At 44.7% G+C, this 72,089-nt stretch overlaps 1 protein-coding gene across 1 annotated transcript; it reads right to left on the reverse strand.

Annotated features, from left to right (window-relative positions):
- Positions 1 to 1,433: 1,433 nt before the first annotated feature.
- On the reverse strand, positions 1,434 to 30,633 carry LOC138662503 (flagellar attachment zone protein 1-like). The gene is made up of 6 exons (XM_069748228.1): positions 30,491 to 30,633; positions 27,412 to 28,314; positions 3,331 to 4,227; positions 2,735 to 2,794; positions 2,600 to 2,662; positions 1,434 to 1,715 (listed from the first exon to the last, which is right to left on the reverse strand). The coding sequence occupies exons 2-5, from the start codon at positions 28,310 to 28,312 to the stop codon at positions 2,604 to 2,606; spliced, it is 1,917 nt and encodes a 638-aa protein (XP_069604329.1). The 5' UTR covers positions 28,313 to 28,314; positions 30,491 to 30,633; the 3' UTR covers positions 1,434 to 1,715; positions 2,600 to 2,603.
- Positions 30,634 to 72,089: the final 41,456 nt, after the last annotated feature.

Below are 72,089 nucleotides of genomic sequence, written 5' to 3' on the forward strand. Positions count from 1 at the left end.
TCTGAGATATGTCAGGAGCTGTTATAGGGTCTTTGCTGCTCCAGTCCTGGTGCTGCTGCCTTCCTGGTGCTGCCTGACTGCTGTGTTGTTGGACTACTGCCTGTAATGGAAGTATAGGTGTCCATTAGTCCTGATCTCCAGCTCTATGTGATAAAGGCCTGTCAGGCTGCTTACACCGAGGCCTTGCAGCGGTCCCATTATCAGCAGCAGGCAAGTTCTTTCCCTACAGGGCAACAAGCTCCAGGTCAGCATCTGTGGCACTATCCACCACCACCACAACCACTGCTGGACATTAGGACTATTCCAACACTACGCAGCTACACCATGGAGCCAATTGCAACATCCCAGCCTTCCACTTCAACCATGCAGCCGAGTGCAGCAGCCCAGCCTTCCACTTCTACCATGGCGCCAGGTGCAGCAGCTCAGACTTCTACTCCCACCATGCATCAACAGGAAGGAAAAGGCCAAGGAAGCAGCAAACCAAATGCAGAAAACGTAAAACTGCCCAAAAACATCACCCACCTCCTCCACCCTCACCTCCGAATGTGTCCCGTGGTTCTTTCCCATCCAATGTGTCAATCCCTTCCAACTTGTTTTCTACTCCTAATGTGTCCTCTTCCCCAATGTGTCCTCTGTCAATGTTTCCGACCCAGTCCTCCAATTGTCTGCCACTTCCACTTCCACTACTTCCCCAACCACTCCAAGCCTACCATCACAGCCTGACACCCCCCAGGTCCACCATGTCACTCCCTCCCACAGAACCCGAAAATAATCACATTTTATTTTATTTTTTAAATTTTAAAATTGTTTTTATTTTTGTTAATAAAATTTCTTTGGGTGTCAACTAGTTTTTCCAGAATTACATCATGAGTCAGGCAAACATGTTAGTTGAGGCAATCTTCTGTTTTAGGACGGGTGTAGACTGATGTATGAAAAATAATCATTTTACATCCCCAAAAATTGATGTTTTTTCATCTGTATTGTTACCCATATGTCATCAGTACATCATACAGAACTTTTTGCTTTTTGCATCCATATGGTATCAGTTTTAAATGTCAATTAAAAATATAATAAAAGTCCAAATACAGTTTTATATGTTAATAATTACAACAGAAGAGTAAAAAATGGATGCGGTATGGATGGTGGCTATATTGCATCTATTCTTTCTTGAGTTTAGTGCGCATCTATGATTTTTTCTACGCGGATCGAAACATTCATAAAAAAAAAAACATTTCTACTTTAATTCAGAAGTAGTGCCACACATGTCTAAAGGTTGTATGTGGCATTGCAGCTCAGTTTTGTTGAAGCAAGTGGGGTTGACCTGTAAGACCACACACACCAATACATTTTTGGAAAAAAACACCCGTGTTTCTCTAATGCTGAACATCCTCTTTAATCTAAAAGGTTTCCCATAGTGAGACTCGGCTAATTCATTCATTAGAACTTGACATAGTTTTATTTCAAAAAGTTCAACTCAAAAGAAAAAGGCAAATCTTACACTCGACATGAAAAATATGAGAGAGTTTAATCCTGGAGAAGGACCATATAGAAATCATAAACTGGTGGTGAGACTCCACAGAATAAGACCATTGTGCAGGAGGAATACGACTTGGCCATGGGACATCTGATATTCATCCTAAAAGTTAAGACTTTGGGATCCTCAGAAGATTTCGACAATTCAATTCCAGCTTTAATAGAGCCACTCATAGAAGAACCTGGAACATATGAATAATATAAGTCATCTCATGGTCTTCCCGGAATCACTGTCTTTAACGGTTCATAGCCAGAACAATCTTAAAACAGATTTTTACCACCTTGATGTTTATGATCCTTTCCCAGATGAATGGGGGTCCGATACCGGGCACCCCCACTAATTAGCTGCTATCAGCTCTGGCAATAGCCGAAAATAAACGATGTATGAAGCTGAACATAACACCTTAGCGATTAGCGAATGCAGGGTACTGCAGATGATCCTATTATGGGGGCCCCATGGCAAAGTCTCCTAACAATCATTAGATCAGGTCTTCCACCTTTCATCCTGACCACATAACCTCAGTGAGAAAGAGACTGGAGAGGCATTGGGAGTGGACCTACGCATGCCAAGTGCATCAGTCTTCTCATTACTTTCCACCCGAAGCCAAGGAGAGGAATGTAGAAGTGGGCAGCAAATAATGAAGAAACTTGGTGTGCATTGGTCTGTCACCAATGAACTTCCTGCCTCATTAGCAGACATGTTCAGATATGTAGTAGATATGTTCTCTGCAATACAGCAGCACTTTGGAACCAAAGAAGTATCCATTACCTTGTATTTTCAAGACCTACACAGTCATGTATTCTGTTGTGAGGTCTAACGTTGATGACAGGTCCCCTTTTTAATTGCAGTGGTGGTGACGCAGCCCCATTCAGTGTCTACAGGGCTGATGGAGACAGACAGGTGTAGGGCAGTTGTTTTTATTGGCCCGTTAGACTTTTAGTAAATGGTCAGTATTTGACATTTTGGGCATAAATGGAAAGCAATAAACCACTGCCCACGTTCTTGAAGATGACCGCAATAATGAATAGACCAATGTCATCCTATGCTTACAGATTAAGTGATTACCTTATTACTGACTGTCTGTCGACTCCTGTGGCTTCTCACTGGATGGAGCATCTCCAACAGGTTCTAAGATAATATGAAATGGTCGTTATTGTGAACATTCCAATTAACACAATATCCCAAAAAGCAAAGCACTACCTTTATTCTCAGCACTTGCCACCACCTCAGCTGGCTTTTCGGAAGACTCAACATTCACATCTAGATAGAATTCAAGAAACAAAAGCATCACTATATTGAATGGAGACTCGAGCTCAGAAAATAATCCAATAGATCACTCAACTGTAACCAGGTGTTAAACACACAATCTCCTTCACGTAGAGAGTTTTTTCATCATAGAAACCTATTAAAACCTAGTTTTGTACAACCAAATATGAAAATCTGAGAGCGGTCTAACATTCCGGGGCCCACTTGTGGCTGGAATTGAGAGTGGTTACAAAGAGTGACCCTTTCTCTGGAGGACCTGTCCTATCATACATTATACAGACAACATAGTAAATTTAATGGACACTGCATAATTCTTCAGTTCCCCTGTGGTGGCGTTGCAGAAAAGTGGAACAACAGATTACAGCTGATTGCTAGTGGTCCCAGCAACGTTATGATTAAAAGGAGCTTTCCAACAAGCATGGATTGTCTAAAGTTAAGAATCCTTTTAATAGAACCACTCAGAAATTCTTCTGGTCACATAAGAAGACAAGTGCATGGCCTCTCGTCACAGCCTTGTATATCAGACTTACCAGATGATTGTACTTCATTTTCTACTGATGGTGCATCATTTTGTACTGATGGGGAATCAGTCTCTGTGGCTGTAGCATCAATGGCCTCTGATGGGGCTTCCTTCTCTTTGGCTGGAGGATCAATCTCTGTGGATGATGCTTCAGCTGACACAGAAGAAGCTTTGGATTCTGCAGCTGGAACCTCATTGTCTGCAGCTGGAGCCTTAGTGTCTGCAGCTGGAGCCTTAGTGGCCACCATTGCAGCCTCATTTTCTGTACCAGGAACCTCAGAGTCCTTGGATGGAGCATCAGTCTCCACAGATGAAGCTTCACTATCTACTGCCGCAGCCTCATTCTCTATACTAGCAGTCTCATTAGCCACTGGTGTAGCCTCTTCCTCTTTGGGATGGGTCTCATTTTCTACAGATGGAGGCTCATCAGCCACAGATGGAGCCTCAGTGTCTTTGGATGGAGCTTCATTCTCCACAGATGAAGCTTCACTGTCTACTGCTGGATCATCATTCTCTATACTAGCAGCCTCATCAGCCACTGGTGGAGCCTCATCCTCTTTGGGTGGGGTCTCATTTTCTACAGATGCAGGCTCATCAGCCACAGATGGAACCTCAGTGTCTTTGGATGCAGATTCATTCTCCACTGAAGGAGTCTCTTCAGCCACAGATGGAGCTTCAGCGTCCACCAGTGCAGCCTCACCATCTGTATTTTCAGCCACAGTGATGTCTGATTCAGCTACATTTTCATTTTCTGTAGGTGAAGATTTACTGTCCTCTGCAGGGGCATCAGTTTCCACTGATACATCCTTCTCAGGGGATGATGCTTCAGACTCAGAAGCTGGTATCACCTCACAAGACACGGCTGGTGGAGCCTCTATTGCAACTATTGCATCTACACTCAACATTTCTGAAAAAGGAAAAAAGAAAAGTTAAACACCGATGTCCTCAGTATATCTTCTATTTATTTACATGCTAATGGATCAAAAAATGCCTAAGGTAATTCCAGGCCGTTCTCCATGATCACATAGTTACATACATTACAAAAGTGATCAGGTCCATCAAGTTGAACCTTTATTGATCAATTGTATATTATCTCTTGATTATTTGTAACCCTCAATAACATGTATTTTGAGAAAAATCATCCAGCCTCTTTATAAATGCCAATATAGTACATGCCGTAATTACCAGGAATGTAACTATAATGGGTACAAGGCTTGCAGTTACACTCAGGTCGTGGGCAATAGTGGAGCCCAAAAGATCTTTAGGACCCATATGAAAAGATCAGTGATGGTTGGTGGCCATTGTCATAGGCTTTGCACTGGAGCTCATAAGCTTCAAGTTACACCATACTACCTCTTGCAATTGGTCATTACACAGTCTGACATGTCTAACTGTAAAGAACTCTTTCCTATTTAGCTGCCAGAATCCTCTTTCCCCCATGTGTAATGAAAGTCCCCTGGACCTTCACAAGGTCATTGCAATCAGTAAATTACATGTCAGTCCTTTGTATTGACCGCACATGTATTGATACATGTAAAAGAGATCTTCTCTAAAACATAGGTTTTTTATGAAAATGCACAAAAACAACTTTTCTAACATCTCATTATAGGAGAGACCTTCCATGCCATGTAATAATTTAATTGCCACCTATGAACTGACTCTGGCCTTGCAATATTATTTTTAGAATGTGGAGCCCAAAACTGGATCCCATGTTCCAGATGTGGTCTCACAAGTGATTTATAGAGGGGTAACAATACATTAGAGTCACAGGAGTTTAGATTTTTTTTTATACATCCTAAAATCTTGTTTGCTTTTGCGGCTGCTGCCTGACATTGATTACTGCTGCTCAACTTACTGGTAACCATTAGGGTTGAGCGAAACGGGTCGAACATTTTCAAAAGTCGCCGACTTTTGGCTAAGTCGGGGTTTCATGAAACCCGATCCGACCCCTGTGCGGGGTCGGCCATGCGGTACGCGACTTTCGCGCCAAAGTCGCGTTTCAATGACGCGAAAAGCGCCATTTCTCAGCCAATGAAGGTAAACGCAGAGTGTGGGCAGCGTGATGACATAGGTCCTGGTCCCCACCATCTTAGAGAAGGGCATTGCAGTGATTGGCTTGCTGTCTGCGACGTCACAGGGGCTATAAAGAGGCGTTCCCGCCGACCGCCATCTTACTGCTGCTGATCTGAGCTTAGGGAGAGGTTGCTGCCGCTTTGTCAGAAGCAGGGATAGCGTTAGGCAGGGTCCATTAACCACAAAACCGCTTGTGCTGCAGCGATTTGCACTGTCCAACACCACCCTCGGTGTGCAGGGACAGTGGAAGTTTTTTTTTTTTTTTTTTTCCCCTCAGCGCTGTAGCTCATTGGGCTGCCCTAGAAGGCTCCCTGATAGCTGCATTGCTGTGTGTACGCCGCTGTGCAAACCAACTGCTTTTTTCAAAGCACAAATCCTCTTGTTCCTTCCTTTCTGCACAGCTATCTTTTTTGTTTGTCCACACTTTTTATTTCATTTGTGCATCAGTCCACTCCTTATTGCTGCCTGCCATACCTGGCTGAGATTACTGCAGGCAGGGAGATAGTAGCTGCCTGCCATACCTGGCTGAGATTACTGCAGGCAGGGAGATAGTAATTGTAGGACATTCCCTGTTTTTTTTTTTTTTTTTTTTTGGTGGGAGATTAAGATTGGCAATTTGGCATTTCTGCTAGAGTGCCATCCCTGTGTGTGCCATCTCTCTCACATAGTGGGCCATAGAAAGCCTTTTCATTTTTCTGTATTTTTTTTTGTGGGGTGTATAAATTCTCCCTGATAAAAATACAGTGGGAGATTAATATTGGCCTTTGGGCTTGTGTGCCAGTCCTGAGTGTGCCATCTCTCTCACAAATAGTGGGCCATAGAAAGCCTATTTTATTTTTTTTGGGGTTTTATAAATTCTCCCTGAAAAAAAGGGAGATTAATATTGGCCTCTGGGCTTGTGTGCCAGTCCTGAGCGTGCCATCTGTGCCAGCCCTGAGCGTGCCATCTCTCTCACAAATAGTGGGCCATAGAAAGCCTATTTATTTTTTTTTTTGGTTTTATAAATTCTCCCTGAAAAAAAGGGAGATTAATATTGGCCTCTGGGCTTGTGTGCCAGTCCTGAGCGTGCCATCTGTGCCAGCCCTGAGCGTGCCATCTCTCTCACAAATAGTGGGCCATAGAAAGCCTATTTAATTTTTTTTTTTGTTTTATAAATTTTCCCTGAAAAAAGGGAGATTAATATTGGCCTCTGGGCTTGTGTGCCAGTTGTGAGCGTGCCATCTGTGCCAGTCCTGAGCGTGCCATCTCTCTCACAAATAGTGGGCCATAGAAAGCCTATTTAAATTTTTTTTTGGTTTTATAAATTCTCCCAGAAAAAAAGGGAGATTAATATTGGCCTCTGGGCTTCTGTGCCAGTCCTGAGCGTGCCATCTGTGCCAGTCCTGAGCGTCCCATCTCTCTCACAAATAGTGGGCCATAGAAAGCCTATTTTATTTTTTTTGGGGGTTTTATAATTTCTCCCTGAAAAAAAGGGAGATTAATATTGGCCTCTGGGCTTGTGTGCCAGTCCTGAGCGTGCCATCTGTGCCAGCCCTGAGCGTGCCATCTCTCTCACAAATAGTGGGCCATAGAAAGCCTATTTATTTTTTTTTTTTGTTTTATAAATTTTCCCTGAAAAAAGGGAGATTAATATTGGCCTCTGGGCTTGTGTGCCAGTTGTGAGCGTGCCATCTGTGCCAGTCCTGAGCGTGCCATCTCTCTCACAAATAGTGGGCCATAGAAAGCCTATTTAAATATTTTTTTGGTTTTATAAATTCTCCCAGAAAAAAAGGGAGATTAATATTGGCCTCTGGGCTTCTGTGCCAGTCCTGAGCGTGCCATCTGTGCCAGTCCTGAGCGTCCCATCTCTCTCACAAATAGTGGGCCATAGAAAGCCTATTTTTTTTTTTTTTTGGGTTTTAGAAATTCTCCCTGGAAAAAAAAAGGGAGATTAATATTGCCCTTTGGGCTTGTGTGCCAGTACTAAGCGTTCCATCTCTCTCTCTCTCTCTCTCAGTCAGTGGGCCATAGAACGCCTATTTTTGGTTTTATTTGTTTTATAAATTCTCCCTGAAAAAATCATTTTATTTTATTTGGTTTCTAAATTCTTCCTGATAAAATCTTTTTTTTTTTATTATTTTTTTTTCTAAAGTCTCCCTGAAAAAAAAAAAAAAAAACAGTGGGAGATTAATATTGGCCTTTCTGCTTGTGTGCCAGTCTTGACTCCTGGGTGTGCCATCTCTCTCTCTCTCTCTCTCTCTCTCTCTCTCTCTCTCCAATTGTGGTCCATAGAAAGCCTATATTTTTTTTCCTTGATTTGGGTTCTAAAATCTACCAGAGAAAATAACTACATCAATCATTGGTAGAAAAATATTGGCCTCTGGGTTTGTGTGCCACTCCTGACTCCTGTGTGCGTCATCTCTCAGTCAGTGGGCCATAGAACGCCTATTTTTGTTTTTATTTGTTTTATAAATTCTCCCTGAAAAAATCATTTTATTTTATTTGGTTTCTAAATTCTTCCTGATAAAATCATATTTTTTTTATTATTTTTTTTTCTAAAGTCTCCCTGAAAAAAAAAAAAAAAAACAGTGGGAGATTAATATTGGCCTTTCTGCTTGTGTGCCAGTCTTGACTCCTGGGTGCGTCATCTCTCAGTCAGTGGGCCATAGAACGCCTATTTTTGGTTTTATTTGTTTTCTAAATTCTCCCTGAAAAAATCATTTTATTTTATTTGGTTTCTAAATTCTTCCTGATAAAATCACATTTTTTTTATTATTTTTTTTTCTAAAGTCTCCCTGAAAAAAAAAAAAAAAAACAGTGGGAGATTAATATTGGCCTTTCTGCTTGTGTGCCAGTCTTGACTCCTGGGTGCGTCATCTCTCAGTCAGTGGGCCATAGAACGCCTATTTTTGGTTTTATTTGTTTTCTAAATTCTCCCTGAAAAAATCATTTTATTTTATTTGGTTTCTAAATTCTTCCTGATAAAATCACATTTTTTTTATTATTTTTTTTTCTAAAGTCTCCCTGAAAAAAAAAAAAAAAAACAGTGGGAGATTAATATTGGCCTTTCTGCTTGTGTGCCAGTCTTGACTCCTGGGTGCGTCATCTCTCAGTCAGTGGGCCATAGAACGCCTATTTTTGGTTTTATTTGTTTTATAAATTCTCCCTGAAAAAATCATTTTATTTTATTTGGTTTCTAAATTCTTCCTGATAAAATCATATTTTTTTTATTATTTTTTTTTCTAAAGTCTCCCTGAAAAAAAAAAAAAAAAACAGTGGGAGATTAATATTGGCCTTTCTGCTTGTGTGCCAGTCTTGACTCCTGGGTGCGTCATCTCTCAGTCAGTGGGCCATAGAACGCCTATTTTTGGTTTTATTTGTTTTCTAAATTCTCCCTGAAAAAATCATTTTATTTTATTTGGTTTCTAAATTCTTCCTGATAAAATCACATTTTTTTTATTATTTTTTTTTCTAAAGTCTCCCTGAAAAAAAAAAAAAAAAACAGTGGGAGATTAATATTGGCCTTTCTGCTTGTGTGCCAGTCTTGACTCCTGGGTGCGTCATCTCTCAGTCAGTGGGCCATAGAACGCCTATTTTTGGTTTTATTTGTTTTATAAATTCTCCCTGAAAAAATCATTTTATTTTATTTGGTTTCTAAATTCTTCCTGATAAAATCATATTTTTTTTATTATTTTTTTTTCTAAAGTCTCCCTGAAAAAAAAAAAAAAAAAACAACCAAAAAAAACAGTGGGAGATTAATATTGGCCTTTCTGCTTGTGTGCCAGTCTTGACTCCTGGGTGTGCCATCTCTCTCTCTCTCTCTCTCTCTCTCTCTCTCTCCAATTGTGGTCCATAGAAAGCCTATATTTTTTTTCCTTGATTTGGGTTCTAAAATCTACCAGAGAAAATAACTACATCAATCATTGGTAGAAAAATATTGGCCTCTGGGTTTGTGTGCCACTCCTGACTCCTGTGTGCGTCATCTCTCAGTCAGTGGGCCATAGAACGCCTATTTTTGTTTTTATTTGTTTTATAAATTCTCCCTGAAAAAATCATTTTATTTTATTTGGTTTCTAAATTCTTCCTGATAAAATCATATTTTTTTTATTATTTTTTTTTCTAAAGTCTCCCTGAAAAAAAACAAAAAAAAAAAAAAACAAAAAAAACAGTGGGAGATTAATATTGGCCTTTCTGCTTGTGTGCCAGTCTTGACTCCTGGGTGTGCCATCTCTCTCTCTCTCTCTCTCTCTCTCCAATTGTGGTCCATAGAAAGCCTACATTTTTTTTCCTTGATTTGGGTTCCAAAATCTACCAGAGAAAATAACTCCATCAATCATTGGTAGAAAAATATTGGCCTCTGGGCTTGTGTGCCACTCCTGATTCCTGTGTGCGTCATCTCTCACTCAGTGGCCCATAGAAAGCATATAGTTTGTTACATTTGTTTTCTAAATTCTCCCTGCAAAAATCTTTTTTTTTTTTTTTTTGGGGGTTTCTAAAGTGTTCCTGAAAAAAAAAAAAATAAAAAAAAAATAATAGTGTGACATTAATATTAACATTTGTGCTTCAGTGACAGTCCTGCGTGTGGGGCATCTCTCTAATTTGCAGCCACCAAAAAAAGAGTGTGTAACATTGGGCCTGATTTTCGCTGTGGTCTCACCAACCTGTAAAGGGGTAGCTAAATCATACTGAAGTTATAGCTCACCGTGTAAGTTGTGTGACTACAACAAATAACGTTAGTTTGGTTACGTTTTTAAAACAATGAGGAAGTCTAGTGGAAGAGGTCGTGGCCGGGGGCGTTCATTGTCAGCTGGTAATGAGGGTAGTGGTAGTGGTGGAGCATCAGGTGGTCGTGGGGGAAAAAATATTGCACCTAAGTCTGGAGCTGTGGAGCCAGGTTCGTCGTCCGGCTACACAAGGCCTCGAACGCTCCCTTTTCTGGGATTAGGAAAACCGCTTTTAAAGCCGGAGCAGCAAGAGCAAGTTTTGGCTTATCTTGCTGACTCAGCCTCTAGCTCTTTTGCCTCCTCTCGTGAAACTGGTAAAAGTAAAAGCAGCGCGTCGTTAGTGGATGTTCACGGTCAGGGACAAGTCACTTCCTTGTCCTCTTCAGCAAAAACAACAACAGAGAAGAATGCAGCAGGCGACACAACGGGTTACTCCATGGAGCTCTTTACACATACCGTCCCTGGCTTAGAAAGTGAAGCAGTTAACAGTCCATGCCCATTACAAATTGAATCTGACATGGAGTGCACTGACGCACAGCCACAGCCAGACTACTATGCTGGTCCTTTGACTCAGACCACAACATTGCCCTCGCAGGGTGCTGATCAAGAATCAGACCCTGATGAGACTATGTTGCCCCATCACGAACGCTATACCACCGAACGACACGGTGACACAGACGAAGTTGCGCAGGAGGTACAAGAAGAGTTATTAGATGACCCAGTTCTTGACCCCGATTGGCAGCCATTGGGGGAACAGGGTGCAGGCGGCAGCAGTTCTGAAGCAGAGGAGGAGGAGGGGCCGCAGCAGGCATCAACATCGCCACAGGTTCCATCTGCCGGGCCCGTATCTTGCCCAAAACGCGTGGCAAAGCCAAAACCTGGTGGAGGACAGCGTGGCCATCCGGTTAAAGCTCAGTCTGCAATGCCTGAAAAGGTATCCGATGCTAGAAAGAGTGCAGTCTGGCATTTTTTTAAACAACATCCAATTGATCAGCGCAAAGTCATCTGTCAAAAATGTTCTACTTCCTTAAGCAGAGGTCAGAATCTGAAAAGTCTCAATACTAGTTGCATGCATAGACATTTAACCACCATGCATTTGAAAGCTTGGACTAACTACCAAACGTCCCTTAAGGTTGTTGCACCCTCGGCCAATGAAGCTAGTCATCAACGCAACATCCCTTCCGGCAGTGTAGGACCACCATTTAGCGCACCACCTGCTGTATCTGTGCAGGTATCTTTGCCAGGCCAAAGCAGTCAGGGTCAGGGAATCACCAGTTTCGTAGTAGGAAACACTGCATCTAGGGCACCGGCGGCAACAATACCATCTCCCACCGTCTCTCAGTCTGCCATGTCCACCGGCACCCCCGCTAGTTCCACGATCTCCAGCTCTCCAGTCCAGCTCACCCTACATGAGACTATGGTTAGAAAAAGGAAATACTTAGCCTCGCATCCGCGTACACAGGGTTTGAACGCCCACATAGCTAGACTAATCTCGTTAGAGATGATGCCCTACCGGTTAGTTGAAAGCGAAGCTTTCAAAGACCTGATGGACTACGCTGTACCACGCTACGAGCTACCCAGTCGACACTTTTTTTCCAGAAAAGCCATCCCAGCCCTCCACCAGCATGTTAAAGAGCGCATCGTCCATGCACTCAGGCAATCTGTGAGCACAAAGGTGCACCTGACAACAGATGCATGGACCAGTAGGCATGGCCAGGGACGTTACGTGTCCATCACGGCACACTGGGTAAATGTGGTGGATTCAGGGTCCACAGGGGACAGCAAGTTTGGGACAGTTCTGCCTAGCCCACGGTCTAGTAAACAGTTGTCTGTAGCCGTTCGCACCCCCTCCTCCTCCTCCTCCTCCTCGTCCTCCTGCAGAAGCAAGAGCTCGTCCACAGACCGCAGTCGCACAAACACTCCATCCGCACCTGCCACTGTTGCACACCAGGTCTCCCATTATGGGGCAGCTACTGGCATACGTCAGCAGGCTGTATTGGCTATGAAGTGTTTGGGCGACAATAGACACACCGCGGAAGTTCTGTCCGAGTTCTTGCAGCAAGAAACGCAGTCGTGGCTGGGCACTGTAGATCTTGAGGCAGGCAAGGTAGTGAGTGATAACGGAAGGAATTTCATGGCTGCCATCTCCCTTTCCCAACTGAAACACATTCCTTGCCTGGCTCACACCTTAAACCTGGTGGTGCAGTGCTTCCTGAAAAGTTATCCGGGGTTATCCGACCTGCTCCTCAAAGTGCGTGGACTTTGCGCACATATCCGCCGTTCGCCTGTACACTCCAGCCGTATGCAGACCTATCAGCGTTCTTTGAACCTTCCCCAGCATCGCCTAATCATAGACGTTGCAACAAGGTGGAACTCAACACTGCACATGCTTCAGAGACTGTGCGAACAGAGGCGGGCTGTTATGTTTTTGTGGGAGGATACACATACACGGGCAGGCAGTAGGATGGCAGACATGGAGTTGTCAGGTGTGCAGTGGTCGAAGATTCAAGACATGTGTCAAGTCCTTCAGTGTTTTGAGGAATGCACACGGCTGGTTAGTGCAGACAACGCCATAATAAGCATGAGCATCCCCCTAATGCGTCTGCTGATGCAAAGTTTGACGCACATAAAGGATCAGGCGTCTGCACCAGAGGAAGAGGAAAGCCTTGATGACAGTCAGCGATTGTCTGGTCAGGGCAGTGTACATGACGAGGTACCGGGCGAAGAGGAGGTGGAGGATGAGGAGGATGATGGGGATGAGTATATTTTTAATGAGGAAGCTTTCCCGGGGGCACGGGAAATTGGTGGCGTGGCAAGGCCGGGTTCTGGTTTTTTGAGGGACACAAGTGACGTAGATTTGCCTGCAACTGCCCCTCAACCAAGCACAACCGCAGATTTGACAACGGGAACTTTGGCCCACATGGCGGATTATGCCTTGCGTATCCTCAAAAGGGACACACGCATTACAAAAATGATGAACGATGACGATTACTGGTTGGCCTGCCTCCTTGATCCTCGCTATAAAGGCAAATTGCAAAATATTATGCCACATGAGAACTTGGAACTAATATTAGCAACAAAACAATCAACTCTTGTTGACCGTTTGCTTCTGGCATTCCCTGCACACAGCGCCCGTGATCGTTCTCACACGAGCTCCAGGGGCCAGCAGACCAGAGGTGTTAGAGGGGCAGAAATCAGAAGTGGCGTTGGCCAGAGGGGTTTTCTGACCAGGTTGTGGAGTGATTTTTCTATGACCGCAGACAGGACAGGTACTGCAGCATCAATTCAAAGTGACAGGAGACAACATTTGTCCAGTATGGTTACAAACTATTTTTCATCCCTTATCGACGTTCTCCCTCAACCGTCATTCCCATTTGATTACTGGGCATCCAAATTAGACACCTGGCCAGAATTGGCAGAATATGCATTGCAGGAGCTTGCTTGCCCGGCAGCTAGTGTCCTATCAGAAAGAGTATTCAGTGCTGCAGGTTCAATACTAACAGAAAAAAGGACTCGTCTGGCTACCCAAAATGTAGATGATCTAACCTTCATTAAAATGAACCACAACTGGATTTCAAAATCTTTTGCCCCACCCTGCCCGGCTGACACCTAGCTTTCCTATGAAAAGGTCTTGCCTGTGGACTATTCTGAATGACTTTTCCAATCTCGTAATTTTCTTCACCTGATTGTCCAGCATACGACATGTTTCCACCTCACGAAATGGCCAAACTCCCCACACGGGGCCGTGCTATCGCCACTTTGCGCTTGGACCCTTGAGAGTGCTGTTTGTCTGAAGAGGTGGGTGTGGCCGCTTTTGGTCGACGGCACTGCCACTGGGTCCCTCATAGTACAATAAAGTGTCTCTGGCGGTGGTGGTGCGCACCCAACGTCAGACACACCGTTGTAATATGAGGGGCCCTGTGCCTGTAACGCCGGCCACAAGACAGTTCCCCCCCCCAGCTCAAACAGTGCTCTACCACTAGCAAAATTATCTCTCACAGCTTCACCAATGTGTAGTCTAGGCGCTGACATCCTTCAATGCCTGGCACTGACAATACCATTGTTTTGACATTTTTGTTATGTTAGGCCTTCGAAGCCTGTCTGCGGTCCCTTCTTTCTACAACTACTACACTGACCAGGCCACTGCTGGCCGTGTTACCCTGGAACCAATTTAAAAGTGCCTACAGTCAGCCCAATTTTGTTATGTTAGGCCTTCGAAGACTGTCTGCCGTCACTCCTTCCACTAGACTTCCACTGACCATACACTGCTGCCCATGTACCCCTGGAACCAATTTAAAGTGCCTACAGCCAGCCCAATTTTGTTATGTTAGGCCTTCGAAGCCTGTCTGCGGTCACTCCTTCCACTAGACTTCCACTGACCAGACCACTGCTGCCCGTGTACCCCTGGAACCAATTTAAAAGTGCCTACAGCCAGCCCAAGTTTGTTATGTTAGGCCTTGGAAGCCTGTCTGCGGTCACTCCTTCCACTAGACTTCCACTGACCAGACCACTGCTGCCCGTGTACCCCTGGAACCAATTTAAAAGTGCCTACAGCCAGCCCAAGTTTGTTATGTTAGGCCTTGGAAGCCTGTCTGCGGTCACTCCTTCCACTAGACTTCCACTGACCAGACCACTGCTGCCCGTGTACCCCTGGAACCAATTTAAAAGTGCCTACAGCCAGCCCAAGTTTGTTATGTTAGGCCTTCGAAGCCTGTCTGCGGTCCATTCTTTCAACTACTACTACACTGACCAGGTCACTGCTGCCCGTGTACCCCTGGAACCAATTTAAAAGTGCCTACAGCCAGCCCAAGTTTGTTATGTTAGGCCTTGGAAGCCTGTCTGCGGTCACTCCTTCCACTAGACTTCCACTGACCAGACCACTGCTGCCCGTGTACCCCTGGAACCAATTTAAAAGTGCCTACAGCCAGCCCAAGTTTGTTATGTTAGGCCTTGGAAGCCTGTCTGCGGTCACTCCTTCCACTAGGCCTCCACTGACCACACCACTGCTGTCCGTGTACCCCTGGAACCAATTTAAAATTGCCTACAGCCATGTGTTATTATTTTAGGCCTTCGATGCCTGTCTGCGGTCACTCCTTCCACTAGGCCTCCACTGACCACACCACTGCTGTCCGTGTACCCCTGGAACCAATTTAAAATTGCCTACAGCCAGCCCAATTTTTTTATTTTAGGCCTTCGATGCCTGTCTGCGGTCCATTCTTTCAACTACTACTACACTGACCAGGTCACTGCTGCCCGTGTACCCCTGGAACCAATTTAAAATTGCCTACAGCCATGTGTTATTATTTTAGGCCTTCGATGCCTGTCTGCGGTCACTCCTTCCACTAGGCCTCCACTGACCACACCACTGCTGTCCGTGTACCCCTGGAACCAATTTAAAATTGCCTACAGCCATGTGTTTTTATTTTAGGCCTTCGATGCCTGTCTGCGGTCCATTCTTTCAACTACTACTACACTGACCAGGTCACTGCTGCCCGTGTACCCCTGGAACCAATTTAAAAGTGCCTACAGCCAGCCCAAGTTTGTTATGTTAGGCCTTGGAAGCCTGTCTGCGGTCACTCCTTCCACTAGACTTCCACTGACCAGACCACTGCTGCCCGTGTACCCCTGGAACCAATTTAAAAGTGCCTACAGCCAGCCCAAGTTTGTTATGTTAGGCCTTGGAAGCCTGTCTGCGGTCACTCCTTCCACTAGACTTCCACTGACCAGACCACTGCTGCCCGTGTACCCCTGGAACCAATTTAAAAGTGCCTACAGCCAGCCCAAGTTTGTTATGTTAGGCCTTCGAAGCCTGTCTGCGGTCCATTCTTTCAACTACTACTACACTGACCAGGTCACTGCTGCCCGTGTACCCCTGGAACCAATTTAAAAGTGCCTACAGCCAGCCCAAGTTTGTTATGTTAGGCCTTGGAAGCCTGTCTGCGGTCACTCCTTCCACTAGACTTCCACTGACCAGACCACTGCTGCCCGTGTACCCCTGGAACCAATTTAAAAGTGCCTACAGCCAGCCCAAGTTTGTTATGTTAGGCCTTGGAAGCCTGTCTGCGGTCACTCCTTCCACTAGGCCTCCACTGACCACACCACTGCTGTCCGTGTACCCCTGGAACCAATTTAAAATTGCCTACAGCCATGTGTTATTATTTTAGGCCTTCGATGCCTGTCTGCGGTCACTCCTTCCACTAGGCCTCCACTGACCACACCACTGCTGTCCGTGTACCCCTGGAACCAATTTAAAATTGCCTACAGCCAGCCCAATTTTTTTATTTTAGGCCTTCGATGCCTGTCTGCGGTCCATTCTTTCAACTACTACTACACTGACCAGGTCACTGCTGCCCGTGTACCCCTGGAACCAATTTAAAATTGCCTACAGCCATGTGTTATTATTTTAGGCCTTCGATGCCTGTCTGCGGTCACTCCTTCCACTAGGCCTCCACTGACCACACCACTGCTGTCCGTGTACCCCTGGAACCAATTTAAAATTGCCTACAGCCATGTGTTTTTATTTTAGGCCTTCGATGCCTGTCTGCGGTCCATTCTTTCAACTACTACTACACTGACCAGGTCACTGCTGCCCGTGTACCCCTGGAACCAATTTAAAAGTGCCTACAGCCAGCCCAAGTTTGTTATGTTAGGCCTTGGAAGCCTGTCTGCGGTCACTCCTTCCACTAGACTTCCACTGACCAGGTCACTGCTGCCCGTGTACCCCTGGAACCAATTTAAAATTGCCTACAGCCATGTGTTATTATTTTAGGCCTTCGATGCCTGTCTGCGGTCACTCCTTCCACTAGGCCTCCACTGACCACACCACTGCTGCCCGTGTACCCCTGGAACCAATTTAAAATTGCCTACAGCCAGCCCAATTTTTTTATTTTAGGCCTTCGATGCCTGTCTGCGGTCCATTCTTTCAACTACTACTACACTGACCAGGTCACTGCTGCCCGTGTACCCCTGGAACCAATTTAAAATTGCCTACAGCCAGCCCAATTTTTTTATTTTAGGCCTTCGATGCCTGTCTGCGGTCCATTCTTTCAACTACTACTACACTGACCAGGTCACTGCTGCCCGTCTACCCCTGGAACCAATTTAAAATTGCCTACAGCCATGTGTTATTATTTTAGGCCTTCGATGCCTGTCTGCGGTCCATTCTTTCAACTACTACTACACTGACCAGGTCACTGCTGCCCGTGTACCCCTGGAACCAATTTAAAAGTGCCTACAGCCAGCCCAAGTTTGTTATGTTAGGCCTTGGAAGCCTGTCTGCGGTCACTCCTTCCACTAGACTTCCACTGACCAGACCACTGCTGCCCGTGTACCCCTGGAACCAATTTAAAAGTGCCTACAGCCAGCCCAAGTTTGTTATGTTAGGCCTTGGAAGCCTGTCTGCGGTCACTCCTTCCACTAGACTTCCACTGACCAGACCACTGCTGCCCGTGTACCCCTGGAACCAATTTAAAAGTGCCTACAGCCAGCCCAAGTTTGTTATGTTAGGCCTTCGAAGCCTGTCTGCGGTCCATTCTTTCAACTACTACTACACTGACCAGGTCACTGCTGCCCGTGTACCCCTGGAACCAATTTAAAAGTGCCTACAGCCAGCCCAAGTTTGTTATGTTAGGCCTTGGAAGCCTGTCTGCGGTCACTCCTTCCACTAGACTTCCACTGACCAGACCACTGCTGCCCGTGTACCCCTGGAACCAATTTAAAAGTGCCTACAGCCAGCCCAAGTTTGTTATGTTAGGCCTTGGAAGCCTGTCTGCGGTCACTCCTTCCACTAGGCCTCCACTGACCACACCACTGCTGTCCGTGTACCCCTGGAACCAATTTAAAATTGCCTACAGCCATGTGTTATTATTTTAGGCCTTCGATGCCTGTCTGCGGTCACTCCTTCCACTAGGCCTCCACTGACCACACCACTGCTGTCCGTGTACCCCTGGAACCAATTTAAAATTGCCTACAGCCAGCCCAATTTTTTTATTTTAGGCCTTCGATGCCTGTCTGCGGTCCATTCTTTCAACTACTACTACACTGACCAGGTCACTGCTGCCCGTGTACCCCTGGAACCAATTTAAAATTGCCTACAGCCATGTGTTATTATTTTAGGCCTTCGATGCCTGTCTGCGGTCACTCCTTCCACTAGGCCTCCACTGACCACACCACTGCTGTCCGTGTACCCCTGGAACCAATTTAAAATTGCCTACAGCCATGTGTTTTTATTTTAGGCCTTCGATGCCTGTCTGCGGTCCATTCTTTCAACTACTACTACACTGACCAGGGCACTGCTGGCCGTGTACCCCTGGAACCAACATCAGAAAATATAAAAATAAGTATTTTGCTTATAAAAAAGAAAATACTGGTGAGATATCAAATGCAGACATTTTAACATTAAAAACAAACACACAACTAAAATCTGGTACAGTACTAAAAATGGCCACCAGCTACAATTACTTTCTCCTGCAAGTAGTTAACTGAAAGTTTTTTTAAATTGAAAACACACATATGGCATCCACCGAGTGTTGTCCTGTCGCGTCTTCTTTATATTATTGCCGAGAAGATGCAAAATAATGAAAATAATAAAATCATTAATTACCAAAATAATAGAGAAAGTCAACACCACATTGCAAATAAACATTCATTCCAAATAAAGAAGCAGGGCGCGTCCGAGGGTGAGTATATACCTAATAAGAATCTAATCACCCTCGGACGCGCAATGCTTATTTCCAACAGCCTTCCTTCCTAAGAATCATCCCTTCCGTGGTGTAGAGAGACGTTGTGTTACACTCCAAGGTGTTCCCCAGGTTGCCTTTCCTGAGCTTCGATCTACCGGCTCTCGTTTAGTAGTTGTTGGAAACTACGCTGCATTAGGCCTTCAAATTGGGTATGGGGTGTAGAGAGATGGTGTGTTCCACTCCAAGGTGTTCCCCAGGTTGCCTTTCCTGAGCTTCGATCTTCCGACTCTCGTTTTGTAGTTCTTGGAAACTACACTGCATTAGGCCTTCAAATTGGGTATGGGGTGTAGAGAGAGGGTGTGTTACACTCCAAGGTGTTCCCCAGGTTGCCTTTCCTGAGCTTCGATATTCCGGCTCTCGTTTAGTAGTTGTCGGAAACTACGCTGCATTAGGCCTACAAATTGGGTATGGGGTGTAGAGAGAGGGTGTGTTACACTCCAAGGTGTTCCCCAGGTTGCCTTTCCTGAGCTTCGATCTTCATGCTCTCGTTTAGTAGTTGTCGGAAACTACGCTGCATTAGGCCTACAAATTGGGTATGGGGTGTAGAGAGAGGGTTTGTTACACTCCAAGGTGTTCCCCAGGTTGCCTTTCCTGAGCTTCGATCTTCCGGCTCTCGTTTAGTAGTTGTTGGAAACTACGCTGCATTAGGCCTTCAAATTGGGTATGGGGTGTAGCGAGAGGGTGTGTTACACTCCAAGGTGTTCCCCAGGTTGCCTTTCCTGAGCTTCGATCTTCCGGCTCTCGTTTAGTAGTTCTTGGAAACTACACTGCATTAGACCTTCAAATTGGGTATGGGGTGTAGAGAGAGGGTGTGTTACACTCTAAGGTGTTCCCCAGGTTTCCTTGCCATTGCTTCGGTCTTCCGACTCTCGTTTAGTAGTTGTAGAAAAGTACACTGCATTAGGCCATACAAAATGGGTATGGGGTGGAGAGAGATGGTGTGTTACACTCCAAGGTGTTCCCCAGGTTGCCTTTCCTGAGCTTCTATCTTCAGGCTCTCATTAAATTGTGGTTAAATGGAACAACTGCATTTGGCGTACTAGTTGGTTTGGGGCCTACTATCGGTGTCTGCCACTCCTTGCTGTTCTCCTCCACTGAACAAAGCTGTGCCGCCTGTTTACTACGGTTGCCAATTTTGAACTGCATTTCGACTACTTACTGATTTGGCCCTACTCTCTGTGTCAGCCTCTCATTCCAGTTGTCCTCCACTGCAATGCCCCCTGGTTATTCCTGTGTTACCAATTTTGAACTGCATTTAGCCCACTTTCTTCTTTGGGCCTATATCTGTGTTTCCACTTCATCGTGCCCATTGCCCAGCCAGTGATAGATGAGTCTGCTGGTACATTGACCCATAACGCAACATTCCCCGTGCACGCTACACAACAACATTGTGACCCTGCTGAAAGTCAGGTTGCTCTTCCCGCATACCATACCACCTTACACGGGGACAAAGAGGAAGGTGCAGATGAAAGTGCAGGTTCCTTCATCAGGTGGGGGGAGGAATACTAGTTGGCGACGTCACTGGCACAGGGCCTCTCATAGTACGCAAAAGTGTTGCTGCCGGTGGGAGGCGCCCCCGCCGTGCAAACACACCGCTGTACTTTGAGGGGCCCTGTGCCAGTGCCAATGCCAACGAGTGGGCCCCCCCTGCTTGCTCAGGTTCACAGCACTTGCAAAGTTGAAATACTTACCTCTCCCTGCTCCACTGCCGTGACGTGGTCCAGATTTCCTGGGCCCACTAATTACTTGAACCAGCCCTACCCCCCACAACTTTAGCCAAATGACCCCCAATTTCAAATGCCTTCCAATTATTATAAGGTAAATTACGCTTGACAAGCTTCATTAAGAAGAATGGATGGTTTTGACATTAAAATGGGCACTCTAGGTGTTTTCCTGGCCCCCACTCACTGCCGACTATGCTGCCCCATTGACTTGCATTGGGTTTCGTGTTTCGGTCGATCCCGACTTTACGTCATAATCGGCCGATTTCACTCGACCCGACTTTGGACATAGTCGGGTTTCGCAAAACCCGGCTCGACTCTAAAAAGGTCAAGGTCGCTCAACTCTAGTAACCATAATATCCAAGTCCTTCTCCTGTTCTGTAATCCCAAGTATATTTCCATTTAAGGTGTATGCAGCAATACAATAACTACGGCCTTGGTGCATTACTTTACATTTACCACAATAACTTTTCAGAATAAGTTGTCCTTTATGTGTACATGAGGAATAACTCTATTTCTGAACATTGTATGACTTGTGTCCTGAATTTCCAGTTGTTTTACCCTCTACAGGATCTATCTCTTAATTTGCAATTGAATCTGAGCTGGTGGAAGAAGACTAGTTACCATGATGTTTCCCATGAACACATCTACTGAACGGTGTACATGTGAATCCAGCTTTAAGGTGAGATAAAAGATGTAGCAGGCGATGGGCTGTACACTATGGAATTAAAAATTGCTCTCTTTATCAGAACTTTTTAATTCAAATTTTCAGCTGTGTTTTGCAGCATCAGCAAAGTCTATGACATTTCATAAATTTCATGCACACCTTGTTTTTTTTGTCATCGGGATTTTGTGCTTTGCATGTTTTTTTGCACAATGGAGAATTTCACTTTATTCAGAGTTTTTCTGGCACGTCAAAACCACAGCAAACAAATACACAAAAAATGCAGCAAAAACACAGCAAGAAAAAAACAAGGAAATCTTGCTTCTTTCCTGCCCAGAAATCAGGTTTTGCTGCCGAAAAAAAGTGATAAAAAAATGAATTAACTATTAAAGGCAACTGTCAACAGGTTTTTGCTACCCCATCTGAAAGCAGCATGATGTACTCTAGGGGGCAAAGACCCTGATTCTAGCGATGTACTGTATCACGTACTGGGCTGCTTGCTGTAGTTTTAGTAAAGGGAACCTGTCACCAGGTTTGTCCCATATGAGATAAGACCACCACCATTCAGCCCTGATATGCAACATTCTAATATGCTGTATATTTGCCCCCAATCTGGCTTACAAAACTAGAAAAAACTCTTTGATTATACTCACTAATGGGGCGGTAGGGTCTGATGGATGTTGTTGTCTTGGTTCAGTGCCTCCTCTCTCCTCGTGATGTTGTTCTCCTTCTGTGCTTCATGTAGATGACGCATCCACGTCATCCACATAATGTCCCTTGGATCGCGGCTCCTGTGCGGGCGTACTTCTGTGCCTTGATGAGGGCAGAGTAAAGTACTATAGTGCCCATGCACAGGGGCTCTTTGACCCTTCCCAGCGCATGTGCACAATAGTACTTTGCCCTGCCCTCAACAGGACAGAGAAAGCATGCCTGGACAGAAACGCTGTGTCGAGGGACATTGTGTGGATGGCATAGGATGTGTCATCCACATGAAGCAAGAGGGAGGATGACATCACAAGAAGAGATGTGGCACCAGACCAAGACCAGCGACACCCCTTGGACCGAAACCGCCCCACAGGTGAGTATATTGAAAGGTGTTTTTCTTGTCTAGCAGGCCAGATTGGGGTGTATTTGAGTTGCCCCACGGGCTAGGAGTACTCGGTACCGGATCCTGCGGTTCACAGGGGGATGTCACGGTGGCTGACCTGGTCCGTGGCACTGGGCGCCCATGTAAAAGGGAAAGGTCTTTAAATGGATAAAGTTTATGTTCATGACGCCACCTGTGGTATTCGGTCAGTGGGGACCGACGCTGCTTAAAGGGTCCGCTGGGGTGATGTTATGGCAGCTAGATGGTATATCTTCCCACAGGTGAAGTATATCCCCAGGGCTCCCGGTGTGTAGATGGTGGTATGGTGAGAGGTGCAGAGAAGAACGACGACACAGGTTTGCAGTCTCTTTACCTTGTTTACTGTTGGTTTCAGCAGCCACAGTTCAGAGCACCAGATCACAGGGCAGGTAGAGTCCGGCCGGTTCGGAGGCAAGTTCACAGTCCCCTTATGCAGGTGGAGAATAGCAGCCTTCCTTTGCACTGTAGTGGTGGAGTCCCTTACTGCTAAGTTTCACATAAGGTCCTCACAGATGTTATCTCTCTCTCTCTCTCTGTCCCCCGGTTAGGATAGGACAAAACCCGTATGACTGGTGACTTGAGTCTGTTTATAGGGTCTCCTAGATGACCTACCTCCGTGGGGTGTCACCGTGCCTCCTGGGTTTGGGTGCGGACAGGTAATGTGCAATTAGCTGTTCTGCCGGTCTCTGATGTAAGGCATGGAGGTCCTTACAACCTCGGTGTTCCGGCTACCGGTGTTTTTGCGCCTCAGAAGGAGGCAGCCTGCTCGGGGCTGGTCCCCTTCTGGTATCCTCTCCTGTGCTTCCTCTCCTGCACGCTCGCTGCAATCAATTCTACCTTCAAAATGTCTCTTTCCAGGAACTGCAGCTCTGAGGGCATGCACAGCTCCGTAAACCCTCTGTCCTCCTCAGACAGATGTCTGGAACTAACTAACTTTCCCTACAGACTACAGTTATATATATATGGGGAGTCACCTAGTAAATAGGATCAAAAGCTCCCCCTCGTGGCCTGGAGTGTGAATGTGTTGCATGTTTGTGGTACCTGGTTGCAGTTATCCTTTCTTGCCTCCAAACGTAGCATCACTCTCCCGGGAGGAAAGCAATGCCGCTGTGATGACCAGGACCCTGGGGCACCACATATTTATACAGAATATTAGAATGGAGTATATGAGGGCTAAAAGGTGCTGGTCTTATCTCACATGGGACAACAGGTTCTCTTAAAATCCTTGTTTAATAACAGTTCTCTGAAAGCTGAGCTCGGTATAACCCCGCCCACATTACCGATTGGCCACTTTCTGTGTATACTGTGTATAGTCAGAAAGCTGCCAATAAGTGGTGGAGGCTGGGTTATGCAGAGCTCATGATTACGGAGAACTACATGGCAGCAGGTTTACTAGTCCTACTTACTAGTGATATTCTCCTGGTGATAAAACTGTGATTTTAATAAAACTACAGCAAGCAGCCCAGTGAGTGACACATTGCTTGAATCAGAGTCTCTGTCTACATTATTCTGCTCTCAAACTAAATGTCAAAACGCTGGTAACAGATTTCCTTTAATCTCCATCTGGAGAGAATTTCTTCGAAACATGTAACTTTATATGCTGCTTACAAGATTCAGAGTTCAGACCCTGCGGCAGTAAAATTGCACACGCTACATAATCAAGAGCAAATCCAGGTCAGTGCTGCAGGGGCTCGGGGTCAACCACGTGAGCTAAGTTGAGTTTTGACATTTTTTTCTTTCAGTGTGAAAATCATTTATCATCACTTCCTAAGAGCAGCATTCTTGAGCTCTGGCCTATTTGTGAAAACATCTCCCCGTGGACTTCAATGAGCAAAACTGCAGCAGGAAATAACATACGGTAGTAAAAATCACAATGCTGAACCATAAGGTTCCTGTAGGAAAAAAAAATTCTAGAAATCTATCTTAGAACAACTTCATTAGCAAAAAACTTTAACTGTCCAACATTACGGCTATCTTTACATGTTGCGTTTTTGCTGCTTTTTTATGGCAAGTTTTAGGTTGTGTGCACACGATGCGGATTTAGTGCGGATCCGCAGAGGAAAATTGCAGTAAAAAACACAGGTATCAGGTTTTGCTGCATTTTTGGTGCAAAAACCTTAAGGAAGTTGTATCATGATTTTTTTTTTTGGGGGGGGGGGGCACTAAACTTTAACGGCATGCAGAAGAGACAACAAAAATGCAGCAAAAACGTTGCGAATACGCAGCAAAAAATCACTGCAAAACCTCTTTGTGATTGTGATGCAGGTTTGGGGCTCTAAAAGGGTTAATACATGAGCCCCACGTGATAGCAAAAATATTATTTGTTGTGTTATATTGAATATTTATATGAAACTAGATGGTGGCCCGATTCTAACGCATAGGGTATTCTAGAATATGCATGGCCACGTAATATATTGCACAGCCCACGTAGTATATAGCACAGGCCACGGAGCATAGTGCAGAGCCCACGTAGTATGTAGCACAGCCCACATAGTATATAGCACAGGCCACAGAGTATATTGCAGAGCCCATGTAGTATATAGCACAGGCCACGGAGTATATTGCAGAGCCCACGTAGTATATAGCACAGGCCACGGAGCATAGTGCAGAGCCCACGTAGTATGTAGCACAGCCCACATAGTATATAGCACAGGCCACAGAGTATATTGCAGAGCCCATGTAGTATATAGCACAGGCCACGGAGTATAGTGCAGAGCCCATGTAGTATGTAGCACAGCCCACATAGTATATAGCACAGGCCACGGAGTATATTGCAGAGCCCATGTAGTATATAGCACAGGCCACGGAGTATAGTGCAGAGCCCACGTAGTATATAGCACAGGCCACGGAGTATAGGGCAGAGCCCATGTAGTATGTAGCACAGCCCACATAGTATATAGCACAGGCCACGGAGTATAGTGCAGAGCCCACGTAGTATGTAGCACAGCCCACATAGTATATAGCACAGGCCACGGAGTATAGTGCAGAGCCAACGGAGTATATTGCACAGCCACATAGTATATACTCACCTTCCGTCCGCAGCTGTCACCGCCGCATGTGCTGCGCTGTGCTGCGCTGTTTCCTGCTGTCGCGGCCATCATCAATGACCGCGGCCGTCATCACTGACCGCAGCCGCTAATTTAGTCCCCGGCTTTTGGCTGCGGTAGGCCCAACAGCGCCCATGGCGACTCCGCCCCCTTTGCAGCGCTTCTGTCTGGGCCTGTACGGAGTGGGCGGGGACCTGCTCTTCATACTTCCTGGCCTCCCCTGCCCTTTTGTCTATGCCCACTGGCTGGCCACGACCAATGAATATCCGTGACAGACAGAAAGACAGAGAGACAGAAAGACGGAAGTGACCCTTAGACTATTGTATAGTAGATGTGGCTGTCAGCAGGTATAGGAGGAACAGTTTACAGTACCCCACAAAGGCGCCAGTCTCCTATCTGTCTCCGGCATGGAATCCCACTTAAGGCCGGGGTCACACTTACAAGTGCAATGCGAGAAACTTGCATCAATACCTGGCACTGTCACCGGCACTTGGGACCGGAGCATGCGGCTACATGTATTTCTATGCAGCAGAACACTCCGCTCCGCCGGGTATTGATGCGAGAGACTCTCGCTAGTTTCTCTCATTGCACTCGCAAGTGTGACCCGGCCTAATGGGGTTGTCCAGGTTTGAGGCTCACATCTGCAGTCACTCTGTATGACTATAGACTTGTGATTCATAACACCATGTACAATGCTCACTGTCAGGATTCTCTGGTGCTGGGAGTGGGCAGTGATTGCAAGTTTTATTTGCATACTTCCTGTCCACATTCCGACTAGACATGTTTGGCCTCGCTCAACTCACATAGGGTGGAGGCAGAATTGAACCCCAAGCTTGGAAAACCACATTAAGACTCAGGCATCAGTTTTCATATTCCTCTGGTATGGCTTTCCTTTCTCCGCTCAGGTAGGTAACCCCTGGTCCCTCACAAGAAGATGTAATCTTCACAGAAAGAAAAAAATCTTCCCCTTTATGAGGCAATCCTCTCGGGTCGGTACTCTGTCATGCAGGTTTTCTGATCTCCTTCACCTATGACAGGGCTCACATGCTACATTTCATGCTGGAGCTTTTACTTTGCTCCACTGTAGACCTCATCAAACATTGCTTACTCACTCCCACTTGCTAGCTAACTAGGATGCAGATGTTTTTCTGCAGCACAACCTCACTCTTCCATGCTCACATGTGTCTGACCACTACTGGAGAGAAGAAGTCTCATTGTAGGCTTTCAGGAACACGAACTGACACGCTGACCCATGACACAGCCATCTCACCAGCAACTATAGTGCACATTAACATTTTAAAGGGCACAGTGTAAAATCCTGGCCCTTACTTGACCCTTACCTAAAAAACCTAAACAGCTACTTGCAATACCCTACAAAGTGCTTAATGACCCGCGGGGTATCTTCCATACTGTTATTAGACATACGTCAATCACCTACATCTGTCATGTGGTATTTCAGACATTCAGGTAACCGCAGAGTCCTTTCTTGTAAGAATGTTAGAAAGTTATCTGTGGTATTACATAGGACTCCAGGTGATTGTAGCGCATAGGACTGCAGGAGACGTTAGCACACTCATTTGTAACCAGGTGTTAAACACACAATCTGCTCCACGTAAAGATTTTTTCGATCATAGAAACTTATTAAACCCTAGTTTTGTACACCAACGATGGAATTCCAAAAGAGGTCCCACTTGTGGCTAGAACTGAGAGTAGTTACATAGAGTGACCCTTGCTCTGGAGGACCTGTCCTGTCATACATTACACAGACATCCTAGTAAATTTAATGGACCATGAGTAATTCTTCATTTCCCCTGTGGTTGCGCTGCAGAAAAGTGGAACAACAGATTACAGCTGATTGCTAGTGGTCCCAGCAACGTCATGATTAAAAGGAGCTTTCCAACAAGCATGGATTCTCTAAAGTGAAGAACCTTTTAATAGAACCACTCAGAAATTCTTCTGGTCACATAAGAAGACAAGTGCATGGCTTCTCGTCACAGCCCTGTATATCAGACTTACCAGGTGATTGTACTTCATTTTCTGCTGATGGTGCATCATTTTGTACTGATGGGGAATCAGTCTCTGTGGCTGTAGCTTCAATGGCCTCTGATGGGGCTTCCTTCTCTTTGGCTGGAGGATCAATCTCTGTGGATGTTGCTTCAGCTGTCACAGATGAAGCTTCGGAATCTGCAGCTGGAGCCCCAGTGTCTGCAGCTGGAACCTCATTGTCTGCAGCTGGAGCCTCAGTGTCTGCAGGTGGAGCCTCAGTGGCCACCGATACAGCCTCGTTTTCTGTAGCAGGAACCTCAGAGTCCTTGGATGGAGCATCATTCTCCACAGATGAAGCTCCACTGTCTACTGCTGGGGCCTCATTCTCTATACTAGCAGCCTCATCAGCCACTTGTTGAGCTTCCTCCTCTTTTGGTGGGGTCTCATTTTCTACAGATGGAGGCTCATCAGCAACAGATTGAGCCTCAGTGTCTTTGGATGCAGCTTCATTCTCCACAGATAAAGCTTCACTGTCTACTGCCGGAGCCTCATTCTCTATACTAGCAGCCTCATCAGCCACTGGTGGAGCCTCATCCTCTTTGGGTGAGGCCTCGTTTTCCACAGATGGAGGCTCATTGGCCACAGATGGAGCCTCAGTATCTTTGGATGGAGCTACGTTGTCTACAGATGGAGGCTCTTCAGCCACAGATTGAGCTTCAGCGTCCACTGGTGGAGCCTCACTCTCTGTAGTTTCAGACACAGATTCGGCTACATTTTCACTTTCTGTAGGTGAAGATTTACTGTCCTCTGCAGGGGCCTCAGTTTCCACTGATACATCCTTCTCAGGGGATGATGCTTCAGACTCAGAAGCTGGTATCATGTCACAAGACACGGCTGGTGGAGCCTCAACTTCTGCATCCACACTTGACATTTCTGAAAAAGGAAAAAAGAAAAGTTAAACACCGATGTCCTCAATATATCTTATATTAATTCACATATTGATGGATAAAAAAATGATCAGGTAATTCCAGGCCATTCTTCATGATCACACAGTTACATACATTACAAAAGTGATCAGATCTATCAAGTTGAACCTTTCTCGATCAATTGTATATAATCTCTTGATGATTTGTAACCCTCAATACGATTTGTTATGAAAAAAGCATCCAGCCTCTTTCTAAGGCCGGGGTCATATTTGCAACTGCAATGCGAGAAACTCGCGCACGAATACCCGTCACTGCCGCGGGCACTCAGGACCGGAGTGTGCGGCTACATGTATTTCGGTGCAGCTGAACGCTCCGGTCCCGAGTGCCGGCGGTAGTGCCGGGTATTGATGCGAGTTTCTCGCATTGCAGTTGCAAGTGTGACCCCGACCTAAATGCCAATATAGTATCTGCCATTACTATAATGGGTACAAGGCTTGCAGTCACACCCAGGTCCTGGACCATAGTGGGGGCCAAAAGATCTTTTTGGCCCATATGAAAAAAACAGTAACGATTGGGGGTCATTGTCATATGTTTTGCATTGGAGCTTATAAGCTTCAATTTACAGTGTAAATTTTACACCATTCTACCTCTTGCAATTGGTCATTACACAGTCTGACATGTCTAACTGTAAAGAACCCTTTCCTATTTAGCTGCCAGAATCCTCTTTCCTCCACATGTAATGAAAGTCCCCTGGTCCTTCACAAGGTCATACTGTATAAATCAATAAATCACATGCCAGTCCTTTGTATTGACCACACGTGTATTGATACATGTAAAAGAGATCTTCTCTAAAACATTTTTTTCCAAAAAGCAAAAACAACTTTTCCAACCTCTCATTACAGGAGAGACCTTCCATGCCATGTAATAATCTAAACGCCACCTATGAACTGACTCTGGCCTTGCAATATTATTTTTAGAATGTGGAGCCCAAAACTGGATCCCATGTTCTAGATGTGGCTTCACCAGTGATTTATACAGGGGTAACAATACATTAGAGTCACAGGATTTACACCCTAAAATCTTGTTTGCTTTTGCAGCTGCTGCCTGACATTGAGCACTGCTGCTCAGCTTATTGGTAACTGGAATATCCAAGTCCTTCTCCTGTTTTGTAGTCCTAAGTAGATTTCCATTTAATGTGTATGCAGCAATACAATTACTGCAGCCTTGGTGCATTACTTTACATTTACCAACTTCAAAAGGATAAATAAACTTTCAAGTAACTCTTCAGAATGAGTTGTCCTTTATGTGTACATGAGGAATCACTTTATTTCTGAACATTATGACTTGTGTCCTGAATTTCCAGTAGTTTTACCCTCTGCAGGATCTACCTCTTAATTTGCAATTGAATCTGAGCTGGTGGAAGAAGACTAGTTGCCATGATGCTTCCCATACACAGCACTGCACACATCTACTGAACGGTGTACATGTGAATCCAGCTTTAGGGTGAGATAAAAGATATAGCAGGCGATGGGCTGTACACTATGGAATTAAAAATCGCTCTCTTCATCAGAACTGATTAGGAGTTTTAATAAAAGGTAAATTACACAGTGTTTTTTTCAAATGTACCTATTTATGAACTTGAGACAAACGTTTTAACCAGTTTTTTACCACTATTCATACAGCGTCCTCTAGTCCCAGATTCCGAATTATTCTCTCGCACATCACAGAACATAATAAATGGTATAATACACACATGGGTACAAGAATTATGGCATAACTTATGTAACCAGGTAAAATTCCTATTGCCACAGGGGCCAGGACATAACCGCAGAGTCCTATATTGTAAAGATGTTCGAGGGGTATCACCGTGGTATCTGTGGTGTTACATAGGACTGCAGGTCACACGTAGTACATTATTTGTACTCCATGTTATCACTGTTATTTGTGATGTTACATAGGACTGCAAGTAACCTCTATCAAAACCAAAATTCTGCTATATTAAATAATATATTTAAATATTAAATATGTAAATTATCATTTAGTTTGATGAGCGAGTTCTTGGATTTTTGCTAATACTACATAAGTGATATGTTGTTACACTGGACAGTCAGCATATACCGTAAGTGTGGATATGGATGTATTCTCTATGGACACCCCAGCCCTGTTTTTCCCTCAATTCTTACCTTGTGTGACTTGGGAACTGCTCTGCTGGGAGAGGTTGATGTCCGCACAGTCTATAAGGTCGTACACTGGAAGGAGGATTGTGGACAAGGAATCATATAGCTGGGTGTGTCAGGAGAGTCACTACCCTGATTAGACTGCCTCGGGCATGAAATGGTTAAAAGGGAAATGATACTTCATTACTGAATCTGAACTTCAGCTATTGAAGATGCAAAAACTTTATGAGTGGTAATATGAGCCATAAAGAACTGCACAGCACTACATTCCACACATTATAAGGTGATGTATCTAAGACTCTCATATGTGATAATGGGATACCCATTATGTAATATACACTGCTCGCAAAAATAAAAGGAACACTAAAATCCCATATACTAGATATCACTGAATGAAATATTCCAGTTGCAAACCTTTATTCGTTCATTACGCATTACGGAATGCGTTGAGAACAATAAAACATAAAAATGATTCAATGTAAATCAAAATTAATATCCCATGGGGGTCTGGAGTTGGAATGATGCTCAAAATCAAAGTGGAAAATCAAATTACAGGCTGATCCAACTTCAGTGAAAATGCTTCAAGACAAGGAAATGATGCTCAGTAGTGTGTGTGACTTCCACGTGCCTGTATTACCTCCCTACAACTGGGCATGCTCCTTATGGGGAGGCGGATGTTTTCCTGAGGGATCTCCTCCCAGACCTGGATTAAAGCATCAGTCAACTCCTGGACAGTCTGTGGTGCAACGTGGCGTTGGTGGATGGATTAAGACATGATGTCCCAGATGTGCTTGATTGGATTCAGGTTTGGGGAACAAGTCATGCATCAGAAGTCAGGGCCAAGTGCACCTGCAAATGGTCTCACAATGGGTCTGAGGATCTCATCCCTGTGCCTAATGGCAGTCAGGAATCCTATGGCTAGTACATGGAGGGCTGTGTGGCCATCCAAAGAAATACCTCCCCATGTCATTACTGACCCACTGCCAAACTGGTCATGCTGGAGGATGTTGCAGGCAGCAGAACGTTTTCCACGGTGTCTCCAGACTCTGTCATGTCTGACACATGTGCTCAGTGTGAACCTGCTGTCATCCGTGAAGAGCACACAGTGCCAATGTTGAATCTGCCAATCCTGGTGTTCTCTGACAAATGCCAATCACCCTGCATGATAGTGGGCTGTAAACACAGCACCCACTTGTGGACGTCGGGCCCTCATACCATCCTCATGGAGTCTGTTTCTGATAATATGAGCAGACACGTGGATGTTAGTGGCCTGCTGGAGGTAATTTTTCAGGGCTCTGGCACTGCTCCTCATGTTCCCCCTTGTAAAATGGAGGAGGTAGTTCTCCTGTTGTTGCCCTCCTATGGCCCACTCCACGTCTCCTGGTGTACTGGCCTGTCTCCTGGTATCTGCTCCATGCTCTGGACAATGTGCTGCAGACACAGATATCCTTCTTGCCACAGCTCACATTGATGTGCCATCCTAAATGAGCTGCACTACCTGAGCAACTTCTGTGGGTTCAGGAGACATCATCTCATGATACTACTGTACAGTACCTCTAGGGGTAAGAGCAATGACAAATTGCAAAAGTGATCAAAACAACAGCCAAAAAGGATGATAACAGAGAAATGGTCTGTGGCCACCCCCCCACAGAACCACTCCTTTATAGGAAGTGTCTAGCTAATTGTCTATCATTTCTACCTGTTGTCTTTTCCATTTGCACAATAGTGGGAGAAATTAATTCACAATCAGTGTTGCTTCATAACTGGACAGTTTGATTTCACAGTGTGGTTTACTTGGAGTAACATTATGCTGTTCAAGTGTTCCCTTTATTTTTTGAACAGTGTGTGTACACATCGGGTGACATAAACAGAAAATTGTAGCCGACTATGCTTTCCTATACAGTTTACAAAAGGCCAAGCTGTCATATACTGCTCCGATGTAACATTGCAAATGTGGCGCTATGAGCACCAATGGGTCTGTGTATCAAAGCCTATTATGTGTAATAGTGTCTGCTGAGCTGTGGTATCTAAATAACTTCATACATATTAGATTAAAGATGGCCAAACTCAACGATGTATTTAGGCCCAATATCAGAATCACAGAATGTTAGAGTTGGAAGGGACCTGCAGGGCTATCATGTCCAACAGATGCTCAATGCAGCATTCACTAAATCATCTCTGACAAATACCTGTTCAGCCTCTGTTTGAAGACTTCCATTGAAGGAGTACTCACCACCTCTCATGGCAGCCTGTTCCACTCGTTGCTCACCCTCACTGTCAAAAGATTTTTCTAATATCTATTCTGTATCTTCCCCCTTTCAGATTCATTCCATTGCCTCTCGTATTTCCATGTGGAAATGAGAATAAGGATGATCCCTCTACACTATGACATCCCTTCAGATATTTGTAGACAGCTATTAAGTCTCCTCTTAGCCTTCTTTTTTGCAAGCTAAACATTCCCAGATCCTTTAATTGTTCCTTGTAGGACTTACTTTGCAGTCCACTCACCATCCTGGTAGCTCTTCTCTGAACTTACTCCAGTTTTTCAATATCTTTTTGAAAATGTGGTGCCCAGAACAGGACACAGTATTCCAGCTGTGGTCTGACCAAGGAAGAATAGAAGGGGATAATTACTTCACATGATCTAGACTCTATGCTTCTTTTAATACATCAAAGAACTGTGTTTGCCTTTTTTTGCTGCTGCATCACTGTGTTGACTCATGTGCAGTATGTGATCTATTAGTATACCCAAGTCTTTTTCATATGTGCTGTTGCTTAGTTCTATTCCTCCCATTCTGTAGATGTAGTTTTCATTTTTCTTGCCCAGATGTCTTACATTTCTCCCTGTTAAATATTCCGTTAGTCACTGCCGATTGTTCAAGCTTAAGTAGATAATCTGCAAATTTGATTAGTTTACCTTCAGTTCCCTTATCTAAATCATTTATAAAAATGTTGAACAACACTGGGGCCAGGACAGAGCCTTGTGGTACCCCACATGAAACACTCTCCTAATTTGATGTACAACCATTTATTACCACTCTTTGAGTACGATCACTGAGCCAGTTATGAATCCACCCAACCGTAGCCCTGCTAATCCCATACTTGGTAATTTTTTCAATAAGGATAGTATGAGATACTTTATTAAATGCATTGCTGAAGTTGATATATACTATATCTACTGCATTTCCCTGATCCACCCAGTCAGTGACTCCATCATGAAAGGAAATTAAAATTAGTCTGGAATAACTTGCTTGCTGCAAACCCATGCTGGCTCTGGTTAATTACTGTATTCTTATCCAAGTACTTACATGCAAGCTGATTAATGAATATTAATTTGTTCAAATATCTTTTCTGGTATAGAAGTAAAGCTTACTGGCCTGTAATTTCCTAGCTCCATCAACTTTTTATTTTAAGATAGGGACATTTTCCCTTCTACAATGGGCGTCAGAATACCAAGTCTGTACCCTGTAATACCATGATTATGCAAACCTTTTCCACCTCACTATGGGTGTTGGCTCCATTGTTCTTTTGCGCAGTCGCCAGCATGTCACTGCTGCTGAAGTACTGAAGAAGCAGTGACTGACCGACACCTGCGCAGAAGAACAATGAAGCCAATGCCCATAGAGGGGTGGACAAAGTATGCATATGTAGCTATCTAAACTGTATGGGGGGGCTTTAGACTCATGGAGATACTGATTTGGCAGTTTAAGGCCTGATCCTTTTCTTTCCATGGCCGAAAAGTCACCATGAGTGTTGTCTGGCAACAGCTTTCTCCTTTTTTCCCACTGAGGACATATGAAACCTTAGCTGAAACGAGTCTTTTTATTTTTGGGACAGTTGAAGAAGATCTAAGCTGTTCAGGAACCTTAAAGGGTTATTCCTAACCCGGAAACATGGCATATGCCATAAATGTAAGTTCAAGGTATGGGAATACCCACTTAGGCTTAGATGTAACAGCTCAGCAGACACTATCACGGGATAAGCTTATATCATGCCATTCAGAAGTCACTATATCCAGTTTTGTGTGATACAATCCCAGATAACTTCATCGCTCCACAATTCCCATCATGTCATCTAATTCTTCATTAAAATTCCCAGCATATCACAATAGTGTGACATCCACGAGGCTCAGCACTTCCCCCATCTAATATATTTGCAACATTTATAACTATTGCATTAGCAATAAAGATCTGTTTAGTTACCTGGTATCAGATGAGACCTGTCAGGTTTGATATCCTGGGGCTTCACCTTCAGTATCAATGTCTTTTATGTTTAGACACGTCCTTTCATTTATCACATTTTCCTACTTATACAGCCAGCTCAGCGAATCCTGAATTATTAGGGTTACACATGTTCAGTCAACACCAAGGTATATATGTTATTTATCCTTTCCCAGGAATTATTGTGCACAAAATATCAAAATCTTCAGAAACTGCTTAAAAATAGAATTAGTCTTACCGGTAATTCGGTTTCTAGGAAACATCCACGACAGCAACATAGGAGAATGTCTCCCCACCCTAATGGGGGACAAGAAACACAAAGAAGTTAAATACCCTCCCCTTTGTGCAACCACCAGTGTTTTTTATGGACACTGTAGCATGTATAGTAACATAGTAACATAGTTAGTAAGGCCGAAAAAAGACATTTGTCCATCCAGTTCAGCCTATATTCCATCATAATAAATCCCCAGATCTACGTCCTTCTACAGAACCTAATAATTGTATGATACAATATTGTTCTGCTCCAGGAAGACATCCAGGCCTCTCTTGAACCCCTCGACTGAGTTCGCCATCACCACCTCCTCAGGCAAGCAATTCCAGATTCTCACTGCCCTAACAGTAAAGAATCCTCTTCTATGTTGGTGGAAAAACCTTCTCTCCTCCAGACGCAAAGAATGCCCCCTTGTGCCCGTCACCTTCCTTGGTATAAACAGATCCTCAGCGAGATATTTGTATTGTCCCCTCTATACTTATACATGGTTATTAGATCGCCCCTCAGTCGTCTTTTTTCTAGACTAAATAATCCTAATTTCGCTAATCTATCTGGGTATTGTAGTTCTCCCATCCCCTTTATTAATTTTGTTGCCCTCCTTTGTACTCTCTCTAGTTCCATTATATCCTTCCTGAGCACCGGTGCCCAAAACTGGACACAGTACTCCATGTGCGGTCTAACTAGGGATTTGTACAGAGGCAGTATAATGCTCTCATCATGTGCATCCAGACCTCTTTTAATGCACCCCATGATCCTGTTTGCCTTGGCAGCTGCTGCCTGGCACTGGCTGCTCCAGGTAAGTTTATCATTAACTAGGATCCCCAAGTCCTTCTCCCTGTCAGATTTACCCAGTGGTTTCCCATTCAGTGTGTAATGGTGATATTGATTCCTTCTTCCCATGTGTATAACCTTACATTTATCATTGTTAAACCTCATCTGCCACCTTTCAGCCTTTCATGTATAATTACCACTCAAGTGCAGGAACAATTAAAAAAGGATCATCAATAGGGAGGGAAATTAGTGCTGTCGTGGAAGGTTCCTAGAATCCGAATTACCTGTAAGACTAATTCTATTTTCTCCAGTCACCTTCCACGACACCAGCATAGAAGTAGTACACAATTCCGCAGGACTGGCGCATAGCAAATGTGGTGCCAATATTCAAAAAGGGTTCTAAAAGTGAACCTGGAAATTATAGGCCAGTAAGTCTAACCTCTATTGTTGGTAAAATATTTGAAGGGTTTCTGAAGGATGTTATTCTGGATTATCTCAATGAGAATAACTGTTTAACTCCATATCAGCATGGGTTTATGAGAAATCGCTCTTGTCAAACCAATCTAATCAGTTTTTATGAAGAGGTAAGCTATAGGTTGGACCACGGTGAGTCATTGGACGTGGTATATCTCGATTTTTCCAAAGCGTTTGATACCATGCCACACAAGAGGTTGGTACACAAAATGAGAATGCTTGGTCTGGGGGAAAATGTGTGTAAATGGGTTAGTAACTGGCTTAGTGATAGAAAGCAGAGGGTGGTTATAAATGGTATAGTCTCTAACTGGGTCGCTGTGACCAGTGGGGTACCGCAGGGGTCTGTATTGGGACCTGTTCTCTTCAACATATTCATTAATGATCTGGTAGAAGGTTTACACAGTAAAATATCGATATTTGCAGATGATACAAACCTATGTAAAGCAGTTAATACAAGAGAAGATAGTATTCTGCTACAGATGGATCTGGATAAGTTGGAAACTTGGGCTGAAAGGTGGCAGATGAGGTTTAACAATGATAAATGAAAGGTTATACACATGGGAAGAAGGAATCAATATCACCATTACACACTGAACGGGAAACCACTGGGTAAATCTGACAGGGAGAAGGACTTGGGGATCTGTTGTGAATTCTGTGGCAGAGTTCACTCCTGTGGTCACAAGTGGTACTTCGGCTGATTTTCTCTGGGATCTTCCGTTTGTGGAGGAAAGTGGTACTGCAGCTTCTGAGTTTCCTCCCTCAGGTGATCTGGTGAGCTCGTTAGCTTCTTCTCTACTTAACTCCACCTGATGCTTTGATCTATGCTTCCTGTCAATGTTTCAGTGTGGGACTTGTTTTTTCACCTGGATCATTCCTGTGGCCTGCTGCTCTGCAAAGCTAAGTTTTGCTTATGTTATTTTGTTGCTATTTTTCTGTCCAGCTTGCTTTATTGGTTTTTCTCGCCTGCTGGAAGCTCTGAGACGCAGAGGGACCACCTCCGTACCGTTAGTCGGTGCGGAGGGTCTTTTTGTCCCCTCTGCGTGGTTTTTTATAGGTTTTTGTGCTGACCGCAAAGTTATCTTCCCTATCCTCGTTCTGTTCAGCTAGTCGGGCCTCACTTTGCTAAATCTGTTTCATCTCTATGTTTGTGTTTTCATCTTACTCACAGTCATTATATGTGGGGGGCTGCCTTTTCCTTTGGGGAATTTCTCTGAGGCAAGGTAGGCTTATTTTTCTATCTTCAGGATTAGCTAGTTTCTCAGGCTGTGACGAGGCGCCTAGGTTCTGGTCAGGAGCGCTCCACGGCTACCTTTAGTGTGGTTTGATAGGCTTAGGGATTGCGGTCTGCAGAGTTCCCACGTCTCAGAGCTTGTTCTATTATTTTGGGTTATTGTCAGTTCACTGTATGTGCTCTGACCTCCATGTCCATTGTGATTCTGAATTGCCTTTCATAACAGGGATCCTAGTTAATGATAAACTTACCTGGAGCAGCCAGTGCCAGGCAGCAGCTGCCAAGGCAAACAGGATCATGGGGTGCATTAAGAGAGGTCTGGATACACATGATGAGAGCATTATACTGCCTCTGTACAAATCCCTAGTTAGACCGAACATGGAGTACTGTGTCCAGTTTTGGGCACCAGTGCTCAGGAAGGATATAATGGAACTTGAGAGAGTACAAAGGAGGGCAAAAAAATTAATAAAGGGGATGGGAGAACTACAATACCCAGATAGATTAACGAAATTAGGATTATTTAGTCTAGAAAAAAGATGACTGAGGGGCGATCTAATAACCATGTATAAGTATATAAGGGGACAATACAAATATCTCGCTGAGGATCCGTTTATACCAAGGAAGGTAACGGGCACAAGGGGGCATTCTTTGCGTCTGGAGGATAGAAGGTTTTTCCACCAACATAGAAGAGGATTCTTTACTGTTAGGGCGGTGAGAATCTGGAATTGCTTGTCTGAGGAGGTGGTGATGGCGAACTCAGTCGAGGGGTTCAAGAGAGGCCTGGATGTCTTCCTGGAGCAGAACAATATTGTATCATACAATTATTAGGTTCTGTAGAAGGACGTAGATCTGGGGATCTATAATATAACGCTGGGAGCGTCACTCTGTCCGAAGCCTTTATAGACTGCGCAGGCGCAAGCGTCGGCGCAGTCTGGCCCCCACAGAGTGACGCTCCCAGGAGATCGCGGTATGCGTAAGCACTGAACGCATACCGCGATCTCCACTGGAGAGTCAGGGACCGCCAGAAGGGTAAGTATATTCACCTGTCCCCGTTCCAGCGCTGCGTGCGGCTCCGTCTCCCGGCTCCTCCTCTGTGACAGTTCAGAAGGCGCGATGACGCGCTTAATGCGCGCCGGCGCCGCCCTCTGATTTACCAGTCACAGGAAGAGGAGCCGGAGTGTGTCTTCAAGAAAATGGCGCCGGAAAGCGCGGACTGCGCAGGCGCCGATTCCTGCTGCCGGAATCGGCGCCTGCGCAGTCCGCGCTTTCCGGCGCCATTTTCTTGAAGACACACTCCGGCTCCATTGCAGGTGTGTCTTCAAGAAAATGGCGCCGGAAAGCGCGGACTGCGCAGGCGCCGATTCCTGCTGCCGCAATCGGCGCCTGCGCAGTCCGCGCTTTCCGGCACCATTTTCTTGAAGACACACCTGCAGTGGAGCCGGACGATAGGTGAGTATGGTATTTTTTTTTTTTTATATGGCAGCAGCATACGGGGGCATACACACTGGAGCGTCTTATGGGGGGCATATAATACAATGGTGGCGCAGGATGGGAGCAGCACATGACAGAACGGGGGCAGGATGGCAGCAGCACATGACAGAACGGGCCCAGAATGGCAGCAGCACATGACAGAACGGGCGCAGGATGGCAGCAGCACATGACAGAACGGGCGCAGGATGGGAGCAGCACATGACAGAACGGGCGCAGGATGGCAGCAGCACATGACAGAACGGGCGCAGGATGGCAGCAGCACATGACAGAACGGGTGCAGGATGGCAGCAGCACATGACAGAACGGGCGCAGGATGGCAGCAGCACATGACAGAACGGGCGCAGAATGGGAGCAGCACATGACAGAATGGGCGCAGGATGGCAGCAGCACATGACAGAACGGGCGCAGGATGGCAGCAGCACATGACAGAACGGGCGCAGGATGGCAGCAGCACATGACAGAACGGGCGCAGGATGGCAGCAGCACATGACAGAACGGGTGCAGGATGGCAGCAGCACATGACAGAACGGGCGCAGGATGGCAGCAGCACATGACAGAACGGGCGCAGGATGGCAGCAGCACATGACAGAACGGGCGCAGGATGGCAGCAGCACATGACAGAACGGGCGCAGGATGGCAGCAGCACATGACAGAACGGGCGCAGGATGGGAGCAGCACATGACAGAACGGGGGCACAGGATGGGAGCAGCACATGACATAACGGGCGCAGGATGGCAGCAGCACGTGACAGAATGGGCGCAGGATGGGAGCAGCACATGACAGAACGAGGGCGCAGGATGGGAGCAGCACATGACAGAACGGGGGCGCAGGATGGGAGCAGCACATGACAGGACGGGGGCGCAGGATGGGAGCAGCACATGACAGGATGGGAGCAGCAAATGACAGAATGGAGGCGCAGGATGGGAGCAGCACATGACAGAACGGGGGCGCAGGATGGGAGCAGCACATGACAGAACGGGGGCGCAGGATGGGAGCAGCACATGACAGGATGGGGATGCAGGATGGAGCAGCACATGACAGGTGGGGATGCAGGATGGGAGCAGCACATGACAGAACGGGGGTGCAGGATGGGAGCAGCACATGACAGGATGGGGATGCAGGATGGAGCAGCACATGACAGAATGGGGGCGCAGGATGGAGCAGCACATGACAGGATGGGGACGCAGGATGGAGCAGTACATGACAGGATGGGGATGCAGGATGGAGCAGCACATACCAGGATGGAGATCATATACCAATATAAATGCTCGCCACCCGGGCGTAGAACGGGTTCAATAGCTAGTTTATTATGATGGAATATAGGCTGAACTGGATGGACAAATGTCTTTTTTCGGCCTTACTAACTATGTTACTATGTTACAATTTAATTTCTTAGGGAGGGACAACAGCCTGCAGAACTCTTCTGCCGAATGTTAAATCCCTGTTAAAGTCTAGTCTGTAGTGCCTGGTGTACGTATGGACCGAAGACCAGGTGGCGGCTCTGCATATCTGCTCCGTAGATGCGTCTCTAAGCTCTGCCCATGGTGTTGACACTGATCGAGTAGAGTGGGCCTTTACTGATGAAGGAGGAGATAGATTCTGAGATGAGTATGCGAAAGATATGGCTTGCTTGACCCAATTGGCGATTGTGTTTTTTGCCGCCTTCTTGCCTCTTTTCCTTCCTGGGTGTTGGATAAATAAATTCCGATCAATCCTCTAACTCCCGGTCTGCTGAAGGTAATAAAGAACCACCCTTCGGACATCCAGGGTGTGGAAGGATTCTTCCTTACTGTTAGAAGGATTTGGGCAGAATGAGGGCAGCACTATGTCCTGACCTCTATGAAACTCTGATGTTACTTTAGGCAAGAAAGTAGGGTCTAGACGGAGGACTATACTATCTGTTGTTACCGTTAAGTAAGGCTCCTGCATGGATAGGGCCTGTAATTCTCTTATACGTCTAGCGGAGGTAATTGCCACTAAAAAGACAGTTTTGAGGGTAAGAACCTTTAAAGAAGTTCCCGATAAAGGTTCGAATGGATCTTGCATTAAGCTATTAAGTACCAGATTTAGGTCCCAAGGGGGAGTGCGACTATGAACTCTGGGATGAATTCTACTGGCTGAGGTCATGAAGCGTTTTATCCAATGATGGTTGGCTGAGTTCTGGTCAAAGAAAGAACTAAGAGCTGAGACCTGAACTTTTAGGGTACTTGGCCGAAGACCTATATCGAGACCCTTCTGGAGGAAATCTAAGATTTGAGCAATATTCGGGTGGAATGGGTCTGGAATGTTTGGAGAACACCAAGATGAAAATTTCTTCCAGACTTTGCCATAAATGGCGTTAGTTACAGGTTTCCTGCTTCTCTGAAGAGTTTGAATTACTTCATAGGAAAGGCCTATTGCTTTTAGTATCTCGGCCTCAGTAGCCATGCCGCAAGGTTCAACCTGTGTAGGTTTGGATGTAACAGGGGACCCTGGTGAAGAAGGTCTTCTTCTGAGGCAGTAGTAGTGGACCCTCCTGGGCCATGTCCAACAGTGCGCTGTACCAGCTCCTTCCCGGCCACATGGGGGCGATCAGGATAGTAGTGAGCCGCTCAGATCGGATTTTCTGTAGCATTTTTTACAGAATCGGGATTGGAGGGAAGGCATAGGTGAAGTTGAACCCCCAGGGTTGAGAGAAAGCATCCATGCTCCGTGCTCTGTCTGCCCTGTTTAGGGAAAAATATGCTTCTAGTTTTGCATTCTGGCTGCTGGCGAATAAATCTACATCCGGGATCCCCCATCGAGATACTAGAGAGAGGAAGACTATCTGATCTAGGCACCATTCCCCCGGATGCACATCCGTTCTGCTGAGAAAGTCTGTTTGTGTTTTGGCAGATCCCTTTAGATGGACCGCTGTGATAGACAGGAGGTCTCTTTCCGCCCAGGAAAAAATTCTTGCAGTCATTGACTTTAATTTTGCAAATTTCGTGCCCCCTTGGTGACAGAGGTACGCTACTGTGGTCATGTTGTCAGAGTATATGCGCACATGGTGACCCTGGACAAGAGCCGATGCTGCTTTCAGGGTCTCTTCCACCGCCTTCAGTTCTCTGAAGTTTGATGAGCTGGCTCTGAAATCTGGGGACCATATGCCCTGGAAATGAGATTTCTCCACTATGGCTCCTCATCCCCTCCGACTGGCATCTGATGTAAGAAGCTTTAGAGGGAACTGCTGGAGTGTCCGGTGACACAGCCACCATGCCAGGGATATCCTGACATGATTGGGAAGAGGAATTTTCTTGGATAAGGAGTTCTGCTGTCTGTCCCAGGATGAGAGTACATGTCCCTGATGGCTCTTGTATGGGCTTGGGCCCATGATACCATCTGGATGCAAGATATTAAGGACCCCAGAATGGACAGGGAGTGCCGCAGAGTGGGAGCTTTCAGGGTTCTGTATTGTGCCATCCTCTGTACCAGATCGACCTGGCGTTCTCTGGGCAGGAAGGATTTCCTTAATTCGGAATTCAGTAGGACCCCTGGGAATTTATTTTTTGTGGAGGGAAGCAGATCTGATTTCTCCCGTTTCAGAATCCAACCCAAGGACTCCAGGATTTCTAGAGTCCTTGTTACATCTGTGTTTAGACGGGAAATAGATGGAGTGACAATGAGCATGTCGTCCAAGTATGGTATAATGCAAATCCCTTGAAGCCGAATGAAAATCACTGTCTCCGTCATGATCTTTGTGAACACATGAGGTGCTGGCGAGATTCCAAACGGTAGGGCTTTGAACTGTTAATGAGTGATCTGATGATCCTGGGAAATTGCAAACCTTAGGAACTTCCTGAATTTTTGATGGATGGGAACATGATAAAAGGCATCCCTCAAATCGATCGTAGCCATCACCCAATCTTGACCAATCATGGGAATCGCTGACCTGATTGACTCCATCTTGAATCTTGTATGAAATTACCCAATTTAGGGGTTCAGGTTGATAATTATTCTGTGCTTCCCTGAAGGTTTTTTTTATTAGAAATAGGCGAGAATAGTGGCTCCTGCCTATCTCTTGTTGGGGTACTGGGGAAATCACTCGTGCTTGGAGTAATTCCTGAAGGCCAGAAAGAAATGCGTCCCGGGGATGGAGATTTTGTAATGGGGTAATCCTTAGGCGCCAAGGGGGAGGACTCTCAAACTCTAGTTTTAATCCATCTTGAATGGTACTGAGTACCCACTGGTTTGAGGAGATGGACCGCCATTGGTGAATAAAGTTCTAGAGTCGCCCCCAACACACCAAGAGTAGTCACTGTTTGTCAGGGGTCTACTGGGTCTGGGGGGCAAGGATATTTCGGCCCTTTCCCCCTTTTGGATTACTCCAGTGGCCCGTTTTGCCTTTCCTTTTGAATTCTCTTTGAGAAGTTTGATTTTTTGAGGGATGAAAAAAACATTTTTTTGGATTCCTCTGTTCAGGAAGTGCTTTCTTTTTGCCTGTGGCCTTGTCTAATATATCGTCAAGGGCTTGGCCGAAGAAATAGTGACCTTGAAATGGAATGGCACAAAGTTTTGCTTTAGATGTAATGTCGCCACTCTAGGATTTCAGCCACAGGGCTCTCCTGGCTGAGTTAGAAAGGACTGCAGATTTGGCTGCCACTCGAACCGATTCTGCCGAGGCATTAGCAATGAATCCCGTGGCCTTCTGGAGAATCACCTCCCTAGAAGTTCCCTGGGTAAGGTGATCCTCTAGGGTACTGAGCCAGCGAAGCAAAGACCTAGCAACACAGGTAGATGCTATGTTTTTTTTAAGGAGGTTAGTGGAAGTATCCCAAGATCTCCTTAGCAGACTTTCATCTTTCCGGTCCATGGGGTCCCTGAGCTGAGATGAGTCCTCAAATGGGAGGGCTGTTTTTTTGTCACTCTAGAAACCTGTACGTCTACCTTTGGGATATCCCAAAGAGAGATGTCTCCATCTAACGGGAAGTGATTTTTTAATTCAGATGGAATGCTAAGTCCTTTCTCGGGGAACTCCCATTTGTGAAGAATGAGGCTCTGAACATTTTCATACATAGGAAATCCCTTTACCTTTCTATGTCTAAGGCCCCCAAACATTTCATCCTGCACTGACTGCTTTACCTCCTCTTCCTCAACCCCCATTGTCCCCCTGACCATACTAATTAATTCCCATATGTCTTCAGAGGAAAAATAATATTTTTTATTATCCTCTTTAGGGTTGGAAGTGGAGCCCTCATTCTCCCACATATCCTCAGAGTCAGAAGTACGTAACTCGCCAGAGTCTGAATCCGACTCTACAGCCGTCAATTTTCTTTTTTTAGGGGGATTAGGCTGCGTTAATAAGGTCTGGGAAAGGGCCGATACTGAGGACTGGACCTCCTGTTTAATAAGGGTCTTAATTAGTGTTGAGCGATACCGTCCGATATTTGAAAGTATCGGTATCGGATGGTATCGGCCGATATCCGAAAAATATCGGATATCCGATACCAATACAAGTCAATGGGACACAAATATCGGAAGGTATCCTGTAATGGATCCCAGGGTCTGAAGGAGAGGAAACTCTCCTTCAGGCCCTAGGATCCATATTCATGTGTAAAATAAAGAATAAAAATAAAAAATATTGATATACTCACCCTCTGACGCGCCCTGGTCGTCACCGCTGCAACCGCCTTGCTTTCGTTCCGAAGAATGAGCGCGTTAAGGGCCTTCGATGACGTCGCGGCTTGTGATTGGTCGCTGAGCGGTCATGTGACCTCACATGACCTCACATGACTCTGTGGACCAAAATATGGAAAATCATAGCTCTCAAAATTTGGTAACGCAAAAAATATTTTTTGCAATAAAAAGCGTCTTTCAGTGTGTGATGGCTGCCAATCATAAAAATCCGCTAAAAAACTCGCTATAAAAGTAAATCAAACCCCCCTTCATCACTCCCTTAGTTAGGGAAAAATTAAAAAAATGTATTTATTTCCATTTTCCCATTAGGGTTAGGGCTAGGGTTAGGGTTAGGGCTAGGGTTAGGGCTAGGGCTAGGGTTTGGGCTAGGGTTAGGGCTAGGGTTAGGGTTAGGGCTAGGGTTAGGGCTAGGGTTAGGGCTAGGGTTAGGGCTAGGGTTAGGGCTAGGGTTAGGGCTAGGGTTAGGGTTGGGGCTACAGTTAGGGTTGGGGCTAAAGTTAGGGTTAGGATTTAGATTACATTTACAGTTGGGAATAGGGTTGGGATTAGGGTTAGGGGTGTGTCAGCGTTAGGGGTGTGGTTAGGGTTACCATTGAGATTAGGGTTACGGGTGTGTTTGGATTAGGGTTTCCGTTTTAATTGGGGGGTTTACAGTGTTTAGGCACATCAGGGGCTCTCCAAACACGACATGGCATCCGATCTCAATTCCAGCCAATTCTGCGTTGAAAAAGTAAAACAGTCCTCCTTCCCTTCCGAGCTCTCCCGTGTGCCCAAACAGGGGTTTACCCCAACATATGGGGTATCAGCGTACTCAGGACAAATACGACAACAACTTTTGGGGTCCAATTTCTCCTGTTACCTTTGGGAAAATACAAAACTGGGGGCTAAAAAATAATTTTTGTGGGAAAAAAAAAGATTTTTTATTTTCACGGCTCTGCGTTATAAACTGTAGTGAAACACTTGGGGGTTCAAAGTTCTCACAACACATCTAGATGAGTTCCCTGGGGGGTCTAGTTTCCAATATGGGGTCACTTGTGGGGGGTTTCTACTGTTTAGGTACATTAGGGGCTCTGCAAACGCAATGTGACGCCTGCAGACTATTCCATCTAAGTCTGCATTCCAAATGGCACTCCTTCCCTTCCGAGCCCTCCCATGCGCCCAAACGGTGGTTTCCCCACATATGGGTTATCAGCGTACTCAGGACAAATTGGACAACAACTTTTGGGGTCGAATTTCTCCTCTTACCCTCGAGAAAATACAAAACTGGGGGCTAAAAAATAATTTTTGGGGGAAAGTTTTTTATTTTTTATTTTCACGGCTCTGCGTTACAAACTGTAGTGAAACACTTGGGGGTTCAAAGCTCTAACAACACATCTAGATGAGTTCCTTAGGGTGTCTAGTTTCCAAAATGGTGTCACTTGTGGGGGGTTTCTACTGTTTAGGTACATTAGGGGCTCTGCAAACGCAATGTGACACCTGCAGACCATTCCATCTAAGTCTGCATTCCAAATGGAGCTCCTTCCCTTCCGAGCCCTCCCATGCGTCCAAACAGTGGTTCCCCCCCACTTATGGGGTATCAGCGCACTTAGGACAAATTGGACAACAAATTTTGGGGTCCAATTTCTCCTGTTACCCTCGGGAAAATACAAAACTGGGGGCTAAAAAATAATTTTTGTGGGAAAAAACTTTTTTATTTTTACGGCTCTGCACTATAAACTTCTGTGAAGCCCTTGGTGGGTCAAAGCGCTCACCACACATCTAGATAAGTTCCTTAGGGGGTCTACTTTCCAAAATGGTGTCACTTGTGGGGTGTTTCTACTGTTTAGGTACATTAGGGGCTCTGCAAACGCAATGTGACACCTGCAGACATTCCAGCTAAGTCTGCATTCCAAATGGAGCTCCTTCCCTTCCGAGCCCTCCCATGCGCCCAAACAGTGGTTCCCCCCCACTTATGGGGTATCAGCGCGGTCTCAGGACAAATTGGGCAACAAATTTTGGGGTCCAATTTCTCCTGTTATCCTTGGGAAAATACAAAACTTGGGGCTAAAAAAATAATTTTTGTGGGAAAAAATTTTTATTTTATTTTTACGGCTCTGCATTATAAACTTCTGTGAAGCCCTTGGTGGGTCAAAGCGCTCAAAACACATCTAGATAAGTTCCTAAGGGGGTCTACTTTCCAAAATGGTGTCACTTGTGGGGGGTTTCAATGTTTAGGTACATCAGTGGCTCTCTAAACGCAACATGGCCTCCCATCTCAATTCCTGTCAATTTTGCATTGAAAAGTCAAACGGCGCTCCTTCCCTTCCGAGCTCTCCCATGCGCCCAAACAGTGGTTTACCCCCACATATGGGGTATCGGTGTACTCAGGACAAATTGTACAACAACTTTTGCTGTCCATTTTCTCCTGTTACCCTTGGTAAAATAAAACAAATTGGAGCTGAAGTAAATTTTTTGTGAAAAAAAGTTAAATGTTCATTTTTATTTAAACATTCCAAAAATTCCTGTGAAGCACCAGAAGGGTTAACAAACTTCTTGAATATGGTTTTGAGCACAATGAGGGGTGCAGTTTTTAGAATGGTGTCACACTTGGGTATTTTCTATCATATAGATCCCTGAAAATGACTTCAAATGAGATGTGGTCCCTAAAAAAAAATGGTGTTGTAAAAATGAGAAACTGCTGGTTAACTTTTAACCCTTATAACTCCCTAACAAAAAAAAATTTTGGTTCCAAAATTGTGCTGATGTAAAGTAGACATGTGGGAAATATTACTTATTAAGTATTTTGTGTGACATATCTCTGTGATTTAATTGCATAAAAATTCAAAGTTGGAAAATTGCGAAATTTTCATAATTTTCGCCAAATTTCTGTTTTTTTCACAAATAAACGCAGGTACTATCAAAGAATTTTTACCACTATCATGAAGTACAATATGTCACGAGAAAACAATGTCAGAATCACTGGGATCCGTTGAAGCGTTCCAGAGTTATAACCTCATAAAGGGACAGTGGTCAGAATTGTAAAAATTGGCCCGGTCATTAACGTGCAAAGCACCCTTGGGGGTAAAGGGGTTAAGGACTGTTGCCACCTGAGCCCCACAGTTTCATGCTGAACTGTCCAGGACTGAATTATCCTACTATGGATTACTATCAACTCTGCTGCAGTGAGGATACTATCTGGTTTTCAATGTTGAATTGTAACCATATTGATGACGTTGTGCACCCTGCCATTTTTACTTATTGCTCCTCGCCTGTGATACAATGTTCCCAAGTAGTATTTATCCCGCTTAATTGGGTATGCACTGCAATGTTAGAATTATGAACACTTCTACTTCTTATATTCTATGAGAATGCTCTGAGAAATGTGTGACAGATGTGTGATAAACTGGGGAATTGCTGCATCTGTGAAGAATGTGATAGCAATGTGTGAGCCAAAACATATGGAAGAAAGCAGCCAGGTCTAAATATGGCCAGATAGGTTGTCTTCTGCTCTGCTCCTGATGTACGGTATTGGCTGCAGCACTGACGTCAGGTCGACAGCATGGCAGCCAAACCGTAAAGTCACCAGCTCTGCCCATGTTAATTAAATACCCCGTCAATGTTGCTGAGCTCACTGATTGGCTGCTGCTCTGTCGGCGTGACATCAGCACCGCAGCCAATGACAACAACGTTTAGGCACAGAATTTGCGGTGAAAAGGGAGTCATTAGACAGTTTAGGGTCAGAATTAGCATGCATGTTCATACCCCTAAGAGTTTGAGTCGCCCGCCAGGGCCGTGGGGTACACAGTACCGGGTCTGGTCGCAATTAAAGGGATGGTTACGGTGGCAGCAACCCGGTCCGTGGCCCTGGGCGCCCAAGTAAAAGGGAAAGGTCTTTTAACTATTTAAAAAATAGTGAGGAAAGAATGGTTGTAGATGACGAGGAAAAAGGTAACATATTAAACACCTTCTTCTCCACGGTATTCACGGTGGAAAATGAAATGCTAGGTGAAATCCCAAGAAACAATGAAAACCCTATATTAAGGGTCACCAATCTAACCCAAGAAGAGGTGCGAAACCGGCTAAATAAGATTAAAATAGATAAATCTCCGGGTCCGGATGGCATACACCCACGAGTACTAAGAGAACTAAGTAATGTAATAGATAAACCATTATTTCTTATTTTTAGTGACTCTATAGCGACAGGGTCTGTTCCGCAGGACTGGCGCATAGCAAATGTGGTGCCAATATTCAAAAAGGGCTCTAAAAGTGAACCTGGAAATTATAGGCCAGTAAGTCTAACCTCTATTGTTGGTAAAATATTTGAAGGGTTTCTGAGGGATGTTATTCTGGATTATCTCAATGAGAATAACTGTTTAACTCCATATCAGCATGGGTTTATGAGAAATCGCTCCTGTCAAACCAATCTAATCAGTTTTTATGAAGAGGTAAGCTATAGGCTGGACCACGGTGAGTCATTGGACGTGGTATATCTCGATTTTTCCAAAGCGTTTGATACCGTGCCGCACAAGAGGTTGGTACACAAAATGAGAATGCTTGGTCTGGGGGAAAATGTGTGTAAATGGGTTAGTAACTGGCTTAGTGATAGAAAGCAGAGGGTGGTTATAAATGGTATAGTCTCTAACTGGGTCGCTGTGACCAGTGGGGTAGCGCAGGGGTCAGTATTGGGACCTGTTCTCTTCAACATATTCATTAATGATCTGGTAGAAGGTTTACACAGTAAAATATCGATATTTGCAGATGATACAAAACTATGTAAAGCAGTTAATACAAGAGAAGATAGTATTCTGCTACAGATGGATCTGGATAAGTTGGAAACTTGGGCTGAAAGGTGGCAGATGAGGTTTAACAATGATAAATGTAAGGTTATACACATGGGAAGAAGGAATCAATGTCACCATTACACACTGAATGGGAAACCACTGGGTAAATCTGACAGGGAGAAGGACTTGGGGATCCTAGTTAATGATAAACTTACCTGGAGCAGCCAGTGCCAGGCAGCAGCTGCCAAGGCAAACAGGATCATGGGGTGCATTAAAAGAGGTCTGGATATACATGATGAGAGCATTATACTGCCTCTGTACAAATCCCTAGTTAGACCGCACATGGAGTACTGTGTCCAGTTTTGGGCACCGGTGCTCAGGAAGGATATAATGGAACTAGAGAGAGTACAAAGGAGGGCAACAAAATTAATAAAGGGGATGGGAGAACTACAATACCCAGATAGATTAGCGAAATTAGGATTATTTAGTCTAGAAAAAAGACGACTGAGGGGGCGATCTAATAACCATGTATAAGTATATAAGGGGACAATACAAATATCTCGCTGAGGATCTGTTTATACCAAGGAAGGTGACGGGCACAAGGGGGCATTCTTTGCGTCTGGAGGAGAGAAGGTTTTTCCACCAACATAGAAGAGGATTCTTTACTGTTAGGGCAGTGAGAATCTGGAATTGCTTGCCTGAGGAGGTGGTGATGGCGAACTCAGTCGAGGGGTTCAAGAGAGGCCTGGATGTCTTCCTGGAGCAGAACAATATTGTATCATACAATTATTAGGTTCTGTAGAAGGACGTAGATCTGGGTATTTATTATGATGGAATATAGGCTGAACTGGATGGACAAATGTCTTTTTTCGGCCTTACTAACTATGTTACTATGTTACTATGTTACTATGTAACCCCTTAATCCCATATGACATACTATCCCGTCAAGGTGACCTGGGACATAATTCCCAGGGACGGGATAGTACGTCATAGCGATCGGCCGCGCTCACGGGGGGATCGCTGCTGGGTGTCAGCTGATTATCGTAGCTGACATCCGGCACTATGTGCCAGGAGCGATCACGGACCCCATGATCGCAGCATTCTGGGGGCATAGGGAAGCATCGCGCAGGGAGGGGGCTCCCTGCGTGCTTCCCTGAGACCCTCGGTACAAGGCGATGTGCTCACCTTTTACTGAGCGTCTCCTCCCTGCTACTTCCGGGTCCTGCAAGGAGGTGGCTTACCAAGCGCCTGCTCAGAGCAAGCGTTGTTGAGCCAGGAGCAGTGCACGTCAGATCGCTGATCTGACATAGTGCATTGCAAAGTGACAGATCAGCGATCTGACCTTATAACATGACGCACCCCCCGGGGCAATGTTGAAAAGGAAAAAATATATATTTTAAGGTGAAAAAAATAAATAAATAAAAAGATATATATATATTGTTCCCATAAATACATTCCTTTATCTAAATAAAAAAAATAAAACAATAAAAGTACACACATTTAGTATCGCCGGGTCCGTAACAACCCGACCTATCAAACTGTCCCTCTAGTTAACCCCTTCAGTGAACACAGTAAAAAAACAAACAAAAAAAACAACGCTGCATTATCATACCGCCGAACAAAAAGTGGAATAGCATGCGATCAAAAACACAGATATAAATAACCATGGTACCGCTGAAAACATAATCCTGTCCCGCAAAAAAACGAGCCGCCATACAGCATCATCAGCGAAAAAATAAAAAAGTTATAGTCCTCAGAATAAAGCGATGCAAAAATAATTATTTTTTCTATAAAATAGTTTTTAACGTATAAAAGTGCCAAAACATAAAAAAATATAAATGAGGTATCGCTGTAATCGTACTGACCCGAAGAATAAAACTGCTTTATCCATTTTACCAAACGCAGAACAGTATAAACGCCCCCCTCCAAAAGAAATTCATGAATAGCTGGTTTTTGGTCATTCTGCCTCACAAAAATCGGAATAAAAAAGCGATCAAAAAATGTCACGTGCCTGAAAATGTTACCAATAAAAGCATCAACTTGTCCCGCAAAAACCAAGACCTCACATGACTCTGTGGACCAAAATAGAAAAAAATTATAGCTCTCAAAATGTGGTAACGCAAAAAAATATTTTTTGCAATAAAAAGCATCTTTTAGAGTGTGACAGCTGCTATTCATAAAAATCCGCTAAAAAACCCGCTATAAAAGTAAATCAAACCCTCCTTCATCACCCCCTTAGTTAGGGAAAAAAAATGTATTTATTTCCATTTCCCATTAGGGTTAGGGCTAGGGTTAGGGTTAGGGCTAGGGTAAGGCCGGCGTCACAATCAGCGTATAAAAATACGGTCCGTTATTTACGGCCGTAATGCGCAGAAAAGTCCCCAAAATAGTGATCCGTATGTCATCCGTAGGCAGGGTGTGGGCTAGGGTTAGGGCTAGGGTTAAGGCTAGAGTTAGGGTTAGGGGTGTGTCAGGGTTTAGTGGTGTGGTTAGGGTTATGGTTGGGATTAGGGTTAGGGGTGTGTTGGAGTTAGGGGTGTGGTTAGGGTTGGGATTAGGGGTGTGGTTGGGATTAGGGGTGTGTTTGGGTTAGGGTTTCAGTTAGAATTGGGGTTTCCACTGTTTAAGTACATCAGGGCTATCCAAACCCGACATGGCGTCCGATCTCTATTCCAGCCAATTCTGCGTTGAAAAAGTTAAACAATGCTCCTTCCCTTCTGAGCTCTCCCGTGCGCCCAAACGGGTTTACCCCAACATATGGCGTATCAGCGTACTCAGGACAAATTGGACAACAACTTCTGCAGTCCAATTTCTCTTGTTAGGCTGGTTTCACATTTGCGTTTTTTTTTTGCGTTTTTGCGCTAAAAAACGCAAAAAAACGCATGCGTTTTTTCCTATACTTAACATTAAAAATGCATGCGTTTTTTTGCATGCGTTTTGACGCGTTTTTGCAACGCATGCGTTTTTTTCTCTGCATGCGTTGTATTGCAGAAATGCAACATGTAGTAATTTTAGCAGCGTTTTTTTGCCGCAAAAAAAGGTATTGATGTCTATGTAAACGCATGCGTTTTTAAGCACATGCGTTTGCATGCGTTTTTATGGAAAAACACAAGAATACACACTGATAAGCCACCCCAAACCCTAACCCTAGGGTTAGGATCCCTAGGGTTAGGGTTAGAGTTTGGGTTAGGGTTAGAGTTTGTGTTAGGGTTAGGGTTAGAGTTTGTGTTTTACGGTTAGGATTAGGGTTAGAGTTTGTGTTAGAGTTTGTGTTAGGGTTAGGGTTAGAGTTTGGGTTAGGGTTAGGGTTAGAGTTTGTGTTAGAGTTTGTTAGAGTTTGTGTTAGGGTTAGGGTTAGAGTTTGTGTTTTAGGGTTAGAGTTTGTGTTTTAGGGTTACGGTTAGGGTTAAAGTTTGTGTTAGAGTTTGTTAGAGTTTGTGTTAAAGTTTGTGTTAGAGTTTGTGTTAGGGTTAGGGTTAGAGTTTGTGTTTTAGGGTTAGGGTTAGAGTTTGTGTTTTAGGGTTAGGGTCAGAGTTTGTGTTAGAGTTTGTTAGAGTTTGTGTTAGGGTTAGGGTTAGAGTTTGAGTTAGGGTTAGAGTTTGTGTTTTAGGGTTAGGGTTAGAGTTTGTGTTTTAGGGTTAGGGTTAGAGTTTGTGTTAGGGTTAGAGTTTGGATTAGGGTTAGGGTTAGAGTTTGTGTTTTAGGGTTAGGGTTAGAGTTTGTGTTTTAGGGTTAGGGTTAGGGTTAGAGTTTGTGTTAGACTTTGTTAGAGTTTGTGTTAGGGTTAGACTTTGGGATAGGGTTAGGGATAGAGTTTGTGTTTTAGGGTTAGGGTTAGAGTTTGTGTTTTAGGGTTAGGTTTAGGGTTAGGGTTAGAGTTTGTGTTAGAGTTTGTTAGAGTTTGTGTTAGGGTTAGAGTTTGGGTTAGGGTTAGAGTTTGTGTTTTAGGGTTAGGGTTAGAGTTTGTGTTTTAGGGTTAGGGTTAGAGTTTGTGTTAGAGTTTGTTAGAGTTTGTGTTAGGGTTAGAGTTTGGGTTAGGGTTAGGGTTAGAGTTTGTGTTTTAGGGTTAGAGTTTGTGTTAGAGTTTGTTAGAGTTTGTGTTAGGTTTAGGGTTAGAGTTTGGGTTACGGTTAGAGTTTGAGTTAGGGTTAGAGTTTGTGTTTTAGGGTTAGGGTTAGGGTTAGGATCCCTAGGGGTACTAGGGATCCTAACCCTAGGTATTTCTGTTTATAGTAGGTTTTCTAGTTGATTTTGATGATTGGCAGCTGTCACACACTTCTCATGCGTTTCAAAAATGCAAATGCAGGAAAAAACGCTTGTAAACGCGTCAAAACGCCGCATTTGCGTTAAAACATGCAAAAACGCATGCGCCTAAAAAACGCAGCATTTAAACGCATTTAAATGCGTTTTTGCACCAAATGCGTTTGCATTTAAAACGCTGCAGATCAAAACGCAAGTGTGAAACCAGCCTTACTCTTGGGAAAATAAAAATTTTGGGGGCTGAAAAACCATTTTTGTGGGAAAAAAATGATTTTTTTATTTTCACGGCTCTGTGTTATAAACCGCAGTGAAATACTTGGGGTTTCAAACTTCTCACAACACATCTAGATAAGTTCCTAGGGGGTCTAGTTTCCTATATGGGGTCACATATGGGGGGTTTTTACTGTTTAGGTACTTCAGGGGCTCTGCAAATGCAACGTGATGCCTGCAGACCAATCCATCTAAGTCTGCATTCCAAATGGCACTCCTTCCCTTCCGAGCTCTGCCATGCGCACAAACAGTGGTTACCCCCCACATATGGGGTATCGGCGTACTCAGGACAAATTGCACAACAACTTTTGGGGTCCAATTTCTCCTGCTACCTTTGGGAAAATACAAAAGTTGGGGCCAAAAAATAATTTTTGTGGAAAAAAGAATTTTTATTTTCATGGCTCTGCGTTATAAACTGTAGTGAAACACTTGGGGCTTCAAAGCTCTCACAACACATCTAGATAAGATCCTTAGGGGGTCTACTTTCCAAAATGGTGTCACTTGTGGGGGGTTTCAATGTTTAGGCACATCAGGGGCTCTCCAAACGCAGCATGGCGTCCCATCTCAGTTCCAGCCAATTTTGCATTGAAAAGCAAACGGCGTTCCTTCCCTTCCGAGCTCTGCCATGCACCCAAACATTGGTTTACCCCCACATATTGGGTATCGGGGTACTCAGGACAAATTGTACAACAACTTTTGAGGTCCATTTTCTCCTGTTACCCTTGGTAAAATAAAACAAATTGGAGCTGAAGTAAATTTTTTGTGAAAAAAATTAATTGTTCATTTTTTTTAAACATTCCAAAAATTCCTGTGAAACACCTGAAGGGTTAATAAACTTCTTGAATGTGGTTTTGAGCACGTTGAGGGGTGCAGTTTTTAGAATGGTGTCATACTTGGTTATTTTCTATCATATAGACCCCTCAAAATGACTTCAAATGTGATATGGTCCCTAAAAAAAATGGTGTTGTAAAAATGAGAAATTGCTGGTCAATTTTTAACCCTTATAAGTCCCTAACAAAAAACATTTTGCTTCCAAAATTGTGCTGATGTAAAGTAGACATGTGGGAAATGTTACTTACTAAGCATTTTGTGTGACATATCTCTGTGATTTAAGGGCATAAAAATTCAAAGTTGGAAAATTGCAAAATTTTCAAAATGTTTGACAATTTTTTTTTTTACAAATAAACGCAGGTAATATCAAAGAAATTTTACCACTATCATGAAGTACCATATGTCTCGTGAAAACAGTGTCAGAATCACTGGGATCCGTTGAAGTGTTCTAGAGTTATAACCTCATAAAGGGACAGTGGTCAGAATCGTAAAAATTGGCCCGGTCATTAACGTGCAAAGCACCCTCGGGGCTTAAGGGGTTAAGGGAATTGTAATAAAGTTTGTGTTCGTGACACCACCTGTGGTTCTCGGTCAGAGGTGACCAATGCTGCTTAAAGGGGTCTTCTGGGATGATGATACTGCAGCAAAGACGGTGACGCTTGCCACAGGTGAAACAGGGTCCCCACGGCTCCCGGTATGCTGGGCAGGGATGGTGTATGACAGTAAATAAACAGAGGGCACAGGGTTGTAACGTCTTTACCTGGTTTAGTTTACTGGTTGTAAGCAGCCGCAGTCCAGGGTACTAGCAACAGGTGGTGATATGGTCCAGCCGGCCTGGATGAAAAGGTGGTTCCCTCTCCCAGGTGATGTCTGTGAGCCTTTCTACTTGTGCTAGCATGCGAGGTCCTTGCTGCCTGTGGTTTGCTGACAAAGTCCTCTCTCCCCTGTCCTGGGACAGTTACCCGTATGGTGGGCAGTGCAAGCCTTTTTATAGGGTATCTATCACGACCTGGGCTCTTCGTGTACTGCTGCACATTCAGGTGTGTGTGCGGGCAAACTACATAAAGTCCTTTGCCCCTGTTATGACCTGATGGTTAAACTCACACAAGACAAGCTCTGGGAAGTGGGAGCTCTGCTGACCGCAACCCCTAATCCTATCACACAACTAGAAATAGCCGTGGAGCGTACCTAACAGGCCTAGACGCCTCTTCACAGCCTAAGAGCTAACTAGCCCTAGAGACAGAAAATAAAGCCTACCTTGCCTCAGAGAAATTCCCCAAAGGAAAAGGCAGCCCCCCACATATATTGACTGTGAGTTAAGATGAAAGTCACAAACACAGAAATGAAACAGGTTTCAGCAAAGAGAGGCCAGACTTACTAAACAGACAGAGGATAGGAAAGGTATCTTTGCGATCAGCACAAAAAACTACAAAAAGACCACGCAGAGTGTGCAAAAAGACCTCCGCACCGACTCACGGTGCGGAGGTGCCACTCTGCATCCCAGAGCTTCCAGCTAGCAAGACAAAATCATGATAACAAGCTGGACAAGGAAACAATGAACAAATAATTAACTAGCAGGGACTTAGCTTCTGCTGGAGTAGACAGGTCACCAGAGAGATCCAAGAGCGAACTGAACCAGTACAAGAACATTGACAGCTGGCATGGAGTAACGATCCGAGTGGAGTTAAATAGAGCAGCCAGCCAAAGAATAAACTACGTCACCTGTGGAAGGAACCTCAGAAGCAGCAGCTCCACTCACAGCCACCAGAGGGAGTCCATGGACAGAACTCGCCGAAGTACCACTCATGACCACAGGAGGGAGTTCGATAACAGAATTCACAACAGTACCCCCCCTTGTGGAGGGGTCACCGAACCCTCACCAGAGCCCCCCGGCCGATCAGGATGAGCCAAATGAAAGGCATGAACTAGATCGGCAGCATAAACATCAGAGGCAAAAACCCAGGAATTATCTACCTGACCATAACCCTTCCACTTGACCAGGTACTGGAGTTTCCATCTCGAAATACGAGAATCCAAAATCTTCTCCACCACATACTCCAACTCCCCCTCGACCAACACCGGGGCAGGAGGATCAACGGAGGGAACCATAGGCGCCACGTATCTCCGCAATAACGACCTATGGAACACATTATGGATGGCAAAAGAAGCTGGAAGGGCCAAACGAAATGACACAGGATTGAGAACTTCAGAAATCTTATATGGACCAATGAAACGAGGCTTAAACTTAGGAGAGGAAACCTTCATAGGAACATAACGAGACGACAACCAAACCAAATCCCCAACACGAAGTCGGGGACCAATACAGCGCCGGCGGTTAGCGAAACGTTGAGCCTTCTCCTGGGACAATGTCAAATTGTCCACTACATGAGTCCAAATCTGCTGCAACCTGTCCACCACAGTATCCACACCAGGACAGTCCGAAGGCTCAACCTGCCCTGAAGAGAAATGAGGATGGAAATCAGAATTACAGAAAAAAGGCGAAACCAAAGTAGCTGAGCTGGCCCGATTATTAAGCGCGAACTCAGCCAAAGGCAAGAAGGACACCCAATCATCCTGATCAGCAGAAACAAAGCAGCTCAGATATGTTTCCAAAGTTTGATTAGTTCGTTCGGTTTGGCCATTTGTCTGAGGATGGAAAGCCGAAGAAAAAGACAAATCAATGCCCATCTTAGCACAAAAGGACCGCCAAAACCTCGAAAGAAACTGGGAACCTCTGTCCGAGACGATGTTCTCCGGAATGCCATGCAAACGAACCACATGCTGGAAAAACAATGGCACCAAATCAGAGGAGGAAGGCAATTTAGACAAGGGTACCAAATAGACCATCTTAGAGAAGCGATCACAAACCACCCAAATGACCGACATCCTTTGAGAGACAGGGAGATCTGAAATAAAATCCATGGAAATATGCGTCCAGGGCCTCTTCGGGACCGGCAAGGGCAAAAGCAACCCACTGGCACGAGAACAGCAGGGCTTAGCCCGAGCACAAGTCCCACAGGACTGCACAAAAGAACGCACATCCCGTGACAAAGAAGGCCACCAAAAGGATCTAGCCACCAAATCTCTGGTACCAAAGATTCCAGGATGACCAGCCAACACCGAACAATGAACCTCAGAGATAACTCTACTGGTCCATCTATCAGGGACAAACAGTTTCTCCGCTGGACAATGGTCAGGTCTATCAGCCTGAAACTTCTGCAGCACCCGCCGCAAATCAGGGGAGAATGGCAGACAAAATTACCCCCTCTTTGAGAATACCCGCCGGCTCAGGAACACCCGGAGAGTCAGGCACAAAACTCCTTGACAGGGTATCAGCCTTCACATTCTTAGAGCCCGGAAGGTACGAAACCACAAAATCAAAACGGGAGAAAAATAGCGACCATCGAGCCTGTCTAGGATTCAACCGTTTGGCAGACTCGAGATAAGTCAAATTCTTGTGATCCGTCAAGACCACCACGCGATGCTTGGCTCCTTCAAGCCAATGTCGCCACTCCTCGAATGCCCACTTCATGGCCAACAACTCTCGATTGCCAACATCATAATTGCGCTCAGCAGGTGAGAATTTTCTAGAAAAGAAGGCACATGGTTTCATGACCGAGCCATCAGAACTTCTTTGCGACAAAATCGCCCCTGCTCCAATCTCAGAAGCATCAACCTCGACCTGAAACGGGAGCGAAACATCTGGCTGGCACAACACAGGGGCAGAAGAAAAACGACACTTCAACTCTTGAAAAGCCTCTACAGCCACAGAGGACCAATTGACCACATCAGCACCTTTCTTGGTCAAATCAGTCAACGGTTTAGCAACACTATAAAAATTAGCGATGAAGCGACGGTAAAAATTAGCAAAGCCCAGGAACTTCTGCAGGCTCTTCACAGATGTCGGCTGAGTCCAATCATAAATGGCCTGAACTTTAACAGGATCCATCTCGATAGTAGAAGGGGAAAAAATGAAACCCAAAAATGAAACCTTCTGAACTCCAAAGAGACATTTTGACCCCTTCACAAACAAGGAATTCGCACAAAGGACCTGGAACACCATTCTGACCTGCTTCACATGAGACTCCCAATCATCCGAAAAGACCAAAATATCATCCAAATATACAATCAAGAATCTATCCAGGTACTCTCAGAAGATGTCATGCATAAAGGACTGAAACACAGATGGAGCATTAGAAAGCCCGAATGGCATAACCAGGTACTCAAAATGGCCCTCGGGCGTATTAAATGCTGTTTTCCATTCATCGCCCTGTTTAATTCGCACAAGATTATACGCCCCTCGAAGATCTATCTTGGTGAACCAACTAGCCCCCTTAATCCGAGCAAACAAATCAGACAGCAGCGGTAAAGGGTACTGAAATTTGACTGTGATCTTAGTAAGAAGGCGGTAATCAATACAAGGTCTCAAAGAACCATCCTTCTTGGCCACAAAAAAGAACCCTGCTCCCAACGGTGATGACGACGGGCGAATATGACCTTTCTCCAAGGATTCCTTTATATAACTCCGCATAGCGGCGTGCTTTGGCACAGATAATTTAAACAGTCGGCCCTTAGGAAACTTACTACCAGGAATCAAATTAATAGCACAATCGCAATCCCTATGAGGAGGTAGGGCACTGGATTTGGGCTCATCAAATATATCCCAGTAGTCTGACAAGAACTCAGGGACTTCAGAAGGAGTGGAAGGCGAAATTGACAGCAATGGAACATCACCATGTACCCCCTGACAACCCCAGCCGGACACAGACATAGATTTCCAATCCAATACTGGATTATGGACCTGTAGCCATGGCAACCCCAAAACGACCACATCATGCAAATTATGCAACACCAAAAAGCGAATATGCTCCTTATGTGCAGGAGCCATGCACATGGTCAATTGAGTCCAGTACTGAGGCTTATTCTTGGCCAAAGGCGTAGCATCAATTCCTCTCAAAGGAATAGGATACTGCAAGGGCTCCAAGAAAAAACCACAGTGCCTGGCAAACTCCAAGTCCATCAAATTCAGGGCAGCGCCTGAATCCACAAATGCCATAACAGAATAGGATGACAAAGAGCAAATCAGAGTAACGGACAAAAGAAATTTTGACTGTACCGTACCAATGGTGGCAGATCTAGCGAACCGCTTAGTGCGCTTAGGACAATCGGAGATCGCATGAGTGGAATCACCACAGTAAAAACACAGCCCCTTCCGACGTCTGTGTTCTTGCCGTTCAGCTCTGGTCAAAGTCCTATCACATTGCATAGGCTCAGGCCTATGCTCAGAGAATATCGCCAAATGGTGCACAGCTTTCCGCTCACGCAAGCGCCGATCGATCTGAATGGCCAAGGACATAGACTCATTCAGACCAGCAGGGGGGGAGAAATCCCACCATGACATCCTTAAGGGCTTCAGAAAGACCCTTTCTGAAAATTGCCGCCAGAGCACACTCATTCCACTGAGTAAGCACAGACCACTTTCTAAACTTCTGACAATACACCTCCGCTTCATCCTGACCCTGACACAAAGCCAGCAAGATTTTCTCTGCCTGATCCACTGAATTTGGTTCATCATAAAGCAATCCAAGCGCCAGAAAAAACGCATCTACATCACGCAATGCAGGATCTCCTGGCGCAAGGGAAAATGCCCAGTCTTGAGGGTCACCACGCAACAAAGAAATAATGATTTTTACTTGTTGAACGGGGTCACCAGAGGAGCGGGGTTTAAAAGCTAGAAACAGTTTACAATCATTTTTGAAATTCAGGAACTTAGATCTATCCCCAGAAAACAAATCAGGAATTTGAATTCTAGGCTCTAACATCGGATTCTGAACCACAAAATCTTGAATGTTTTGTACCTTTGCAGTGAGATGATCCACACAAGAGGACAGACCTTGAATGTCCATATCTACACCTGTGTCCTGAACCACCCAGAGGTTAAGGGGAAAAGAAAGACAAAACACACTGCAGAGAAAAAAAAATGGTCTCAGAACTTCTCTTATCCCTCTATTGAGATGCATCAATACTTTGGGCCAGCTGTACTGTTATGACCTGGTGGTTAGGAGCACCCGGAACGACCTGATGGTTAAACTCACACAAGACAAGCTCTGGGAAGTGGGAGCTCTGCTGACCGCAACCCCTAATCCTATCACACAACTAGAAATAGCCGTGGAGCGTACCTAACAGGCTTAGACGCCTCTTCACAGCCTAAGAGCTAACTAGCCCTAGAGACAGAAAATAAAGCCTACCTTGCCTCAGAGAAATTCCCCAAAGGAAAAGGCAGCCCCCCACATATATTGACTGTGAGTTAAGATGAAAGTCACAAACACAGAAATGAAACAGGTTTCAGCAAAGAGAGGCCAGACTTACTAAACAGTCAGAGGATAGGAAAGGTATCTTTGCGATCAGCACAAAAAACTACAAAAAGACCACGCAGAGTGTGCAAAAAGACCTCCGCACCGACTCACGGTGCGGAGGTGCCACTCTGCATCCCAGAGCTTCCAGCTAGCAAGACAAAATCATGATAACAAGCTGGACAAGAAAACAATCTATATATATAATTGTCTAAGGGTTTTTCCGTCTGTCTTTCTGTCTGTCTGTCTTTCTGTCTGTCTGTCTGTCCTGGAAATCCCGCGTCTCTGATTGGTCGAGGCCACCAGGCCTCGACCAATCAGAGACCAGCACAGCATCGACGTAGAAATCCCGCGTCTATGATTGGTCGAGGCCGCCAGGCCTCGACCAATCAGCAACGGGCACAGCGACGATGATGTCATAAAGGACGTAGACACCTCACGTTTCTGATTCAGCGACGGGCACAGTATCGACGTAGATGTCATAATGGTTGCCATGGCGACGATGATGTCATAAAGGTTGCCTCGACCAATCAGCAACGGGCACAGTCTGCCGCAAATTCTGGAATCATCATTGTCCATATACTACGGGGACATGCATATTCTAGAATACCCGATGCATTAGAATCGGGCCACAATCTAGTGAACAAATAATTAACTAGCAGGGACTTAGCTTCTGCTGGAGTAGACAGGTCACCAGAGAGATCCAAGAGCGAACTGAACCAGTACAAGAACATTGACAGCTGGCATGGAGTAACGATCCGAGTGGAGTTAAATAGAGCAGCCAGCCAAAGAATAAACTACGTCACCTGTGGAAGGAACCTCAGAAGCAGCAGCTCCACTCACAGCCACCAGAGGGAGTCCATGGACAGAACTCGCCGAAGTACCACTCACGACCACAGGAGGGAGTTCGATAACAGAATTCACAACATGCCCCCCCCAGTTCTGCTGTGTGACCTAGAGTTCAACACAACCTTGGGCTCCCTGTTGCTGTGCTTCGGCTCAGAGGGTGCCCAGTCACAGTTACCCTCTAAGCCCTTTCCATCTCCTGTGCTTCGTTCCTCAGATGATCACTACATTCCAACCCTTCAGGTTATCTTTCTTTCCTGGAGCTGCAGCTCACACGTGGCTGCACGGCCACACTGTCTGCTATCCTTTCTCTCTCTTCCACTGTCTCTCCAGACTGAACTTACTCCTCCTCCAGACCAGACTACTTAAAGCTGGGGAAACTCCCCTGAATCCGGGTTCAGAGCTCCCCCTTCTGACCTGGATTCAGAATGTGTTGCATGTAGGCGCTTTACCTGGTAAAGGGAATCCTCCTTGCCTCCAAGCATGATATCACCCTCCCTGAAAGGAAGGCAACATCACTGTAACAACCAGTTACCTGGGGTGTTACATTTACAGAAAGCTTAAAGGGTACCTTTATTCTGCCAGTAGAGGACATATTAATACAAACAGCCTGGAACATGGAAGTAAAAGCCGTGCTGTCTAGCATTTGGTGTATGTCACAGCTAGCTAGAAGAGGAAGTGGGGGGGGGGGGGGTGAGTAATACTTGTTGTTATACATAAACTAAGGCGAACTGAGAGTCAGAACTGGCCACAGAATATAACAAAGATAATATTTATTAAGTAAACAAGAACAACAATTAACAGATAAATAATAATCGCTAATAGCAAGTGCATAGCAACTGCATCCTAAGGTACATCCGTATCACACAGGTATGCAGGACAGGGCCCAATGTGACAAGCAATATATATGATAAAAAGACCACATTACAAACCAGGTATCATCAACACATGGGCTAAACCATCTGAGACATATGGTGATCTAAAGAGAAGTCTGCACGCTGTGCCCACATAGTAACAAATATCACCTATGCCTGCTGGTATGTTGGTCAAAAGGAGGTAAAAGTAGATAAATTACCCATGTGTATAAAGAAGAGTCCTGTCCGGCTCCTGGGTGATGTTTCATCAGGGGACGCCCCCTGATGAAGCGGTAAAGACAGTACGCGAAACGTGCGTTGGGGAACGTCACCCAGGAGCCGGACAGGACTCTTCTTTATACACATGGGTAATTTATCTACTTTTACCTCCTTTTGACCAACATACCAGCAGGCATAGGTGATATTTGTTACTATGTGGGCACAGCGTGCAGACTTCTCTTTAGATCACCATATGTCTCAGATGGTTTAGCCCATGTGTTGATGATACCTGGTTTGTAATGTGGTCTTTTTATCATATATATTGCTTGTCACATTGGGCCCTGTCCTGCATACCTGTGTGATACGGATGTACCTTAGGATGCAGTTGCTATGCACTTGCTATTAGCGATTATTATTTATCTGTTAATTGTTGTTCTTGTTTACTTAATAAATATTATCTTTGTTATATTCTGTGGCCAATTCTGACTCTCAGTTTGCCTTAGTTTAGTTATCTGATTCTGAGTCGCCATAAATGTGCATTTTATATATATCACTGACGTTTATTTTGTTGTTATACATGATGCATTGCCATAGAGGAGCAAAGCAGGAAGCTCAAGTTTGTACTAAAGTTGCATTCTGACCCAGGTGGAGACCAACCTACCTGCATGAGAGTGTTGACAGTAAAAAGTGTGAGGAGTTCCACCACTTAAGATTTATCCTCTATGCTTCACCCTGTAGTAGTGTACCTCTCCGCACTTTCTTCCTAGTGGCGATACTCTCATGCTCGTGGGCTGGTCTCTTCCACTTTGGAGTAAATATTCTATTCTCCCATAGATGTTTAGCTATCAGAAAGGCTAGGATTTGCTACAGTAGAAGGGAGAATGTAGACTCATTACCAACAGTGAGCATTGCCACACCTAAGGAATCAGACGTCTGATGCCTAAATCTAAAGAGGAACTGATATACTGTTAGTGATAAAGTTGGCAGCAAGAGCACACAAATCGCAAGATGAGATCAACTGCATGTAGAAGCATAGATAGGGATTCAGCTCAAGGGAGCAAAACATCTGAGTGGGCCCTATCTGGTAACCCCGTTTACAACTATGGTTCGAGGTTCATACAGTGACCTATGTATAGAAATGGTTTGACATAACGGTTAGAAAGGGGAGGATTCAGCCTTTGAGTGAGGTCACCACAGAGGGAGTGCCTTGGTTTTAGGCTGGGAGATAAGTGAGTGAGAAAGCAGTCTTCCCTCGTCTTTTGTCCTCGGTCTAGCTGCGAGACAGGTGTGTAATGCATCTAGATGTGTGCCCCTCCTCCACAGAACATGGTCAGCCATGAGATGAGATGATATGAATGAAATGTAAGTGTTTTCAACGTTAGTCACATTTTATTTGTAATTGTACTGTACATACGATGCTTGTCTTCTTCATAATATCATTTTAAACTTCTGTAAACACTGCCTACCTTTTTTTGGAGTAAAATATATAAAATTACTAGCTCTGTCTCTCCTTGCTCTACAACGTACTGTCACGTCTTCTGAAGTGAATTACGCTACTAACTTGGGTGGGCTCCGGACCCATTATTAATTAAGAAATCGGAGCTGGTGGCAGCAGATTTGTCCTGTGTGTTTGGCAGGCTTTGTAGCGACTGGTGGCTTTAATAATTATTGTTCCCACCTGAGTGGGAGTAGTTATATCACCCTTGCTGCAGTGTGCCCATTAGCCAGTACAAAGTAAGGCAGCCTTTCTGGCGACTAATTACCCTAGGTGCAGTACGCGATCTGACCTGAAGGTAAGGGGGTACCAGAGAGCTGCAAGTTCCAAACCGGAACTGGGAAGTGGGATATAGATAAATCCCCTTCAGAAAGGAACCAGGGGCAACCAAACAACCCTGGTTCATGACATATTGGTGTGAGTGGTGGGGATGATAAAGATATTCTCCTCGTGAACTGTGACAGGTAGCATCATGCAACCATGCATCCTGCCATCTAGATGTAGCAGAGCTAGACCTGTGAGATGAATGGATTATCATCTTTTCCGTGGAAAGGTGAGGAATATTGTTGTTTGTTATTTTAACTCTTTTGCAGAAGGCAATGACGTCTGTAGATTGGGTGATGTCATAAGTATGGTTTAATTAAGATTTATTAAAGGAGTCTGTGTCATTCTTTCAATTCAAGGACTTTTTTCTGGGTGTCTGTGTTTTCACACAATGTGACTATGGGGTTAGTAATGGGGGTGTCTTATTGACACCTCTCCATTACTAACCTTGGGGCTTGATGTCACCTAACCATACAGAGGTGTCATCAATCCCTCCAACTAATACCTCACTTGCCACCACTACAGGGCAAGTGGGAATAGCGAGGCTAAGTGCCAGAATTGACACATCTTAGAGATGCGCCTTTTCTGGGGAGGCTGAGAGCTGAGGTTTTTAGCATGGGGGGACCAGTATCCATGGCCCCTTCCTAGGCTATTAATATCAGCCCGCAGCTGTCTGTATATCCTTTGCTGATTATTAATTATTGAGGGACCTTACATCATTTATTTGCTGGGTTTCCCATTTTAATAGTCAGTAAAGGCTAAGTAACCAGTTGTGAGCTGATATTAATAGCCTGGGAAGCTCCATGGATATTACCCCCTTCCCAGGCTAGCTATAAACATCAGCCCCCAGCCATCGGATTTCCCTCTGCTGGTTAAGAAACTTACCTGGGAGACCATGCCATTTTTTTCATAAAAAATAATCTTTTATTAATTACATACACGTACAGTAAGGTGCACACACTGTACTAATTGTATATGTCTCTGACATCTGTATATCTATCTATTCTATGTGTATATACTGTATGTAATCCAGCCTATGTGTATATATTGTATGTAATCAATCTTTTCTATGCTGTAGGCTCCTGCTGGGAGTACATGGCTGCTGAATTGCCGACTTTTCTTTTATTTATATATCTATGTAATATATATACTGTGACAGGGTCACTGGCACAGTATATGAGGGAAGATATTCATCACTGCGCATAATGACGTCAGTGATGCGCAACCAGGATATTTTCCTCCAGCACAATGTGTGTTGGGAGGGCTAAATTAAAGTTACAGACATGGGCTCGTTTTATTTGGGCACCCATAGAGTGGGTGGGAGGGTACTCACCATATCTCCACCCACAGAGCCGACACAGGCATGTGTACTCACAGGACCTGGGATGATGTCATGGTCAGGTGGTCATCACTTGGTTTGGCTTAACCCCTTAGTGACAGAGCCAATTTGGTACTTAATGCCGAGCCAATTTTTACAATTCTGACCACTGTCCATTTATGAGGTTATAACTCTGGAACGCTTTAACGGATCCCACTGATTCTGAGACTGTTTTTTTTTAGACATATTGTACTTCATGGTAGTCGTAACCTTTCTTCGATATTACTTTCGATTATTTATGAAAACAAATGGAACTATGGAGAAATTTTTTAAAATTTTGCATTTTTCAAACTTTGAATTTTAATGCCCTTAAATCAGAGAGATATGTCACACAAAATAGTTAATAAATAACATTTCCCACATGTCTACTTTACATCACCACAATTTTGGAAACAAAATTTCTTTTTGTTAGGAAGTTATAAGGTTTAAAATTTGACCAGCGATTTCTCATTTTTACAACAAAATTTACAAAACCATTTTTTTAGGGACCATCTCACATTTAAAGTCACTTTGAGGGGTGTACATGATAGAAAATACCCAAACTTGACACCATTCTAAAAACTACACCCCTCAAGGTGCTCCAAACCACATTCAAGAAGTTTATTAACCATTTACGTGCTTTAAAGGAACTGAAACAATGTGGAAGGAAAAATGAACATTTAACTTTTTTTGCAAACATTTTACTTCAGAATCAATTTTTTTATTTTCAAAAGTGTAAAAAGAGAAAATGAACCAGCACCGTTTGACTTTTTCAAAGCAGAATTGGCTGGAATTGAGATCGGACGCCATGTCGCGTTTGGAGAGCCTCTGATGTGCCTAAACAGTAGAAACCCCTCACAAGTAACACCATTTTGGAAACTAGACCCTTTAAGGAACCTTTCTAGGTGTGTGGTGAGCACTTTAAACCCCCAGGTGCTCCACAGAAGTTTATAATGTAGAGCCGTGAAAATAAAAAATCTAATTTTTTCTACAAAAATGATCTTATCGCCCCCCAATTTTTATTTTCACAAGGGTAACAGGAGAAATTAGACCACAAAAGTTGTTGTGCAATTTGTCCTGAGTACGCCAATAGCCCATATGTGGGGGTAAACCACAGTTTGGGTGCATGGCAGAGCTTGGAAGAGAAGGAGTTCCGTTTGACTTTTTCAATGCAGAATTGGCTGGAATTGAGATCGGACGCCATGACGCGTTTGGAGAGCCCCTGATGTGCCTAAACAGTGGAAACCCCCCACAAGTGACCCCATTTTGGTAACTAGACCCATTAAGGAACTTATCTAGATGTGTGGTGAGCACTTTCATCCTCCAAGTGCTTCACAGAAATTTATAACGTAGAACCATGAAAATAAACAATCCTTTTTTTCCCCTCAAAAATGATTTTTTAGCTTGCAATTTTTTATTTTCTCAAGGGTAACATGAGAAATTGGACCACAAAATGTATTGGGCAATTTATCCTGAGTATGCTGATACCCCATATGTGGGGGACCTCTGTTTGGGCGCATGGCAGAGTTCGGAAGGGAAGGAGCACCGTTTTGGAATGCAGACTTTGATAGAATGGTCTGCGGGCATTATGTTGCGTTTGCAGAGCTCCTAATGTACCTAAACAGTAGAAATCCCCCACAAGTGACCCCATTTTGGAAACTAGACCCCCCCAAGGAACTTATCTAGATGTGTTGTGAGCATTTTGAACGCCCAAGTGCTTCACAGAAGTTTGACGCAGAGTCGTGAAAATAAAAAATCATTTTTTTTCCACAAAAATTTTTTTTTACCCCCAAATTTTATTTCTATTTTTGCAAGGGTAACAGGAGAAACTGGACCCCAAAAGTTGTTGTCCAACTAGTACTTAGTACGCTGATGCCCCATATGTGGGGGTAAACCACTGGGCGCACGGGAGGGCTCAGAAGGGAGGGAGCACTATTTGACTTTTTGAGCGTAAAATTGGCTGTCTTGTTTGGAGAGCCCCTGATGTACCTAAACAGTTGAAACCCCCAATTCTAACTTCAACCCTAACCCCAACACACCCCTAACCCTAATCCCAACCCGATCCATAATCCTAATCAGAACCCAAACTATAAACCTAATCACAACCCTAACCTCAAAACACCCCCTAACCCTAATCACAACCCTAACCATAACCCTAATCAAACTCCTAAACCCAACACACCCCTAATCCTAATCTCAACCCTAACCTCAAACCTAATTCTAATCCCAATACACCCCTAATCCCAACCCTAACCTTAACCCTAATCCCAAACCTAACCCTAATGCCAACCCTAACCCTAATGCCAACCCTAACCCTAATACAAACCCTAATCCCAACCCTTACCCTAATCCCAACTCTAGCCCTAACTTTAGCCCCAACCCTAACCCTAGCCCCAACCCTAATCCTAGCCCCATCCCTAACCCTAACTTTAGCCCCAACCCTAACTCTAGCCCTAACCCTAGCCCTAACCCAAGCCCTAACCCTAACCCTAGCCCTAACCCTAACCCTAATTGAAAAATAGAAATACATAAATTTTTTTATTTTATTATTTTTTCCTAACTAAGGGGGTGATAAAAGGGGGGTTATTTACTATTTCTTTTATTTTGATCACTGTGATAGGATCTCACAGTGACCAAAATAAAACAAGAGGAAGAAATCTTTCTCTGACGGCCAGCAGATAATGGCGGGCGCACTGCGAATACTCCCACCATTTTCTTACCGAAGCATGCAGCCGGCGGCCAGGAGAGGAAGCAGGAGGACCTAGGGGACACCGGTTATTATAACAGGGTCCCCGATTCCCCTATTTCTCTGTCCTCTGATGTGCGATCACATCAGAGGACAGAGAATAAAACACCGATTTTTTTGTTTTCTGCGGTCACCTACCGGCGATCACAAAACAGCGGTCAACCCCGATCATGTTCTTTGGTGTATCAGCTACCCCCGGCAGCCAAGACCCCAAATATCTTCCGGGTGCCGGCCGGTGTGCGCCACGAGGAGCATTGGGGGAGATGGGTGAGTATCGGGGGGCGATCGGGGACCCCATTTCTCTGTCCTCTGATGTGCGATCACGTCGGAGGACAGAGAAATTAAATGGCAAATCGCTTTCTTTTGCGACCGCAGGTAAACGGTTAATTACCGGCGCTCGCAACTCAGGGGTCGGTAAAAAACAACCCGAATCATGTTCTCTGGGGTCTCTGCTATCCCCGGCAACCGTGACTCCAGAGAAAATCCGACTCTGGGGGGCGCTATACACTTTTTCCACAGCGCTGTTAATTAACGGCGCTGTGGCGTATCGGCAGTCGTTAAGGGGTTAAATAGCTTGACTTGAGAGTCAGTGGGTGTTGTGGTTTTTGGAGAAAGCAAGTCTCCAAACGGTGGCTCCAGGCAGAGATGTATTCACCTGGTGGTCTGATGAGGTTAATCCCTCAAACAAGTGGACTTTCGTGTATGTTATCTTTTTTTGTTTCACCTTTATGCCAGAAAGGATCTGTTTATTTTGCTGAAGCCTGCTATGGTCTATGCTGCCCATAATAAACAAGGAGGTGATCTACTACTACTGTGTCTACCTCGTGAAGCAGCGGAGTGTGTCAAACCTCACAATACATATACTGTATTTACTTGTGTGCCACTGACATGTATGTATATATATATATATATATATATATATACTGTATACAGTTAGGTCCATATATATTTGGACATAGACAACATTTTTCTAATTTTGGTTATAGACATTACCACAATAAATTTTAAACAAAACAATTCAGATGCAGTTGAAGTTCAGACTTTCAGCTTTCATTTGAGGGTATCCACATTAAAACTGGATGAAGGGTTTGGGAGTTTCAGCTCCTTAACATGTGCCACCCTGTTTTTAAAGGAACCAAAAGTAATTGGACAATTGACTCCAAGGCTATTTCATGGACAGGTGTGTGCAATCCCTTTGTTATGTCATTCTCAATTAAGCAGATAAAAGGCCTGGAGTTGATTTGAGGTGTGGTGCTTGCATTTGGAAGGTTTTGCTGTGAAGTAAACATGTGGTCAAAGGAGCTCTCCATGCAGGTGAAACAAGCCATCCTTAAGCTGCGAAAACAGAAAAAACCCATCCGAGAATTTGCTACAATATTAGGAGTGGCAAAATCTACAGTTTGGTACATCCTGAGAAGGAAAGAAAGCACTGGTGAACTCATCAATGCAAAAAGACCTAGGCACCCATGGAAGACAACAGTGGTGGATGATCGCAGAATAATCTCCATGGTGAAGAGAAACCCCTTCACAACAGCCGACCAAGTGACCAACACTCTCCAGGAGGTCGGCGTATCAATATCCAAATCTACCATAAAGACAAGACTGCATGAAAGTAACTACAGAGGGTTCACTGCACGGTGCAAGCTACTCATAAGCATCAAGAATAGAAAGGCTAGACTGGACTTTGCTAAAAAACATCTAAAAAAGCCAGCACAGTTCTGGAAGAACATTCTTTGGACAGATGAAACCAAGATCAACCTCTACCAGAATGATGGAAAGAGAAAAGTATGGCGAAGGCGTGGTACAGCTCATGGCATACCACATCATCTGTAAAACACGGCGGAGGCAGTGTGATGGCTTGGGCATGCATGGCTGCCAATGGCACTGAGTCACTAGTGTTTATTGATGATGTGACACAGGACAGAAGCAGCCGAATGAATTCTGAGGTATTCAGAGCCGCCATACTGTGTGCTCCGATCCAGCTAAATGCAGCCAAACTGATTGGTCGTCGTTTCATACTACAGATGGACAGTGACCCAAAACATAAAGCCAAAGCAACCCAGGAGTTTATTAAAGCAAAGAAGTGGAATATTCTTGAATGGCCAAGTCAGTCACCTGATCTCAACCCAATTGCGCAGCATTTCACTTGTTAAAGACTATGCTTCAGACAGAAAGGCCCACACACAAACAGCAACTGAAAACCACAGCAGTGAAGGCCTGGCAGAGCATCAAAAAGGAGGAAACACAGCATCTGGTGATGTCCATGAGTTCAAGACTTCAGGCAGTCATTGCCAACAAAGGGTTTTCAACCAATTACTAGAAATGAACATTTTATTTAAAATTATTGAATCTGTCCAATTACTTTTGGTCCCTTTAAAAACAGGGTGGCACATGTTAAGGAGCTGAAACTCCTAAACCCTTCATCCATTTTTAATGTGCATACCCTCAAATAAAAGCTGAAAGTCTGAACTTTAACTGCATCTGAAATGTTTTGTTTAAAATTTATTGTGGTAATGTCTATAACCAAAATTAGAAAAATGTTGTCTCTGTCCAAATATATATGGACCTAACTGTATATATATATATATATATATATATATATATATATACAGTGGGGCAAAAAAGTATTTAGTCAGTCAGCAATAGTGCAAGTTCCACCACTTAAAAAGATGAGAGGCGTCTGTAATTTACATCATAGGTAGACCTCAACTATGGGAGACAAACTGAGAAAAAAAAATCCAGAAAATCACATTGTCTGTTTTTTTATCATTTTTTTTGCATTTTATGGTGGAAAATAAGTATTTGGTCAGAAACAAACAATCAAGATTTCTGGCTCTCACAGACCTGTAACTTCTTCTTTAAGAGTCTCCTCTTTCCTCCACTCATTACCTGTAGTAATGGCACCTGTTTAAACTTGTTATCAGTATAAAAAGACACCTGTGCACACCCTCAAACAGTCTGACTCCAAACTCCACTATGGTGAAGACCAAAGAGCTGTCAAAGGACACCAGAAACAAAATTGTAGCCCTGCACCAGGCTGGGAAGACTGAATCTGCAATAGCCAACCAGCTTGGAGTGAAGAAATCAACAGTGGGAGCAATAATTAGAAAATGGAAGACATACAAGACCACTGATAATCTCCCTCGATCTGGGGCTCCACGCAAAATCCCACCCCGT

This window comes from Ranitomeya imitator, chromosome 1 (genome assembly GCF_032444005.1).
Source record: "Ranitomeya imitator isolate aRanImi1 chromosome 1, aRanImi1.pri, whole genome shotgun sequence".
Classification (NCBI taxonomy): domain Eukaryota; kingdom Metazoa; phylum Chordata; class Amphibia; order Anura; family Dendrobatidae; genus Ranitomeya; species Ranitomeya imitator.

What these genes read in the sequence shown, in the direction of transcription:
- LOC138662503 (XM_069748228.1), bottom strand. Translation starts at nt 28,312, where the DNA reads ATGTCAAGTGTGGATGCAGAAGTTGAGGCTCCACCAGCCGTGTCTTGT. An exon ending in AAATGAAGTACAATCACCTG is followed by an intron (nt 4,228 to 27,411) that starts GTAAGTCTGATA and finishes TTCCTTTTTCAG; the next exon opens with AAATGTTGAGTGTAGATGCA. An exon ending in GGCAAGTGCTGAGAATAAAG is followed by an intron (nt 2,663 to 2,734) that starts GTAGTGCTTTGC and finishes ATATTATCTTAG; the next exon opens with AACCTGTTGGAGATGCTCCA.